A 72,089-nucleotide genomic window follows, 5' to 3' on the forward strand; every position below is an offset into this window, starting at 1 on the left:
GGGAAAGATGTATGCAACTTGCATAAGTCTCAGAAAACGATGGTGACCCTTTCATCAGTGACCTGTAGAATTTTTTTTCTTCTTTGAAAAAAACAAAGTCGTGTTTACTTAAAATAATTAATTGCTTCACTTATCATCCTTCCTGTATTCACAAGGGAATTTGAAGCCATGATTTAGCGAATGTTTGTTGTAAAATAATAAAAAGCTTTTTCAAGAAAAATGTGAGTAGCAGAAAATTCCATTATGAAAGGGTAAAGGAATAGAAAGGTGAGATACCTGCCTACAAGTTCAATCTTTTGGACCACTTGTCGCATTGCTAATCCACTGTGGTTTTGCACTAAAGCACTTTCTTTCATGTCTGGAGCACTTACATTTGTGTAGGAGAAATCAATTGCTGGATTTCATTTCTAGGAAGGTACACACCTGAGGTCAGCTAGAAGATGGACTGGAACTGTATGTCCTCGAAGAAAGTGCTTTGATGAAAGGGGATGTAAAACAGGCAGTTACGTTGTTCTCGTGTGGAATCTAAGTGCACTTTTGAGGGCTCTCTAATGGGGATACATGCCCTTCACTGTAGAATTTGAAAAGTAAAAATGTCTCATAATTCATTTAAACAGTTTCTCTAAGAACAAACATCTCACAAATATTATATCTCTTCCATGAGGGGAAATAGCCCAAATTCGTTACCTTTCCTTTGTCCCATTCACATACCCTCTTGTGACTTCCTCAGTAGGGCAAGGTACGAACAATGACTTGTAGACAATTCATGCATTTTCAATGGATATTCACGATACTGCATCCCAGGGATAACAGACATCTAAGGAATAATCACAAAATAGGATTGCAGTTTTTTCCCTGAAACATGAGTGCATGATGAAAGTCACTCAAGATCTTCTAGAATCTGGGAGAAGGCATTAGCATACCACTTACTGAAAAGGTTGACTGCAAGCACCACCTAGCTCCTCTAAATGACTCATTTGAATCCGGTGAGAATGAACCGTACATCTCTTTCAGAAGATGAATAAACATATCTTGAATTAACATGGCAGTAAACTGTACTAGAGTAATGACACTGGATTACAACAGTTTCCCAAGACCTTAGTAATTAAGATGGAAAAGTGAAACACAAGTAAATCTCCCTCCACCACAGATCAACCCAAAGCATATATTTCAAGCCTCCTCTGTTACCGCAAACTGTAATTGAAGTAAGAGGCTAAAAAGGTCAGGTATTGAGAAAAAAGTACATATGTGGGTCTTGTGATGCCCTGGACAATTTAAACTGACTTTCTTCAAGGTATTCAGGCAGTCTAAATTGCTGTTCTTTAGTAGGTATGACATAGAAAGGAACTTAACTGGGAAACTGGGGAAGCGGAAAGTTTCACTTGGCCCAGGAGAGGCTGAAATTAAGTTAGACTGAATTATGGTGGAAAAGGGGCAATATGATCTGGGAAGAAACTAGCTCTCCCAGACGGAGTGATCTGAATCAGCCACCTCCTCTGCCACATGCTGCTTGGATAATTCCAGTCGTTGCTTTGCTCATCCTTGGTTTTTTCAAATATGGTGATATATATATCTATATATCTATATATATATATAGATATATATAATATCTATCTATATGTCCTATGTATAGAAATTATTATGCCCATCTTAGAATACAGAATACATTAGGAGGTTACAGTCTGTCTGAGACAAGATAGGCATGCAGTGTGTTAGTTCCTCCTCCTATGTTGCCCTGATGTGGACTATTTTATTCCTAGCCTGGACGTAAGAGATCAGTCCCGAAAGGGTCTCGCTTGGGAGTCCCCATTGTGCAGCAGAAGCCACATTCTCCTCACTTTCCAGAACTGGTTTGGGTTTCGCAGGTTTCCTTACCTGGGTCTGTACTGATGGGCCTGAAGAGGGAGAGTGGAGTATTGTTTAGTTCAAATAACAAAGGCAGTCATTTATGATCCACTTAGAAGAAAGCCATTTTACATGTGTCATCTCAGTCAGTCCTTAAAGATTGTTTTCAAACAGAGGACGTGGCTATCCAGGCTCTGAAGAAGAGATGAAAATTTATAGAAGTTAAATAACTTGCTCAAGTTTACGAAGCACGTTAACGAGGATGATGAAGTTTCCCTTGGAAAATGACGACTTGCTCAGCTCAGTTTGTCTCCCCTGGGAGCTTCAGTGACAAGAAGCTGGCGGGCAATGTACACTGCCCACGTGGATTCACTGGCCAGCTGCTAGTGGCCCCTCAACAAGTGCCCATGGCTAGAGAAGGAACAGGGACACTGACAATTCGCTGAGTTTCAGTGCATCTGTAATTATCTCTGTGGGTATGAGAAATCTTGTCCCAGTTCACCACCAAACTTGATGATAAGGAAAACATTAAGTAATAAGTAGTGGGGCTGGGGATTTAGCTCAGCGGCAAAAGCTCCTGCCTGGCAAGCGCAAGGTCGTGAGTTCGGTTCCCGGTACTGGAGAAAAACCAAAAAAAAAAAAAAAGTAATAAGTAGAATTATTTTACGTATGTCCTGGGTTGAGCTGCTGTTTGTCTGCTGATAGAGGGTTTATGGCTGACTATAATGTCACACGGTAGTTTGAAAAGCGCAGGATGATTTCTAAGAGAGCACACCACATTAGGAGTGATTTGGGTAGTTCAGCTTTGTGCTGCTCAGCCTGGGGTGAGGAGGGTCGGGTCATGGAAGAAGTCTTAAAGGAGCACATCCAGGGCCTTGTTAGGTTGAACAGAAATGCTGAGAAAGGGCGATGTTCCACCAGAGAAGAGTTTCCCCTTGCCTTCAAAGTTCCACAGCACTCTCCAAGGGACGGTTGTATCGCTTACACTGGTGATGGCAGCCAGCTGTGTATCTGGAACTGGTAAAAGGTCTTTCAAGCGGAGTAGGCCCGTATCACAGGTAGCAAGGCTGGTTGTCTGGGCACTGAACACATTTTGTTTCTGCTAAGCCTGATAATCATCCCCCTGCGCTCAGACTCACAGCTTTGTCCTCAGTCATCCCATTCAAGATCAAGTCAGCACATAATGCAAGCACACGATCAATGACCTTTGAGCCTAAAATAAAGTCCCAATGTAAGATAAATTAGAAAGAGATTCTTTTCCTTTAACTATTCTGCTTTATGACATACTTTTTAATTACTAATCTGAATGATGGAGGTCGAAGAGTTGTCTTTGACCTATATCCAAAGATATTTTTGCAAGGCTATAGATACAGATAGGACGTTGAAGTGTCCTGTCTTCATGTACACGAAATACACACTCAGACATTCACACAGCTCTGCGCACGGACATGTATCAACACAGATGAGGTGAGACTGTCATTGCTCTGCTTAGCATAAAATAATGGTGCCTGAAACATATATTCAGAACATTTTAACCTCAAAAATTGAAATTATTTCTTTTAAGTAATACTTTTAAAAATGTATTTCTTAATTATAGCAAATATTAATTTGCCTGGTCTCTGCTGCATCTCGTGTTCCATATGAAAATTATATAACTCATTTGATCTTTTGCTTGGAAATACGGAGAATTTATTTTCTTTTACATAAACCAACATCAGCAGGAAATACACCATCGCAACATTTTTGCATTACATGCACTAAATTAGTAGCTATAGATTTTTTTCCTGTGCTAGAGGAATAGTCTGCACAAGAAATATTCCTGCTCTGCCAAGGGAAATGAGCTGGCAAGTCTTTCTTCCTTTATTAGAGTCATAATGTTCAAATCTGATGCAAAAGAAAAAGTAAAGAGAAAATAATAGATTCCTAGGTTTTGGAGACAGAGTTAAAATGAGGACATCTCGGTAAATACCACATGTTGAACATAGCGCCTACTGTGAGGGAATTCTATTCTATTCTATTCTATTCTATTCTATTCTATTCTATTCTATTCTATTCATTTTTTCTATTCTATTCAAGAACCATCTCTGTCTTATTGTGTCTCCATAACCAAGTCATTCAAAATGTTCTTTATCCTAGCTTTTTTCTAACAGGAAAAAATATAGTTGGTATTTGCCAGTTTCAGAGGGATTTTAATAATGATGATGACAATAATCATACTAAAAATAACAAAAAGGATAGCCAATTTTAAGTCAGTTCAAGTAATGACTGTCTGGGTACATTATCCTTAGTCCTAAGAACTACCATCCACAGAAGATATCATTATCTTTACATTTTGAAACAGAAAGCTGTGAACCGAGTGTCCCCAGCAGGGGCTCACAGCGAGTAAGTGAGGGAGCTAGGATTCGTGTGCTTGTCCACTTTGCCCACGCATGGTGGTTACGCCACACTGTATCGCAAGTACTTTCGGTGACAGTGCTGAACTTACCGATGACATGAGAGTAATCTCCCAAGGCTTGGGGTAAACTTGGAAGAAGTGTGGTTGGGACTCTGAAAGTTGTGAAAGAATTTTTTTCTCTACATCCGGCTACTGAATTTGGCTTGCTTAGTGCCTTTCTTCTTACCAGTACCAATTTACTTCTGGTGTAGAAGTTTTGAAGGCACAACGACTGTCCACCTAGAGAGAAGCTTCCCTTTGGTAAGCATAAGTGGCACTCATGAGTCCCCAGTGCAGATGAATGAGGAGCAGTAGGCCAGGAGGGAGAGAACACTTGGGACAAAATAAAGTGTAGGACACAGTCTCAGGTCTATGAGAATGACTGAACGTAGAGGAAGGGGTCTCCGTGAGATCTTAGAAGCAGGCCAAGCAGGTTAGGAGGGAAAGTATGTGAAAACTGAAGGCAGGAATGAAATGTGTGTGTTAGAGACCTACTCTGTGAGCAAACCATGGAGACTTCTTTAGCCATTCAGTGACTTACTAAGTTTAAAAGAATTTGAGGCATGGTCATTGCTGCTGATTCTGAGAATGGATTACAAATATTATTCATAACTAACAGATTTCTTCTGTGCATGTATACCTGCAGCATAGGCTAATTCTCAATTAAGGTGTCTTTTTAAGAAGGGAACAAATAACTTATTAGAGAATTAAAAACTCCTATAGAATTAAGTCTAATAAAATTATGTAACACAAGAACATCTGATCTGCTTCTTTCTTCTATTATTTATAATAAAATTGTGGCTTCTAAAGTCTCAGTTATCTAAACATATACTATGGTTAACATCAGATCAGGAACAGAACCTATATCTCCTGATTCCGAATTCATTATATTGGAAAGTTTCCCTGTGGATTATAACATTTAAAATACAAGTCATTCTAATTCTGTATATGAGCAAATTGTGCTAGCTCTTTGTGCTAAATTTTAAGCACATTCCCTGACATCATATTGTATTAAATAATATGCTAAAACAATTACAAATGGGTCTTTTACTTTTCGAAATTGATAAGCTTTTTTAAAAGCATGATTGCAGCTAAAGATACTATTAAAAGCTATACTTCCCATCCTATTGTCCAACTGCTCCCCTGTAATTTCATATACAGCTTTCTGCCTGTTGCTTCTCTTGACACGAGGTCTCTAACAGACAGTAAAGGGAAAAGAATCATTGGGAGGACTAAGCATAATTTACATCAACAAGTACAACATAACTTTGAATTTTTCATCATACCTTAATTAATTTTTCCATATATTCAATCTCATTTATCTTTAAACACAAGCAAGGAGCAGATATTAACTCTCTTTTAAGGATTAAGTAATTGATGTTTGCAGGAATCTAAGAAGTTGCCTAAAATTCAACTGCTGTTACTCTTCCATCTCGGTCACAAGAAAGAATAATGTTTGTATTTAAACAGTGAAGTGTGTTGATTATGAGCATCGTGAGCTTCTCAACTTTCAGATTCCTCCTAGAATGGATTAACTGAGAAATGTATTTCAAGATAAAGCTCAGCGGCACAAGCGCCTGCCTGGCAAGTGCAAGGTCATGAGTTTGATTCTCGGTACCAAAAATAAATACATAAAATAAATAAATAAATAAGGTAACTAATATCTTCATGGTCAAGGGGACTTTGGAATATGGGTGCTGAGGATACAAATGCTAAATTTGGCATAATTAATGTTAACAGTGATTTTCCTCTCGGTAATTAGACTCAGAACCAGTTCCTACACAGCCCTTTGCTCTTTGTTTGCCTTTTAAACAGAAAACAGTATCAGCCAACACAAAGGAGGATAATTGCTCTTTGATTGGCTATAACACATGGCTTTTGCTTATTTTAAAACTGACACACTACGTGGGCATAAATTAGAGAGAAGGAGGATACAGGTAATTCAAATCAATGTAAGTTGTAGAAATGATAAAGAGAAATCAGTACATTCCACAAAATGACGTTGCTTGAGAGTAGAACAATGAAGATGCACTTGGACAGACGGTCTACAGTTCAGTCATCTCTCCAGAACCCGTGCTGCGGGGTTGCTTGCCCTTGTCAGGCTTCAGAAAGTGAGTTCCATGCGCAGAGTCCTCATGAGACCAATCTTACATGGAGTGCTCCATAGTAAGGACTGCCAAATTGAAATTCTGGGGCTGATCTGCTTGGCATTTGACAACAATTTATTTATTTATTGAATAAATATTTACTGATTGCTTATTATATGCTTTTCAGTTAAATTAATGGAAACAAAATGGAACCATTTGCTGGCATACTTCCTAGTTTATAGTAGAATTCTAATAAATTTTCCCTGAATATATGTGATCAAATGGGACTAATAATATAAACATAATTTTTTTCATCAATGATTTTTTTTTTAGCTTGTGGAGAGATGTTTGTTTGTAAAGTGATGATGAATGCCACATCAGATACATTGCTCTGCCTGGTAGATATGTACTGAGCAACTGAAGACTAAATCAATGACTGCAATCTATATGAGTTCTCATTTTTAAATTATACTTACTTTATGATCTAGGGCAGACCTATGGATTGCTTGAGATTTAAGACTTTAAAGAAGCCATTATTAAAACAGAATTTGCAGTTTTACTTTTCATAGAAAACTACTTTGTTACATAAGGCACATATACCTGCAGTTCTTTTGTGCCCATGGTAAAACGATTAGATATCCAGTCCTACTTTTCTAGAGAATTTACATTTTTATATGTATTGTTATTTGTGCTACTTAGTTGCTTTGTGATCTTGAGCAAATTACTTACTTCCCCCAAGCTTTATTTGAAAATGGTGAAAATATTTTAGTGGGGCTAATGTTTTTGTGACTAAATATATAAAAGTTATAGCCAACAACTGCTATAGCAAAGTTGGTGCCTATTGAATTTTCTCTTTCCCACTTATGAATATCCATCCTCTGTTTTCTCTAAAGTAAACTTCCTCTGTGGTTTCAGATATTATTAGATTTTTCTGGGAAGGGGTTTGGCTTCCTGATTTTATTTTCCTTCGATATCACAAATTTAGGTGTATTTTAGACAGTGTGCATTCAATGATAAAGCAACTCATAATGTATAAATCCATAACAACTCATTATTGGTATGCCTGCTCATTTTTTAATGACAGAGGCACACACACACACACACACACACATACACACACACACACTATATAGAGGCCACTTACTTCTAAGTACCATTACTTGATCTAGTAGGTTTTGGAAAATTCATGTTTACTGAGCACCTTCTATATTCAAGTGTAACACTTTACACCAAGTCCTGGGTTCAAAGATGTTAGTTGCCCATAGTCTGTGACACCCTGCCATTCCAATTTTTTCAGAGCACCATGGCACTAAATAAAAATTATGAGCATCAGGGTTTATCCAGTGTCAATTACATATTTTCCTACTTAATCATCCCTTAAATAAAAAATAATATGCTTTACAAAAAATGGTGAATGAGTCGAAGGATAATCTACTCTTTGAGTATAAGTGGCCTAATTTAGGCTAACAGCATCAGATTAATTGAATTTTTTAAAGAAGTTAGATGCACCCTAAAGAATTGAACTGTGGTCTGGAAACACCTGCACTGTCACAACTGAGATTTGCCGAATTAAAACATGAAGAGTGTTCAGAAGGTTTGGGCACAAGCAATAAGTCTTCTTCATGGTGAAATCTTACTTTAAAAAATAGGCAGCCATCACTGCATACTACAGGATACACTTTTGAAAATTTCACTCAAAAACCCCATTTGGTGTCTAGCTTCCATAAAATGTTACATGTAGAGGGAAAACTAACTTGATGATAGTGGATAATCCAATGTTTAAGTCTCAGACTATGTGACTAACTCATGGATACTATTAGTTTAGGTATCCTTTTAGATGACTGGACCAGGAGATAACAGAATTCCTCATTTCACTCATTTTTATTCCCAGCCTCTAAGAAAATACAAATAATAAGTAGATAGTGTGCTCTTAAAAAATGTTGATGCATTAATTATTGTTTTGGCCGAGAAATCTAGAAACCTAATTAAGAAGGCTAATCTGGAGAATAAGAGGGGGCAAAGCATGGCGTGAAGTTCAGGTTTGACCCTGGCCTTTGCTTCAGCCTTCTGCTACTAGTGGAGGTCTGTTCAGTGGTACTCGTCAGTGAGAAGAAACTGCTAAGATTTCAGCGCCAGAATGCTATTCCAACGTGACTAAGAAGGGCCTAATGCCTCCTAGAAAGCTGCTCTTTGTGGCCTTAAAAACCTTTGAAAATCACCCACTTAGAGGCTCCCAGCGTACCTGCCTAACAGGCCCTCTTCTCTCTGCCTCTTCCCTCCCTTCACTTTCTTGTGATTTCAGAAGGGAGAGCAGCGGAAGAGGAGGGAGAGGGGCGGTACACTTTCTCGAGGGGAGCCGGCCTTGAAGTGCACAACCACCTTCGCAAGCGGGCTTCGGTTTCACGTTTCCCTGAGGTTGTGCTTTCATTTTCCAGACCATGTTAAGAGTGAGAAGGGGCACATCAATGCTCAAGTGAGACAGAAGCTGTTTGGCATGATGGAGAAATGCCCATGGTATTTTGCTCTACATAATTAATAGGTCAGAAATATATCAGGTGCATAGTAAACACTCAGTAAGTATTTGTTAAATAAATTAACTACTGTATAACGGAACATATGAACTTTCATAGTACTTAAATGGCTTAATAAATTTGATCCTTGGTTTTAATAAACAATATGAAAAATAATTTCAAATACTGATAACCCTTAATTACATAATTCCTGTGTATATACTATACATAAAATACAGACACTTGCTTCTCTTAATGCTAACTCTCAAATACAGAATTTTCAGTTAGATCTCACTTATCCAGCATGTTAGCAGTGACAATTTTCCCCTAATTCCTGTTTCATTTGATATTAAGAAAAATATGTTGAACCCCAATGTACTATGTATCCCCTTTATAAGGTTTTTCAGATAAACTTCTATATTTTTCTTTATGTAAATAAAATAAACTATCAATAATAAAATAATACTTAATCTGAAAATATTAAAATATACTCTTTTCAGAAAATACCAAAAAACACATCCATAATCCCACTTGGAGAAATGTAAGAGAGCATTCTCAGCATGTAAGGAAAAATGGTCTCACTATTTAATTTTGCTTTTGGGGAAGGCACATATCAGTGATAAAATTTCTAGAAAGAAGCAGTTGTACAGTAATTACAACATGAAACCAGGAGCCAGTTTTCTTGGGTTTGCACCTCAGCTACCTAAGCTTTCAGGTTTTGTGTTGATTTTCTGTGTCTCTCTTCCCGCATCTGTTAGAGAGCAATAATAATAGCATGTTCATCAACCCGGTGTTGTAAAGGTTGCATGAATTAAGACATGTAAAGTCTTTTAAATGGTATTTGGAAAATATTAGTAGCATTAAATTACTGTTAGTACCGTATTCTTAAAAGCATTATGTTATAAGGAAAGAGGAATTACGGCTGGAATGAAAGATTTAAAAGCAATTATTTTCAAGGCTTGAAATACAGATCCCCAGCCTCAGGTCTTAGTCTCTAATTTGGTTTAAAGAACAGAATGCTTCCCCGTACTTCAGTGTCTAATTATGTAAGAAGAACAAATCTTCAGTATCTAGGGTTAAAGCTTATGATTGCAAAACCTACTACACTAAGCCTAATGCGAGATCAATATTGAGGTAATAAAACAACCACTTATTCTTTTAGACTTTACTGTTAAATCATTAAGGGATTGTAATTAGTCTTTTCAGAGCTGCAGAGACATAGTTCATACTGAAGCATAAAGATACAGAGAACAAATTTTTCCCATTAGACCTAACATATATATTAGGTCTAGCAGTCATTTTTTATTAATTACTATCCCTGTTTGGAACACTTAGCTTAAGTTCCTTTGGTTCTTTAACACTAACAAAATTATTAGAATTCTATAAATTCAAAGCAGAAAGCATTTACTTGTGGTAGAAGTAAATTAGGATCTTTTAATTGGGAAATTTTCCTAACCACACTGTAAGAATTGTCTAAACATTTGGCATATCTGTTCAAATTATAGAAAAGTTTATTAATTTAATGCACACTGGGGGTACCCAGTATGTCAAGAATAAAGAGAATAAGATAATTTTTCTTTTCTCAAAGACCTTGTTGTTGAAAACCTCGCAGCCCTTGTGGTGGCTGCTAGGATCGAGGGACACCCAGGGCCCCGCTGAGCACCAGAGGCAGTGGTCCAAAAGAAGCCGCGCAGGCCGGGAAAACTATGGGCTCCAAAGTGTGCCCAATTTCTGATATTTTATATTAGAAATCATTCACTAAGGAAGATAATAATGAAGATAAAGGCAGGCCATGTCCAAAATATAAATAAAGCTTTTAAGAAATTATTCCAAAAGTGAAAATATGAAAGAATGACAGGAGACACTGCAGAGGAAGAACATCAGGGAACTTGGAGTGCAGCCTCAGTGTGACTGGAACGCGTCCCCCTTCCTTCCCAGTGCCCCGAGCCCGACACATGGCCATCGCTTCCTTCTGTCCTTGAGATTTGCATTCACACTGAAGCCCGGGGCGAGCCTTTCCTGAAAAGCACTGGAGTGGTGCCAGATGGCCACATGTGACAGGCCAGCAGCGGGATGTAACCGGTACCTGCTTCCAGGAATTTAGCAGGCCAGGTTTCAGCTGTTGGCTTTGTGTCTTAAAAATCAGACATGCTGTTTATCTAATCTGGGGTAAGGTCTTTAACTTGAAGTTTACCTTAAAATTCTCATGGAAGTTGTGAGAGTTAAATTAGATAATTGGGGAAAATATCTAAGAAAAACTCGGTAAATGTACTTTTCCTCTTAGGTATGCACAAATAATAAATTCTACTTTTACATTGAAAGGAAATGAGCTCTAGAAGGGCTCCAAACCTGAAGAAGCAATTTTCATGTTTGATTAATAAGGAAGAAGTGAGTAGAGAAATTGCATAAGAGTATTAAGAGTTGAGAACAGATTGGCCTTTTTCAAACTGCATATATTCCCTATAATGCCCTCTTTTCTTTTTGGGAATCCCAGCAATTGTAGCAATAAAGGAAACACTAAGTAGATACTCATGAGAAAAGCTGTTTAGAACATAGTTCCTGGATGTAGTGCAGTCCCTTTCTGGCTTTGTCACTTTTGTGCAATTTATGTAACTTTCCTCTGACTCAGTTTTCTCATCTGTAAGTTGGGGATACTAATAGCCATTTAGACTTTAGACTTTATAGGGTGGACACTGCATGTAGCAATCGACTAAACTTAGCAAAGTACAAGGCACCTAAGTCTTTAACATATGTCACATGTTAATAAGGAACTGTTTATGCTTTTAGTTCCTTTATGAGTAATTTCCTGATTTCTTTCAATTAAGTTCAGCAAATGTTTAATGCATGCTGCAAACACTGTGTGAATGATTTTCAAATATCTGCTCTTAGGACAAGATCTAGTAATATACAAACAACTACAATCAAAGGCAAACTTTACCAAAGGTTCTTTGGTGAAGTTATACATAATCTACAAGAGGTAGAATCTTCAATTCTATATGGAGAGCAGAAAAGGTTTCAAGAAGAAAAAAAATGCAACATAAACCAGAGACTAGAGCTTGTCTTTTTGATATCAGTATAATTGGAACATGGGTTGTGTTTATGGGTTGGAAGAGTGGACTGTAGATATACAATAAAATTAAACAAGGAAAGCCATCTGATGCCATGTTATTAAAGCAGGGCTTTATGAAATATCTGTGTAAGAAACCCTGGCACCCAGGAGGCGGACCGCCTGCACCCAGGAAGCTGCACAGTGGCAGCACCGGCCTTTGGGCCAGACCCTAGCCATGCAGGTGCCCGGGAGGCGGGCAGCCTGTGCCTGGGAAGCTGTGCGGCAGCACACACTGGTGCATGCCGGCCCTCAGGCCAGCCGCCACCGCGCATTTGAGAACTACCATGGCACAGAGAAGCAATGACACAATTGGCCCGCCACATGCCGGTTGCGGAGGCTCACGCGGGGACGTGCGTGAATCATCCTGACATGAAGAAACCCCTGGGAACACATGCCATACAGCAGGTCACTCTTTCCCCTGCTGTTGAGAACCAGAAAGATCCAGAGTCAGCGGAGGGGCAGCTGCTGCACAAGGACTCAGAGAACATGAGAATACAGATTGCGCCCGAAGACGCAGAGGTCTAGTTGACCGCAGTCACGAGAGCCGTTCAGAAGCTGGAAATCAGGAGGACCTTGTGCGATACCTGGGGAGACCTCCTGGAAGCCTTTCTTCCCCTGACAATACAGGCTGCGGTGGAAGAGCACGTGGAACTCCAGATAGGTCTGCACCAAGATTCCTGCTGCCTGTGCTGATGGTTGGGGAGAGGACACTAAGTGGTTGTGGGGTCCCAATACGATGGGAGGCTGGAGAGAAAAAGCTACAAAAAATGGCTTTTGCCCCAGATGGCTCACTTAAGATGTTAGTAAGAATTGCCTCCTCAGTATTCTATAGCCGTGATGAGGAGGAGGCCAAGAAGACAACACAAAGAGACCTAGAAAAAGCAACGGCTTTTGCTGCAGCACTAAGAGAAACAGACCCTAAGTCTGATTCCCGAGGCCCCAAGAAGAACTCGACGACTGCATTCATCTGCTACCACTGTTAAAAGCTAGGCCACCTCGAGAGGAACTGCCCTAAGAAGCCCCATGGGCCATGCCCTGAGTGCAAAGGTGACCACTGGAGATCGGTCTGCCCTCTAAAGCAGATGCCCCAGAGCTCAGACCCCTCCTACCAGTTAGTCCAACAGGAATGAGGGGGCCTGGGGCATACTCTGCCTTCTCCCTCTGCCCAGACTGTCATCTCCATCGAGGAGCCCTGGGTAATCATGACTATGGAGGAAAAAGAAAACAGCCTGTTGCTAGATGCAGGTGCAAGTCTCTTGGTCCTTCTTTTCAATCCTGGCCTTCCTTCCAGCCGTCCACCTCAGTGAAAGAAGTCACTGGTAAGGAGGTAATACGCTATTTTTCACAACCCTTAGGCTGTAACTACTTGTTAGATCTTTCTTGCATATCTCTGTCTTCCTGAGAAACCACTTTGAAGGTACCACCATATATTACAGCAACCACTGATATTTTCCTACTAATCTGTGCATAACACTGTAATGTTTGTATTGTTCCTATGCTATTTCATAAATGGGTGTATGTTTATTACTATGTGTTTCTTACAGCAACCACTGAGAATAGTCAATGATTATTCAATTGGTCACTCATGTATAGCTTTATTTATTTTCTTTAGAAACCACTTGGAAGATACCAAAGTATAGTACAACAACCATTGATAATCTCCTACCACTTTTGTCTGTAACTCACTGTTATTTGTCTATTTATTTTCCTGAGAAACTATCTTGTAGGTAACAATATGTAAAACAACAACCATAGATAATTTCCTACCACTTCGTCTGTAATTCATTAAGCCCCCCCATTACTATGTTATCCTTCTTTTACTCTTTAAAATAAAAAATAAAATCCCACATTTCCTTGATAACTAAGGCCCAGAAAGGATAAGTGACTCACCCAAATTCCAAAAGACAGCAGAACAAAAAAGAGAGAAAAAGGCTTCTCCTGGTTTGGAGGCCAGCATGGATTTCCTTCTATCACACTGCCATCTTTTAATTTGTATCTATGCACATTAGTTTATGCATGAAATGTAGTGTCTAGACCTTTAATAATGTTACAAGTTCATTCTGACCTGTTTTTCCTTTAATAACACTAAAACTGTTGATGGGTTTACATAATCTGTATTTTTGCAACTTGATATAATCAAGTTAATCTAAATACATCAAAATTAGGTCGAAGGTAGCTTTATAGCCCATAAGGCTTTCTACTGTAGCTTCACTTCTACTGTCAATATGTGAAGGAAACCCTTTTGCCTACAAGGCAAAAAATACTATAGAATGTCATTAAAGATTGTACTGCAGAAAATAGAAAATTTCCTTGTCACATATGTTGACCAGTGACAGCCTTCTTGTTGGTCACAGTTTTTAATGAAATTGCTTTGATCTGCTAATATTTTTTCCAGCTTGAATTTCATATCCATACATTATATTACTATTTTAAATTTAATATTTTATATGATTTATATTCCAGTCCTCCTGTTTTCAATTTGATATTAATATAAAAATGTCCTTTTGAACAATTGAAGCTCTGTTCTTTGACTTCTTGTGACATTATTTATATCAAAACCAAGCTTGAAATTTCTTGTACAAGTGTTGTTCTTCAGAAGGAAGGATGCTGCTAATTAAGTCATCCCACTCCAGTGACATGAGCTTTGTACCTCCCACCTTACAGTCCCCCTTAGTGCAAGAATGGCAATTTTTCTCTTTTGCAAAGTTATGTTTAAGTAACTAAGAGGCATCTCAGTTTTAATATTTCCAAAGCAGAATCTTAGACTCCTCTTGGCCTAGTTTTCTGTCTTCCGCATCCCAGGAAATAGCACTGCTGACCGAATTGCTCAAACCCCAGATCCTTAAGTAAACCTAGACTGTTTTCTCTTCTTCACAGTCAACAGGTGAAGTCCTGTCATTTCTGTTTCCAATCTATATCTAGAGTATGCAGATTTCCCTACAGCTCTGGCTCTACGCTTTAGAAGAAGTTGTCACCACTATTCTGGCATTCTGGATCTGCCAAACATACACTAGCCTGTAGGCTCCATGAGTGAAGGGAGTTTCCCCTTTGCTTTGCTGCTATATTCTTTACATTTAGAGAAGTAACTATCACTTACTAGGTATCAATAAATATTTCTTGAGTTTTCAGTAGCCTTCTAAATGTTCACTCTGCTTTGCTTCAGACTCACTACAGTCCATCCTCAATGTGACAGCTAAATGGCCTTTGAAAAGATATTTCAATTTCTATAAAATCTCTTTTTTAACCTCCAAAGTGTTTTTTATCTTGCTTTGAATAAAATCCTAACTTTTACCATGGACTTGAATTCTCTGAAAAGCCTGATCCTAAATCTCTGGCTTCATCTTATGTCACTTCTTTCGTTTGATTATGTTTGTTGCCTGATTTTTATGTGGTATTTTTTTCTTGGCAGTTCAATCCCTGTTTAAGTGACCCCTAGCAAGAGATGTCTGCTTTGATCTGAAATAAGAATCCACCACTGCATTAAAACAGCCATGTTCTTTAGAAAATGTGTTTTTGTGGTATTTTATTTTTTACCTGCCTTCCTCAACTAGAATGAAGTCTATAAAGTAAGGACTTTGTTTTTTAATACAGCCATACTTCTAGGACCCTTAACAAGGCCTACTACTTGTAGGCTCTCAATAGGTATTTGTTGAAAGAATAAATAAGTAAATGAGATATCCCTCTTACCCTTCTTCTTTCTCTCTCTCTCTCTCTCTCTCTCTCTCTCTCTCTCTCTCTCTCTCTCTCTCACACACACACACACACACACACACACACACAGAACAGCATTTTCATCCTTTGGCTGTATCTTCATTGGTACACTTAAACAGATTACAGAGTAATCACCCACAAAATCTAATAGTCTTTACTAAAGAAAGTTTAACTTATTTTTATATCTTTTGTGTTGAGAAACTTTTGCTCGCCTTTCTACAGAAGATACCATATTCACCTTAATGGGACACAAATATGTAAAAATGAGATAATAAGTTGTTATTTGTATGATCTCAGATCAGAGTTCCACATGCAAACTATATATACAAAACCTGAGAAGGCATACAGGAAAGAAGAAAAATAATGAGTCATGTAATCTGTCTTTAAATGATATATTTAACATTCAAATTAACAAAAGAAACCCTTTTATATTTATAGAAACCATACATTTAAGATAATGTCTCTTTATCTTATGTGAGAATTATTTTTAAGAATTTACAATTAGAAAATTTTAGTTAAACAGAACTTTGACCTAAACACTACGCCTATTAATTGATGCTATTTGGATATTATTGTCTTTAACTGCTATTTACAGCTCTTAAGACAGAAGACTTTAAAACTAAAATTCGTGGCTTTAAGATCCATGAACTTCAGCTGTCATTTACTGTTTGTGACTGCTTATCACTTGCAAAATGAGGGTAATTACAGCGCCTAATTTCTATCCCACTTTAGAAAGTTTTAAACTAAATGAGTTCAAAATTAATGAATCAAATTGATTAAGAAGTTTAAACAACATTTTGTGATAGCAAGTACTAAATGAAGTATTTGTTAAATTAAAACTAAAATAATGTGGATTTAAGTGGAAATTTCAATCACACACAAGCACCATGAAATAATGATGTATTAGTCAAGACTGAAAGCTACTATTCGGCATTACTGGAAAGAGGAGAGCAGAAATAATCCGACATTTTGCATAACCAAAGAATCATGCATAGGGGAAAATATAAAGGTCTTGATGTACTTTTTGTTCTCTAGAAAACATTCATCTGAAAAGCTGAAAGATAATGCCAGATTAATCATACATTACTAATTTTACCAATAAAATAAATTATCAACTTGTTGCAAAAAGATCTCTTAGGAAAAGACTATAGAATGATGTCCTGTTAATTTTTAAAGCGAACAACTAGGAATGATGGATGGCCAGTAATGGCATTATCAAAAAAATCTTTCCTGTTTCATGAAGTAAATATTGTATCTTGGTTTTTTTTTTTTTTTTTTTGGTTTTTCTCCGGTACCGGGAACCGAACTCATGACCTTGCACTTGCCAGGCAGGCGCTTTGCCACTGAGCTAAATCCCCAGCCCAATATTGTATCTTGCACAAATAGCAAAGTTTTAAATCAAACAATCCTTTCATTTATTTATTCATATTAAGTTTATCAGTACACTTTAGATACACATAATGATCCCATTCATCATAGGGAGTTTGTACCTGTACATGATACATCTTGATTCCTCTTTTCTTTCCAGTCTCCTCCCCTCCTGGTGAGGGAGTGATGGAGCTGACATATTTGGGACACTGAGGAAAATGGGTAGGTGGGGTGGGAGACAAAGAACGGAAGAGAAACAGCACTTACAAGGTGTGGGATGCCACAGGCTCACAGCAGGCTGGTAAGTAGGGTGGATGTATTCATATTTTGAAAGCAGAAACCGTCAGACTTCTAAATGATTTTAACTCTGGACCAGAGAGGAGTCATAAGAAGGGGAGAAATCCACTTCGTTCCTCCTTCAAAACATACTGATGCTCTGTGAGTCTTGTTTATAGGAGTAAATTGATCTTCTGTGTCTGTCATTCTCAGCTGCCTATTCTGGCATCATCGGTGGTCAGCCTCTACTTCCTTGAACTCACTGATGTCTTCAAACCTGTACACTCTGGATTTAGCTGCTATGACCGGAGCCTTAGCATGCCATACATTGAGCCCACCCAGGAGGCTATTCCATTCCTCATGTTACTCAGCCTAGCTTTTGCGGGACCGGCAATCACGGTAAGAACTGCCCCGAAAATTGCATTTGTAAGCACCCCAAAATGAAAATAAACCCCTGTGTGTAATCAATAAGTTAAACAACAAAGGCAAATTCTAAGTCTTGGACCAGAAAGATCAGGTCTGACGTATTTTGACAGCATCTTGTAGCTTAAAATTATTGGTATTAAAAGTTAAAAAAAAACCTATATGATTTCAAAGATGATTGCCCTCTAATGATAACTTTAATGAATCATCCTGAGAAGTTTATAACTGTACTCTTCTCCTTGACTGGGTAATACGGGACATCTGATACACTGCTAATCAATGCACTTATCCTGTATTTATTTGCTATCTGAAGTCTGGACAACAGATAATTGTATACCAATAGATTTTCTTCAAAAAAGTGTTTTAGTATCATTTAGTTTCATTTTCTGTAGATTAGCACTTTATATTGCATTTGAGCACTGAGCTACAATTACAAGAGGTCAGAATTCCTACACACAAACAGAATATGATGTTTTCCATTCAGAATGGGTATTTACACTATAAAATGAGTGCATCAAGAAACACCCTAATCAAGCTGGGTATGGTGGCACACATCCGTAATCCCAGAGCACGGAAAGGCTGAGGCAGGAGGGTCACAAGCTCACGTCCAGGCTGGGCAACTTAGCTACTTGGTGAGATCCTCTCCCAAAATAAAACTTTTTATCAAAGGCTGAGGACACACAGTTCTGTGCAAAGGCCCTGAGTTCAATTTATACTTCCAGGAAAAACAAGTACCCTAACCTACTGCAACTGAATTTAAAATATAAATTTTTATGTACTAATGCAGAATATAAAAATATACTTCTAGATAAATTCATTAGTAAGTAAGATTAGTCAAGGCTTTTCATCATCTCTTCTGGCCCTAGACTGCTAAGGGAGGGATAAGATACATGTTTCACAGGCAAAAATATTTACTTCTGCTTGTAGGAACTCATGAAAGTCAGAGCAAGAACTCACTAAATTAAAAGCTGCATTTAAATGAAATTTTTATAAGGTGCTCTAATGAATCAGCTTATTGAATTTCAATACAATAACTTTAGAAAAAATCTCTGCCAAGACTTTGTAAACTCTATAATCTTTATATTCTATGAATTTGTTTTAAAAATTCTCTATGCTAGATAATAATTTGAAGAAAAACAAATGGCCAATGAATGCATGAAGAAATGTTCAACCACTGGCCACTAGAGAAATGCAAATTAAAACAACACTGAGATTCCATCTCGCTCCAGAAAATCTAGTTCACATCAAGAAATCAAGCAGTAACAAATCCTGGAGAGGCTGAGGGGTAGGAACATTTCTTAATTGCTGGTGGGAGTGTAAACTGGTACCACCACTGTGGAAATCAGTATGGAGATTCCTCAAACAACTAAAAGTAGAAATACTATTTGACCCAGCTGTTCCTCTTCTAGGTAGCATCACTAAAGAATTAAAGACATCGTACCACAGAAATGTATCCATATCCATGTTTATAGCAGCACAGTTCATAGTAACTAAATCTTGGGAGCAGCCTATGTGTCCATCAACAGACGTATAGATAGAAAATGTGGTATTTACACAGACTGTGCCATTCGGAAGAATGCACTTAGGTCACTTGTAGGAAAATGGATGTACCTTGAAACCATAATATTAAGTGAAGTAAATCAGACACACGTTTAAATACTGCATGATTATCCTTATATGAGAAATTCAGTATATAAATAAAGTGCAAACTAAATGACGGATAATAGGGAAAAAGAGAAAAAAAGTTATTATAATCCAGCATGGACAGTGTATCTAAAAGTGTACCTTGATTTACTATAATTATCTTATGTGTTTTGTGTGTTTTTAGTGTGTTATTCTCTATGTATGATAATTAACTTTATAAGCACTTATAAGGTAAATAAATGAATCTGATGATAGTCAAAAATAATCGTAACATACTGTTTGCACTATAAATAAATTATATAAAATAATCACAGACGGTAAAACTAGAATTTAATTTCCCATGAATCTTTATCGTTGGACTTAAATGAAGGCCTCAAATCACTTTGTAGATTACAGTAATGAGTTGCTCAAGCCGCAGTGACTGCAGGTTGATTAGAATTGTTAATGATATGCTTAGAAGTAGTTGGCATCTGAGAAACGTATTTTTAAGGGTGATATTGCTTAAAATAACAGGAACTTAACGTCATTTTTTCTAAAAAACTTTTAAAAATACACTTCAATTATTGGGCTAGAGCAGAAATACTATTTCCTTTAACACTATCACACCAGAAAGCATTTCTTAATTGGGGTACAGTGCCCAAATTTATTATAATTGACATATTTGAAATAAAATACTATGCAAATGTTCATGGTTCTGCCGAAAAGACTGTTAACATTTAATCACATAAATAATTTGCTTTTTTGTGTCCAGAAGTCTTCCACTAAAAGACTTAAAGCAAGTCTATTGGGAGGACCCCAGCCAGGACCATCTGTCTTGGGGTAGGGCCAGTGACCTTGGCCTCATCACTGTGTTCTGGCTTCTGCTGATTCCCTCACTTGCAGCAACAGATTTTTAATATGCCCTTTGGGGTTCCTTTCTAATTTTTATGACACTGGGAATTGAGCCCAGGACCCTCACACTGAGCTAGATGACCAGCCCTTATAATTTTTTTTTTTTTTTTAAGTTTGAAACAGCGTCTCACTAAGTCATTAAATTGCCCAGGCCGGCCTTGAACTTGTGATCCTCCTGCCTCGATCAGTGCACCAGCATGCCCGGTTGAAGACTACAGTTTTTAAGCACTCAATAAGGCACAATTTCAGAATAGTTCCTGTTTTTCATTTTGTTTGTTTCTGTGCTGGGGCATGAACCCAGGCCTTCGCACTGAGCTACATCATCAGCCTTTTTCTTTTGAGGCAGAGTCTTTCTCAGTTGCCCAGACTGGGTTTGAACTTGCAGTCCTCCTGGTCCAGGCTCCCAAAGCGCTAAATCACACACTCACAGAGATGCTTTCTTTACTGAGCTCTGAAGACTGGAGGGGAAATCCACTGTGCTCCTGTCCTCTGAGCTCACCTGGAAACCCCGTGCCAGCTCCCTGCACAGGGCATCCCCACAGGGCCCCAGCAGCTGTCAGGCCCTTCGATGGAAGGAGACACAAACCAGGGTACTATTTGCAGCCTGGACACCCAGCTGCTTACATATCGCTTGAAAGCTCCAGCGTATTCCAAGGTGTTGGTGACTGCTTTCTGCCACACTGGTTTCATAGATTTTGAGTAGACAGCTGGTTGGTGAGACAAATTTTGACATTGCTGAAGTTAAACACTATTTTTCTCACTTTTCATTCAAAATATATTCCATATTCCTAGATCCCATTCGAGTTTCCTGTTTCCCTCTATTTCTAAAGCCTCCCAAAACATACCTTTTCTCACTGTAAATCTGAGGATGGCTGTAGTCCTCTTGTTCTAAGACCCTAATTCTGACTGTAATCTTAGTACATTTGCTACTTTTCTAACTTTTTCTCTCTTCCTGAAAGTGCAAATAGCAAATTCTAACCTCTGCCTCTCAGTGCTGCCATTTTCTTTTTCATCTTCATGGCAGCATAAGCCTGTTTCAGAAATGGGGTCATGAGCCAGGCGCACACCTGTGATCCCAGCACTCGGGAGGCTGAAGCAGGAGGATCGCTGCAAGTGCGAGGCCAGCCAGGGCTACATAGTGAGTTCAAGAGCAGCCTGAACTGCATAGTGAGACCCTGTCTCAAAAAGAGAAAAAGAAAAAATTATATACCACAAATAGAGTCATGGAGCAGGGAGGAGGCAAGAGCAAAGAGCTTTTAGAAGTGTGAGCACAGAGGTTTCTGTTTTCACCCATTCACGCGGGAAGAAGGCAGGACAAAAGACCTCAACCAATTTTTATGCAAGCATTTAATATACATCATTTAGTATTTGCTTCTCAGATTTATTAATGTTTTGAGATGTATTTAAAATTAGCTTGTGTTCATGATGTTCTACATGAACTGTAAAAATTCCTTTTTCATCTGTGAAATGCATATTCTTAATTTTATAAAATTACTTTGAGCTAGAAAATATCTTCCTTAACATTCACTTTTCATTTACTTTAGAGTGGTAACAAAATAAACATTTTGTTTAAGTCCTATGGAAAAAGCAACACAGAATGTCAAGGCCCATCATAAATCTTCATGCAATCTACATGAACAGAAAAAAATGTGTGCTTTTGCTCCCTGAAAATACCATTTCATTACATACTGTTTTAAGAATGAATGCATCTAATTTTGTAGGGACATTCCATTATCATTTGAGTACACTGCTTGGAGGCTGTCATGATTTGGGGTATTTTTGCAAGGGGAAACAATATAATACAGGACACATGGTTTATAAGATTATTTATAATAGTCACACAGTGAATGATATACAAAAGAGTGCAGGAAATCTATCCACACACTAAGACCAAGGAAACTAGCCGAGGGCCGGGATCCCACAGAAATGTCCTGCATGAGTCCAGCTGAAGACCTAGAGCTCATAACAATGCCTCCCACAAGTCCAACTGGAGGCCCAGAGCCCACAACAATATCTCATGCAGGGCTATTTCACGGATCTGTGCTGGGAAGGCCCAAAGGTCAGTGATGGAAACTAGAAAGTCTGTCGCAGCAGGATGAAGGACCTGTGTGAGCAGGCTGAGGGACCTGCACTGGAGCCAGGAAGCGACACTCAAAGAAAGAACCAGAGTTTCTCTGAAAGGTACCACAGCCATGCTCAGCAACAGTGAGGTACTGAGCTCCTCCAGTGATCAAGACAGCTGAGTTCCCACCAGGAAACCCAACGCAGCAAGCTTCTCCAGGAGACTGAGCAGTGCACCATCTTCCCCTCTGGAGCCAGGAAGCGATGCTCAGAGTGAAGAGCAGGGCTCCCCCAAAGTGAACCAAAGCCATTCTCAGGGCCTGCAAGGTCCTGAGCTCCTCTGAGGATGAAAACAGCCAAGTTCATCAGGAAAGCCAGCATGATGAGCTCCTCCAAAACAACCAACAGCTCCTTACAGCTTCTACCAGCTCCCAACAGCCTTCTCAGTTCCCAGCAGCCTAACTTCTTCTCCAGTTCTGAGTCTTGTGCTGCTGGCAGCAGTTCTCAGGTGGGCCTCCCACACCCAGCACCACGCTTACTCAGTTCAGCTGGGTGACCACCAGTTGTCAATCCACTATAGAGGCAACCCTGTCCCTAGGAGACTATAGAAGCACAATATCGAATATTAAACATACCAGGAGTTTTGTAGGACATTCACTGGGAATGTAAACATTAAAGACACCATAATAAACACTGGAATGTTTTTATCAGTTTATTTTGTTTACAAGGAAAGCATTTTAGGAGGATTGGGATGCAGCTCAGTAGCACAGCTCTTGCTTGGCATGTGCAAAACCCTAGGTTCAATCTCCAGTATAGGAAAAAAAAAAGACATTTTGGCTGTGAGTTACCCTTATGGAACAATTCCAAGAGCAGGACCCTTATAGTAATAAGAAAGACATTTCCCCACAACAACTCCCCTGGAAGCAGAGTCATTACAGAATCTCTTCCCAAAACCATGACATCCATGACATTCGGCATAACAATAAAATGATTTGTGTTGTTTCTTTTCAAACTTGGGTGCAGCACAAAACAGCACATAATGAAAAGATTCTTGTCATGAACTATTTTATGTTCAGAAAGGACAGCAGCAACAAAAAATTTATTGTTAAACATGAACTCTAGTTTCATACTGTAACACAAGAACATACCACCCCAATGGGGGAAATAAGCAGGTGCATTTAGAAATGCACTAGGAAGTCTCTCCTCTTACCCTGAGAAGTCCCTTTAAACCAAATTCAATCACTTTGAAAATGCAGGCAATGACACATAGGTCAAGGTTAAGAGAATAGAAGGACGAAGAAAATATTAGTATGTTCCTCATTAAGAGGGAGACTTGGTGATATAAATACTGACAAGAAACCTCCACCCATATTGCATGAACAAATGAAAGAATATTGACATACTCCCTTGACATAAGAGTTCTGAACGTACTAAAAAACTAAAACAAAACTCCTAAAATCTCAAGGTCCTTTGAGACAACTATTGGGATGTATAAGAGACATCGTCCTAGTAACATTCCACCAGGAAATTCTTACGGAATTTAACACTCACTGACAAGTGTGCATTGTTACACACATAATTGAGAAGAGAAAAACAAAATTATTTACAGAACTTTTATTGGGGAAGTGAAGATGAAATCAATTTTAGTTATACAATGCCTTAAAGGAATGGGTGGTTAATTTTCTACAAAGGATGAATTGAGGCGGTGTTGTATTATTCTATGAGTCAGTGAAATATATCCTGTCTACAGCAACCACAAAATCTCGAGCATGCATTTTTATGTCTGACTGAAGTGATGATGCAGGACAGTCTTCAAAATATACAAATATATTAACTCCATTTTCAATTATTTGAAATAAACTCCTTCTGACTATTTCTATACTGATGAATCAAAAGATTTTATCATACTTCCTGATTTTCACATGCATGATTATTGGCAGAGTTCTTCTAAGAAAATTATTTCTCAGATTTTTGTGAGGATTATGATTTTTCATAATGGTGTATATGCCACATTACCTATAGAACTACATATAGCAATTGCAACATTTGAAGCAGTGGGGAAGAGGCTTACTGCCACCAGTTAAAAGCTCACACTATCTTCTTTAGCATTTTGTTTTGTCTTTTTTTCTTTTGTCTTTTTTGAGACAGGATCTCGCTATGTAGTTCAGACTGGCCTTGAGCTCACTTTGTAGCCCAGGCAGGTCTCAAACTCACAACAGTCCTCTTGCCTCGGCCTCCCAAGTGCTGGGATTGCAGGCTTACAGGCATGCACCACCACACCGACTACAGTGCTGTCTTAGTTAATTGTAACTTTATATTTAGTCTTGACATCTGGTAGTATAGCTCTTCTGGTTTTTTTTAAGAGCAGAATATATTTATTGAGGGAAAGAAAGCTTCTGTCCAAGAGAGGGACAGAAGAGGGGCCCGAGTGGGTTGCCCTCTTCTTTAGCATTTTACAAAATAGATCCTAAGGCAATGATGAGAATTTGGAAGTTTCACTGGGAAAGCTAACCCTAACCGTAATTTTAGCTCTAAGTATGGTTATGATCTTTACAGGATCTCTTACATCAGAGACTGTTGTTATCTCATGAAGCCCTGCTTTCTTCAGCTCCATACATTTTATACAAATCAACGTCTCATTTCATAACGTTCTGGGAGAACAATAATCCCAAATATTTGAAAACACTGCATAAATCCAACTTATAAATTCAAGCCTAACTGCTATTCTACAGAATAACTAATAACCTAAATGTCCAGGGTAGGAGGCAAATATGAATCCATAGTAAAGGTCACAAACAATCCAAAAAGATCAAGCAATGAGAGTAAAAGGTGTATGTGAAATGTGTCCTTGCTCAGTGTCCTGGACTAGTGGGAAACAATCAAATGAACAACTAAAGTCCACTTGAATAAAGCTATGCTGGAGGCAAGGATGAAGCCTACTGGAGCCACCTAACTCAATTTAGGGTACAGGAAGAGGGTTCAAGGAAAAATTCCTGAAGTAAGTGATGCCTGAGTCCTATTGAGTCCTTCCGAATGACTCATTTTTAAGAACTCGGTATGACTCAGGCATCATTTCCTTGAGTCACTTGTAGAGAAAGGGATGCACCTTGAGAACATAACGTTAAGTGAAGTCAGTCAGACACAGAGCTTAAATATGACTTGATTCTCTTACATGAGAAACCCAATATATAAGTGCAGTCCAGAGAAACAAGGGACAGAGGGAAATAGTGAGGTAGTTCTTTGGCACACAGAAAGAGAACCAAAGGTGGAGTGAGGGGGGAGGGAGAAGAAGGCAAGGAGATTAATTTGAAAAGGAGGGGGATGGTGAAGTGCTGTGATTGTGCACTAAGTCCCCATGAGGAATGTGATCATCATGTACTACAAACACGATATATATGGGTGAAGGGGACCAAGAGGAGGGATGGGGTAGAAGGGGAAGGAGGGTTAAGAAAAGGAATTGAGAACTGTCGCAATACGTACCAACTCCCCATGATGAATGCAATCGTAGTGTACTACAAATATGTACCAAAAAAATTGAAATCTCATATGTCGTAAATCCCTACAGTAAAGGGCATTGTTCCTAGACTTAAGATAGTCCTGATACGGTGGTACGGTTCTATGTCCATTATGAACATGTTGTCTAAATGGCTTATCTGTAGGAAATACTACCCTAGATTCTCTTGTAATCTGCATTCTCCAATAAGATAGCCACTAACCACAAGTGACTATTTTGTTTTTTGGGGTTTTTTTTGGTTTTTTGGTTTTTTTTTGTTTTTTTTTGTTTTTTGGTTTTTCTCCGGTACCGGGAACCGAACTCAAGACCTTGCGCTTGCCAGGCAGACGCTTTGCTGCTGAGCTAAATCCCCAGCCCACAAGTGACTTATTTTGAGTTTAGATTTATTTATTCTTTTACATGAATCCAATACAAAATGAAACATTCAGCTCATCTGTTGTAGCTAAATTTCAAGTGCTCAGCCACCACATGTGGTAGTGTCTACCATATTAGACAGTGCAAAAAGTAGTTTCTGTCTTTACGGAAATATTTATAGGACTACTGTGCTCTATGTAGTGCCTCCTTACACACATATTTTCCATAGATTCTTTGTTCTGTTAAAATCCAAACCAGTTAGACCTAATCTGCTAGTAAAATACGCTGGATCCTAATTCTGGTGCTTTATTCCTCCTTAGTTATCCTGTTTTCATGAATTTAGAGGTGAAATGCAAAGTCTCTAACAGGGTAGAATCAGCCACCATGTGATTAGTGAAGGAAGCGTCACTGGGTGTTGTTGAGCAAAGAGTTTAAAGCTTGATTGCTGGGACCTCATGGATATGCCAGAATGCATCAGAGTACAGAAGAGGCAGCCAGATCTTCTCGCGGGATCTTGGTTGCTTACCTGCCACTGCTAGCCCAAATACTCAGGAGAAATTGCTTATGCCTCTCAAAATTTTAAGAGAACACATCTTTGCTTTGTTGAATTGATGATGTGCTGAGACACAGTGTATAATTCTTATATAGTTAATCTAACAAGTATACCAACACTCTTCTGCCCTCCCCACCCCTTGTCTTCGCAGATTATGGTAGGGGAAGGAATTCTCTACTGCTGCCTGTCCAAAAGAAGGAACGGAGTTGGACTGGAGCCCAACATTAATGCCGGAGGCTGTAACTTCAACTCTTTTCTGAGAAGAGCCGTCAGATTTGTTGGTGGGTGTGGGGAATCAAAAAGAAAGGGAGTGCTTTTTCCAACAGAAATGTTGTAGTTAATTACAGATATTAAGTCTCTAAAGCTATAATTTAAATGTGTAATTTCAGCACATGATGAGTTTTACTTTATAGAAGAAACTGTTAAACACCAAAATTTAGGCTTTGTATCTGAAATGTATTATTTACAGTCATGGTCCTTGCTTTGAGGGCTAACATATCATGCATTTCAGTGTATTTTTGTTTTCACTTTAGTTAAAGCATGAATTTATGTTAAAGGATTTTGCTGAATGTGAACTCAGGTTTTTTTTAATGGAGATTAAATGTCAGCAGGCCAGTATGAGTAAATAACTCTTCAGAAATTAGTCACAGCAGTGATTCCATTAACTGAAGTTTTTTGTTTGTTTGTTTTTAATCCAGAAGTTTCTTTACTGGAAATGTCACCGTAGAATACTGCATTGTAGATATTTTTCCCTGGCTTTAGTTTCTAACTTTACTTCCTATTTTTTGTGAAACTTAAAGACAATCTATAGGCTTGGCCAAACACCAGCTGAATTAAGTCAGTTTCTAAATGCTTATCTCTAAAGCATGAGATATCTTACTGAATTTTGAACCACACGCCTTTTTTTGTTTGTTTAACTGAGTTGATTGGTCCTCTACAATGCATTGCACCAAACTGAATGCTGTGTATTTATTTCAGGTAAGTCAGTATAAAGTTACTTTTACCTATGCCCATTCAAAGGAATACATAGCTTCACTTAATATCAGGTTGATAAATAAATGCAGCTTTCTCATCCATGAGGGGAAACATCTTATCTCAGTGATTCTTCAAATTTGGCTTCTCTGCCCGTTTTCTTACCATCACATAGAGATGGTAAAGAAACAGTAGAACCCTCAGCAGGATTTGAGGCAAGGGAATAAAACTCCAAGACACCTGATTTCAGAGAAAAGTTTCCGTAACATAACAAAAGGCTTGGGAAAAATTGAAACACTGCTGTCCCTGAAATGGTGTCAATAACCCTATCCTCCGTAGGCCTAGAGATTCTCATCTTCCAAAGGTAAAATAATGATTTTACCTCCTCATTTTAACTCTCCACCAAGATTTTGTCTGCTTATAGGATTGAGAATGTAGAAATAAAGTTTCTGTCTCATACATCCTGGGTGCAGGTGGAGAAGGAATTGGAGTGGTGGATAGGTGGCAATAAGCAGAGAAGAAAGATGCAGAGCAGGATAGTGTGCAGCCCGGTGCTCTTGGTCTGGAGGGTCTAGTGAGGAATTACCCAGGTTCTTCTCATAATTTCTGTGAACAACTCAAATAAGAATCCAGGTGTTCAAGTCAGAATGAATTCAAGGAGCCAAGTTGACCTGCAGCGATGTGACGAGTTCCAGGTCATGTGTGTAAGAGGAGAAAGCTAGGCTCCCAAAAGGAGGCCAAGGAAGCAACTTCGTGACGAGTTCCAGGTCATGTGTGTAAGAGGAGAAAGCTAGGCTCCCTAAAGGAGGCCAAGGAAGCAACTTCGAGGAGGCACAGAGTTTGGGGGCCGAAAGTCCGTCAGGATTTGTTACTTGTGTTTTAAGACTGGCCCCAGGAGACAAACAAAAGATGATGGAATTTGGACAAAGATACTAGGACATCATCCCCAAACGCCAAACTTGCAGGCAGCAACTCAAGAAGTTGTTGCTTCCGTGACAGACCTACCCACCCTCTTCTCTATTTAATTAGCAGCCTTACGTGACCACAGCTGCAGTGAGAAGGGCTGGAGATCTAGACCATCATGATGACATCCATATGCAGCAACTCAGCAATGCTCAGCAGTTTAAAATAATTTCTAATTTTGCTTTGTTCCCCACATTTAACCCCTTTCAAATCACACAGTTGATCACCTGAACGTGCTCCAGGTGACTGACAAGCGACCTTTGGAAAATAATGTTAAGAACTATCTCTAAGAAAGGTGACAAAATGGCCTTAAATTACTACTTCAAAGAATACTTACTGTTCTTATTTTGCCCTTAAGTATCTAGTTAGATTGGGGTTCTTTTTAGTACTACTTTTTCAACATTAGTTGTTTAGAGAAAACAGTCGAAACAGATACTAAAGCTGGCTTATCAAGATGTAATACGCATTAGTGAGGTTGACACAATATCAGCATTAACCATAACTTGGTGATTTTTTTTCGTTTTCTCGCAGGTGTTCATGTGTTTGGACTGTGCTCTACAGCTCTCATCACGGACATCATACAGCTGTCCACAGGATATCAAGCTCCATACTTCCTGACCGTGTGCAAGCCAAATTACACCTCTCTGAATGTGTCTTGCAAAGAAAATTCCTACATTGTGGAAGACATTTGTTCAGGATCTGACCTTACAGTTATCAACAGTGGCAGGTTAGAAACGGAGACCTAAAAGCATTCCATCTCAGGGCTCTAACTATTCAGTAATAGGTTGGAATACCACTGCAAGTGTGCCTTTTTCGTAATAATGAGTTTGATTTTGTTTTTCTTTAGATTTTCAATTTAAGGATATTTCTGACAAGGATAAATAGAAATGTACATTTGGCCCATTCCAAACCCTCTCTGCCTCCAAATGCCAGCTTCACCGTTAGGCTACTGTCCTCCTAACACTGCCTTCCACTCATGTTTTGTTGTCTGTGCACTGTGATTTTAGGTTACCACAGTGAACTTACTATAGAGTATTTACGGTCTGTTATGGCTTACTGAACATCTGTCATCGTTGTATCTTCACTGTATTCTTATCAAAAGAATCATGTGAATTTTCTCTTTGGTTAAGTTTGAGAAGAGGTAATATCAAGCTTTATTTGAGTAAACCCAGATGACCTTAATAGCTCTGGCCTCACATTTCGGAAAATAAGGAACAGTATAACTCAAGGAACTACCCTGAACTTTGAATGCACTTAATTTTTTCAGTCCAATAAAGTAAAACTAAGTTCTATGACAGGGAAATTACCTGAGGAGCTAAAAATAAATAGGTGAAAGAGGGAGAAGGGCCATTGAATTTGTCATTCAGTGAGCTCGCGAAGATCTTTCGAATGGAGAAAGGCAAGTTGGTGCGTACAGTTGAAGCATGAAAGCCTGATACTTTGTGATTATATACATTCAGCTTCTCACAGACAGTTCAGTAATTCTGGACCTGTATTCAAGACCTGCATCCTATACTCTTTCTTAATCCTAGTACAGTACCGGTGTTGAGTAATAAGGCCAAAGAATGAGGAGAGCACTAGTACGTGTGGGTATCACTTTTCCCTCTAAGTCTTTGTAAGAATCCCGGTTGTGTTTGGCTGCCTTTTTCCCACGTGTTTTTCTTGATCCTGTGTTTCAGCCCTAGACCTTGCTCTTTCCGTTGTTTCACTAAATACAATGCTCTGTGATTCTTGAGATAATTCCTTGAAAGCAGAATACGCTGACAGACATTTTGTTAAAAATACACTGCTCTTCTGTTTTCTAGAGTATAAAAAATTCAGATCTACAGCTTTAAAAACATAATTTTGTCTTTTTAAATGTTTATGTAAATGAAGCTATATATTTAGGAGCATATAGAAGGTTTTAAATCTTTAAAACCCTGGCTTTTATGAACTCTTAGTTCAACTTAATCCTAAGAATACTACTATGAAGAATACTCATGCTGAGGATAACTGTGTTTTCCAACCCAATTTCTGTTTCCAAATGTCATTTCTGTAGCCCGACCTCGTGGCCTCTTGTCGAGCTGGTATTTACTCAAACTGGAAAGTGGATCCTACTACTCCTTAATGTTAATGGTGACGAGACGTGGGTTTTTTGAAACCATTTTTTGTTTCCCCAGAAAACTAAATTAAATGCATTGTCTATTGCCTAGTGGCTCTATGTTGAATATTTTAACCGCCCGGTGTTCTTGAAATGATTGTTAGCAGTGTATCTGAGCTAAAATGCATAATTTGACTACATTCCTTTTGGCAGGAAGTCATTCCCTTCTCAACATGCGACCCTCGCTGCCTTTGCAGCTGTGTATGTCTCAGTAAGTAACTAGTTCTTTTTTGTTAAATTGTGTCCCATAGAAAAACCACAGCAGTAAGTGTTGTTTCCAGATAACTGATTAGGTTGTACACTTCAGCACTGCATCCCTTCAACGTGATGACATGCAAAGCAAAGTCAGATGCATTACTACTAGAAAAATAACACAGTAAAATAATTTTTCTGCACAATCATAGTGTTTATTTAGCCTTGCATCCTTTTAATACAATATTATATTTTGTGGGAGGGTACTGTGAAATATGTACAGGTTACAAATACTAAACCTGAAAGAACTGCAGTAAATGCACACAAATACACAGATACATTGCTTTCAGTATTTGTGTAGCAATGGAGAGCTCTCAGCCAGTGTAAATTGGATAAATGTCATATGGTGGATATTCATTTATCTAATTAATATAATGTCCCATGAAGTTTTTGTGGAAAAAGGTCTAAAATTGTATGACGAATTTCATGGTGATTAAACAGATGTCTGACTCACTCTAATGCTTTAATTTTTTCACATTTTATATGATTCAATAAAATACTTGTTAGATGAATTTTGCCAGGTATTTCCTTTCTTGGCAGGTAGAGAATATAGTCAGAGCAAGGGGAAATGGAACTGTAAATTTGGTGTCTACTGTATCACTTACACTTCTGAATTTAACTTTTTTATTTGATTAGAATTGTTTCACAAGATGACCCTTCTAACATACTTAACCCGCGTCTTTCATTTTTAAGATGTACTTCAATTCCACACTAACTGACTCTTCTAAGCTCCTGAAACCTCTGCTGGTCTTCACATTTATCATCTGTGGAATCATCTGTGGACTGACACGGATAACTCAGTATAAGAACCACCCAGTTGACGTCTACTGTGGCTTCTTAATAGGAGGAGGAATTGCACTGTATTTGGTAAATAATTTATTGTTGTGGTTGTTGTTATTTGACCAACCACAGTTTATAAAGAAAAATACATAGAATATTTTGCATGACAGTAATTTAATCCAACATATTTTATATTCATGAGAAACTCCCTGGCCACATCTCCACTTTATGCCCAACGACATATCCCACTTTCAGTGAGTAAATTTATTGAATTCTTACTGTGAGTCAGAATTGTGATGTGAGAAGAATTACTGTATTTTATCCTTACAGCTGGGGGAGGTAGAGAGGGAGGGGTTGGGGGAGGTAGGGAGGAAGGGAGAAAAAGAGACTATGATCACTAGTATAGTTATCATTTTACAGATGAGAAAAGTGAACATTATTGAAAATAAGGTTAGTGAAAGTGAAGAGGGTACACAATTTAGAGAGAGGTTGCATAATTTGCCCAGCCCAAATGTAGCACCTGGATATAGCTACTTTCCAACTAAAAGTAAATTCTTCAACAATGTGTTACTTTCAAATCTGATCTCTGAGATAAATATATGCCACATACAAAAGTTGAGATTGTCCATTTCATTCAGTCATGTATTCATTCATTTTACATTTATTCAGTGTCTAATTTTTGCCAGGCACAAGGCTGAACATCAAAACAGTGAAAAATAAGATGCATTTTGAACAATGAGAAAACTAACAGAAACGTGGTTATGATGTGTAAAACAATGTGATATGGTGTAAGAAAGTCCTACGAATAGTGAACTGCTTAAGGAGTAGAGAGAAGCCTGCATGGAAGTGATGCACTGTTTTAAAAAGGAAACGGAGAGGAGCTGATACAGGAAAAAAGTAGTTGCTGATAGCTGCACCTGAAAATGGCATTAGAGAAAAGGATTACAAAGAATAGTAAAAGTACTAACGTATACAGAGGTTTACTTCTAATTTAGTAGAGTCAGAATTGTCACTTTCAGTCTTATACTTACATGATCTCTTCACTGGAGGAGAGGGGGTCACATGAAAGTTGGTGTGTAGACATCGTACACAGGCTTAGGTTGTCATGGGAATCTTAACTGGCAGTGAGTGTTATGGAAGAAATACAAAGGCTGAGAACTGCTTCTTGGTAGGCTTGTGCTTCTTTTGCACATTTTGAAATCATAGCGTTCTAGAGTTTGCACGGGCTATTCAGATCAAAGGATTTGAACATGAATTTCAATTTTCCTGCTCGTTGGCCAAGTTAGGTAGCCTTTCAGAAGCCGGTTTCTCCATTGCCAAAGTGATATGATCTGACCCATATGATAACAATAACTAAACGATTATATCACCGTAGGTGGCACTGGGGATTGGGAAGTAGAGTCAGTGCTTACGTGATCTTGGAGGTTTTACTCGGAAGTTTACTTATATGCTCTTGCAGGTTTTGCAATTCTAAGTAAAACTATTAACAGAACATTAGTTAGTTCAGTCTGACGAGCTCGGGTGGTGAAACCAGGAATTTTGTTTGTTTGTTTGTTTTTCTCCGGTACCGGGAACCGAACTCGCGACCTTGCGCTTGAAACCAGGAATTAAAATAGCTAGAGACGCAGGAGCTTGAAACCGTTTCATTCCCGTTCGCACGCTCTGCTCTGAAATGGGGAATTTATCAGTTCGAAACCCACGCTGTTTTTCATTATGAGCATTCGTAAAATGTTAAATCCACGAAACTCCATTGCTTACACTAGAAAAGTAGACAGTGGCAACCTTCTGTTGAAATTAACACAGAAGGAGATATCTGCTGCTTGATCTTATCTCTAACTGAAGCTTTTTAAAACAGTGAAAACCTAGCAGAACTATATCTCCTGAATATACAAAGGGTAATGATTTTGAGTCTGAACTTCAGCGTTTTCCAAATTTAACGCAAACAAAAATTGGTAAACTGTGTATGAAGACAAGATGAAATTTGGTTCCTATTTAGGTCAGTGGCACCACTTAATTAAAATTGCCCGACGGAAGGTCAGGTTTTAATCAGGAGGAATGTGCGTGCCCAGTCTGGTTATCGACTTTGCCCGCCAATAGCACTCCCTACAATGCTGATCACACTAGGCAGAACCCAGTGTGATTCGTAACAGCACCCGTCTCTGACCTCGTTTCAAACCTGGCATCTGCTTTAGGAATGGTCCATTGTTCTATATTTTCTGCACCTTTTCAGACTTCTGTCATACAGCATGATTGAAAATGGAAGTAAAATAAACCATTTGAGCTATTTGAGGTGTCACTCAACAAGAAGTTCCTAAATCCAGAAGAATGAATTGCTTTGAAAGGCAGAAAATATCCTTATTTCTCTCATTATCTGCCTTCTCAAAATACACACAGGGTGAAGGGCATGGTGGTGCACACCTGTTACCCCAGTACTCAGGAGGCCGAGGCAGGAGGATTGCCATAATTCTGAGGGCAGCCTGGGCTACATACAGAGTTCAGCGCCAGCCTGAACTACATAGTGAGACCTGGTCTGAAAACAAGCAAAAACCTAATGCAAAACAAAACAAAAAATGCATCGGGCAAGTGGCCAAACATCAGAGGAATGAAGAAAAGAGCAAGGCCTGTGCTTCTGCGCAGCTAGTTCACTGACCTATGAGACAGCTAATACAATGTTTCCTTTACTAAGTGTACCTCAGTTTTTTGTTATTTGCATTAGTGGGTGGTGTACAGGGGACGCAGACCTTTTTCGCGCCCACCAGCGGGATCTGCTCAGGGCATTCTTATAACTGTGCCTTCTAGTACTTGATAGTCTTGTCTTCCCTTGCATGCCAGGGCCTGTATGCTGTGGGGAATTTTCTGCCCAGCGAAGAGGGTATGTTTCAGCACAGAGAAGCCCTCAGGTCTCTAGCAGACCTCAATCAAGACCCCAGCCGGGTTTTATCAGCGAAAAACGGCAGCAGCAGCGACGGCATCGCCCACACGGAAGGCATCCTCACCCGCAACCACAGAGACGCCAGCTCCCTGACAAACCTCAAACGGGCGAACGCCGACGTGGAGATCATCACCCCTCGGAGCCCCATGGGGAAGGAGAACATGGTGACGTTCAGCAACACCCTGCCCAGAGCCAACACCCCGTCGGTGGAGGACCCCGTGCGCAGGAACGCCAGCATTCACGCCTCTATGGACTCCGCCCGGTCCAAGCAGCTCCTCACGCAGTGGAAGAACAAGAGTGAGAGTCGGAAGCTGTCCCTGCAAGTCATGGAGACGGAGCCGGGCCAGTCGCCGCCCAGATCCATAGAGACGCGCTCCAGCTCCGAGCCGTCCAGGGTCGGCGTGAACGGAGACCACCACGGGCCCGGCAGTCAGTACCTCAAGATCCAGCCCGGCTCCGTGCCGGGCTGCAACAACAGCATGCCCGGGGGGCCGCGGGTGTCCATCCAGCCGCGCCCCGGCTCCTCGCAGCTGGTGCACATCCCCGAGGAGACGCAGGAGAACATCGGCAGCTCCCCCAAGAGCAGCTCGGCCCGCGCCAAGTGGCTGAAGGCCGCGGAGAAGACGGTGGCCTGCAGCCGCAGCAACAGCCAGCCGCGCATCATGCAGGTGATCGCCATGTCCAAGCAGCAGGGCGTGCTGCAGGGCAGCCCCAAGAACAACGAGGCCAGCGCCGTGTCCTGCACCGGCTCCATCCGCTACAAGGCGCTGGCGGAGCACGAGCCCGGCGGCATCGTGCGCGTGGAGGCCCACCCCGAGAACAGCAGGCCGGTCATCCAGATCCCGTCCACCGAGGGCGAGGGCAGCGGCTCCTGGAAGTGGAAGGCGCCCGAGAAGGGCAGCCTGCGCCAGACTTACGAGCTCAACGACCTCAACCGGGACTCGGAGAGCTGCGAGTCCCTGAAAGACAGCTTCGGCTCCGGAGATCGCAAGAGAAGCAACATTGACAGCAACGAGCACCACCACCACGGCATCACCACCATCCGCGTCACGCCGGTGGAGGGCAGCGAGATCGGCTCCGAGACGCTGTCCGTGTCCTCCTCCCGCGACTCCACCCTGCGCAGGAAGGGCAACATCATCCTGATCCCCGAGAGGAGCAACAGCCCCGAGAACACCAGAAACATCTTCTACAAGGGCACCTCTCCCACGCGGGCCTACAAGGATTGAGGGCTGGCCGTTCCCTCCCGAAGACCGCGCGTGGATTCTGCCTGTTCCAGAGGGTTAGGACGCTTTCTCACCCAGTTAGGTTGTTCGCCATCAGCCCGGAAGGCTACCAGCTCGTGAGAACTACCATGCTGAACTTGTAGACTTTACATCCAGGGAGGGGTGAAGCACAATGCAAGAGCCTAACCAATGCGACGATGTGACGAGTTTCCTTGCTAAGACCCGTCGTCCAGTTTCAAAGGTTTTGCAGAGGGTGATATCCAAAGAAAGTGGTTTCCTTCTGTATACTATTCTACTTCCTGAATGTGCCAACTTGGGAGATTTTTCTTTATAATTAGCTGTGGGAATCCAGAACACACAGGTTCCCCCCTGCAGCAGAGGCCATGCAGTATTATATAGTCACTTTGCAGAATCTGCACCTCAAACTCAGTATGGGTGGTGCTGGTCATTATAGTACATATACCGTGTAAACTCTCGGACTCTCTTTAGCTGTGAAGTAGTGGTGTGCGAATCCTTGTCGAAGAAATGCTACTTTATTAAGAGGATGCTGGCTACTTTGTGTTAGAGTAGGATACCTACAGCTTCCCCGGTAGTGGCTCTCACAGTAAAAAGAAAAACAAAATGTTTCATGTGCATTTCTTCAAAATTATGCTTTCTTCAACATCAAAACTTGTGTAGGAATATTTTCAGTGAAAGGGAATAACTAGTACTTTTTCTGCATAGTTTTCCTGCTGCTTACTTTTTATTTAAGTACAGGTACTGTTCTTGAAGGATCTGTTTTTTGTGAGTAAATTTGCATAACTTGAAAAATATATTGTTTTAGAGACTCTTTTGAAATCGTTGTGATTATATTTTGCATTTTATGGCTTCTCTTTAATTTATTACTTAATTTTGTAGTGTTCTAGATATGTTCTATTTTAAGAGCAGAAATAACAATTGACATTCCTTGAGCAAAATAAACTGCTGTGAAGTTACACACAAGAAATCTGAGCCAAAACTTGACATTGTGGGTGATACTGCCAGATGCGTTGGTTAAATCGGTGTATCCTTACGTTTCCAACTGGCCACGTTAGGCTGCCATCTTAACGCGTAAGTAATCCAAAACTCTCAGTTTGTCCCAGATTACTTCTCCTTTTCAGTATCCTGACAACCACTAAATTAAAATCCCAGTGGTTAAGTTTTAACCTATTCCTTAAAATATTTCCATGAATTGAGCACCAACAGAAAGAATCTGGGCAAAATGCAACACGATAATTAAAAGTATCTCACAGTATAAATTAAGAATGCATCTCTTCAAAATATCTGAACAGGCGCAGCTTGGGTGCTTAACAGGTGATCAGCAGTTCTTGCAACCTACCTTGAGTTAAACCTTGAGCCCAAATCAAAGGAAACTAATACTGACAATGAAAAGACAAAACAAATATTCTGAAGCATTTTCCAAGTTAAATATTTAAAGTCTGAAGAAATATTTGGTTCTTGGAATTTGGCATTAAACCTTTTTTTTTTTTTTACACCATGTCTTAAGAATTCTAATGTACACTTGATGATTGATTGCCAAGAGAATAAAGGTAAACAACGTGGGCTGGCTGATCTGATCTTAGTTCAGTTTTCCGTACGAACAAGAGTTGTTCGGATATGAACAGCATCACATCATTATCAGTTTCTGTGGGAAAAGGGCAGGACTCTCAAGAGAAGCCAACCTCCTAAAGCATGAGGATTTAGCTGAAACCAGCAAAACCGAAACCTTGGCAATAAAATAGACTCCACCACATCCCTTCTGGCAGTGTCCTTCTCAGAGAAGGCGGTGGGAGTAAAATGCTGCCTTCCCCACTGCGTACCATCGCTACCATCGTGGCACCCCTGCTGGCTTCTGCCAGTGTATAGAGGGCAAGATGGGCTGGTTTTAGTACTCTGAAGAAAAACTAAGCTGCAGCATTTCCGGTGCAGTGTGATATTTCCTAATTTTTCATACTTCTTAACAAAAGATTTTAAAGTACTTCTCTAGTCATTGAGTTTTTGTTCTTTACATAATATTGATACATTCTTTTTCTACTCAAAGTGCCAAAGGCTACAGTTTTTAATGACTTAACTAATTGTACCACATTGTTAAGGAAATACACAATAGACACTATAACTCAGACCTCTGCATGTATATTTGATAACACATCTTTTATAAAAAAATTACAAAAAAATTTGTTTACATTCCACTGGTACCTTAATTTAAGATAAATCACACTAACAGGTGGTATCTCTTCTTAGTGTTCTATTACCTTATTTGCAAATGGGAGCACTTCTTCCTTTGTTAGGCTGTGCTTTATTGATAAAACGAAGTATTGAATAAAGAGAGTTAATTATCTTTTTAAAGTAAATAAATTATGAAAATATATAATATATATATAAAGTATTGTGTTTAATAAAATGTTATGCAATGTTTTCCAAACTGATAAAGTTTGTAAAGTGCTATAAATGTATTTTGTTAAGTAAAGATCAAAGCTATTGTGTGAGTATATTGTGCTAACATCATAGAAATAAAGATTAGATTTCTTCATCAAAATTGAAATATTTTGGTTTTTAATTCAGACAGAGTATGAATGAATAATTACTTAGCTGACAGGAAACCAGATCAGGATCTAAGAATAAGTCAAATTGTGTCAAAAAGAGAATTACACTAAGAAGTTCGTCAAACATGTTTCTTGTTCACAATTTTTAGTTTATGTTTACTAAAGGAGCTCTTTTACACTTACTTAGATGTAGATTATTTTACTGTCAATGGCTTTATAAATATGCCAATATTATAGAATATTAAAAAGAAAATATGAGTCAAGATTAAGTGTTTAGAGTCAATTTTTGATGAAGAGTGGTAGCTGTGCATATTTCCTGAAATATTACCACCCTCTGTGCACCCATGAGCATGAATGTTGAAGCTTTTCTTAAAAGACTACATCACTCTCTTCCAAGCTGCTAAGTACTCATTATATGAGTTTTACTGCCAATACTTCTCTTCCTCACTAGAAGGTGTTAATGCAGGTTTTCAGACCACAACCAGGATTTATGCTTTATGATCTTTAAGGGGCACGGTATGTAGAATGAAGGATGAAGTTAAGAGTTATACGGGAATACGACCACCTTCAAACAGCTGCCCGGCACAATCGAGTTTATTGACTACTGGCCAACTACATCATGATTGCTGCCTATGGAAGCATTAAAACCTGTGAAACCACAATGTCTTACTTATAATGGCTGAAATACCTTTCTCAGTTTTGAGCATTTTCATCTCTAAAACAGGAACATTCAGCTATATTACACTTTATAAAGGATAGTTGGAAGTCCCTTCTAAGTGTCCATGAATTAGCTTTGAGCAAATTATTGATATAGCTTTGAGCAAATATAATTAGCTTTGAGCAAAATATTTGATATAATTAGCTTTGAGCAAAATTATTGATATGATAATGGAAAATAATTTGCTGATCTAAGATGACTAATTAATGTGCATTATCTTCTTTGACCACAAGATTAATAGAGGCAAGCTGATCTGACCTGCAGAGAGCCTGCACCGACATTTTATCACATAAGATACCATGATAGGTGACTTATACATGTGCACGCCTGCTCCAGTGCTAGTCTCACAAGGGTGCTGGTGAGCAGGTTCTCAGTTACACACCTAAAAAGTTATCATTAGGGAAATGTAACTTCTGTCTTTTAAAGACTGAGTCTGAATTTAATGTCATTTTTTATTATATTATAGGATATTTTATATTTTATTATTTTTGGTCACAAGGAATGTAAAAATTTATGCTTGATCCAGAGCATGATTTAATTAAAATAATGTAATTAAAAGAAGGGAAAAGGAGTGCCAGGGATATAGCTCAGTAGCACAATCACCTGCTTGGGAAGTGCAAGGTCCCAAGTTCAATTCCTGATACAAAAAATAAAAAGGAATCAAAGTGGCTTAATCCAAAAGGAAAACATGGCCTGCGAAATAGATGATTATCTGCTGATGATACAGTGCTTAATTTTTTCTGGTGACTGTATATACCTCCTGCTTTTAATTCTCTGGAAAGCTTTGAAAATAATCCAGTGCCAAATATTCCACTTTGAAGACAACGTAGAGCTCAGTAATAGTATATGTATTATGCTAGCTAATGTCTAGTTATAGAAAATCATCAGTGAGAATGCTACCTACTTGCAAGAAAATATTTAGATGAGCTATTTGAGCTAGATGTATCATTTCACTGCTCAACTGTTAAGTCAACGAAAGCCCCTGATTATGTGTATTTATGCACCGCAATCAGTAATGAAGAATGGAGATTGACTGAGTGCAACTACCTTTCTGTCACCCATTCTAGTGAGCAAACTTGCTGAGCTCCCACCGCATCTCCTCCATATTCCCTTCCCTTAAGATTCTTGATCACCGCCTGTGAGAAAACCTGTCAGAATTCTAACCTTTAAGGGAATTAATTTGAACAAGGAAATACATAAAAATTGTATTCATAGGAAATCTTCTTTTCCCTTAATCACCTCATTTCCAACTCAATCTTCCCCATTTTGGGTCTACATTAATGACAAGATATTTATAAAGATATAGAATCTTTTTTTGTAAATTACCACAGAATGTGTCAAAGATTTAAATATGAAATGCAAATGTTTTTATTAAAAAATGAGAAAATCCTTGGTTTCTAAGAAGAGTCTTTTATTAGATACTGGTTTTGGAGTATTTTCCCCCTAGTCTATATTTTATATTTTCTCAGCAGGATCTTGCCTTTATGCCTCTAGGGATCTCCTGTATTGATGTATAATTGACAAAAATTTTTATGTGTTTAGGTGTATCCTGTGGTGTTTTCATATATCTATACATTATGAAATGATTACCACAATGAAGCAAATTAACATATCACCCAAAAAAGTACCATTTTCTGTGTGTGGTGAGAATGTTTAAGATGTCCTTTCTTAGCAAATTTCAAATAAGAAGATAGTATGAACTGTAGTCACAACACTGCACATTAAATCAGAAATTTTTCATCCTGCATAAAGGAAACTTTTTATTCTTTGACCAACATTTCCCCACTTATGCAAGTCCTTCGTGCCTGGTAGCTACCACTGTACAGTACTTTCTGAACAGAGTTTTGCATTAAGCAAATGTTCTTAATTTTGATGAGATCCAGTTTCTTTTCCCTTTAACGGCCATGTTCTTAAGGTCGAATCTAAAATGTATGAAGAACGCTGAAAACCCAACAGTTAAAAGAGATAACACAGTAAATAGTAAAATAGTAGAAGTACAATAAAGTGGGCAAAATATGTAGGATATTTCACCAAAGAGGTTATTCAGATAGCACGTAAGCAGTATTCAATATGGTTAGTCATTTGGGAAATGAAATTTAAAACTATGATGAGATATTACTACACACCTATCAAAATGATGAAATTAAAAACAATAATATCAAATGCTGGTATTAGTGTAGAAAACCTGAATTATTTGTGCATTCTGATGGGAATGGAAAAATCATACAATTCCCCCTGGGAAATGGTTTGGCAATTTATTTTAAAAACTAAATGTTACCTAGTAGATACAGTTCGGAGCACTTATTCCATAGAAATGGAATTATTTGTCTACAAACAAAAAAAAAATACATATATTCCCGGGCTGCTTTTTCAATAATAGCCAAAGACTGAGAACAATCCAGATGTCTTTCAGTGAGTAAATGGTTAAACGAGCTATTATACAACCATACAATGGAATACTATTCAACAAGGAAAACAAATAAACTATTGATACACACAACAGTTTGAATGAGCTTCCAGGGAATTATGCTAAATGAAAAAGCCAACACAAATCGTTTTTATATGCTATATGATTCCATCTCATGAAGTAATATACAAATATAAGCAACCCATACCTAGAGAGGTATAATTATCATAATTTTCTAGAAAGGATAGGGACAAAGTGCAGGAAGTCAGGACAAGCAGCTTCATCAAGATGACACAAAAATGGCATCCATCTTTTACAGTTCACCACTTGAACCAGCTAAAATCTTTCATCTTTCCTAAAGATGTGGAAGAATGCTTCCTAGGGTTTTAAAATCCTCTTTTATCCTAGAAAAGTAAATCTCAATCTTTTGTGCAATTTTATAACTGAAAGGGACCTCAGAGAGCCCTACTCCCTTTGTGTCTGATCGCTGTAATTACCTATGTTTCACACCGTAGAAAAGTAGAGAATACAGAGAAGTAGTTCACTTGGCCACATAACTGGTGGGTTTCAAGAGCTCAGAGGAACAGAGAGCACTGACTTCTGTTCACTTTTTAATCCCTCATGACTAGCTCACCACAGAGATTGGGAACCCAAGAAATGATTTGAAATGAACGAATCCTCTTAAACTCTCAAAAAGGATACTCTAATCTTTCCCTTGAGAGAATACTGATAGATTTTTCGTGAATGATCAATATATTTACTTAATCATACAATTGCATTACTAATCAATTTGATTCATGAGGAATTTAATATTTACTACAAACTAAATTGTAAGCTCATGATAAGTACTTCCTACCATAACAAGTATTCAATAACTGTAAGAATAATTTAATGAGAGGGGCTGGGGATTTAGCTCAGTGGCACAGCGCCTGCCTGGCAAGCACAAGGTCATTAGTTCGATTCCTGATACCAGAAAAAGAAAACAAAAAAAAAATTTTAAAAATAATTTAATGAGAACAGTATATTCTGTGAATAATAAAGTCATTAAAATAAGTAAAAAAGGAATTTAACACATAAAGGAAGGAATAAGCATATTTGAGAGAGACAGAAATGGTTGTCCATTTGTGCCCCGAACTTCCACAGGTCTCAAAACTCCATTCCAAAACTTTGTAGCCAAATTTTTGCTGTTTGTTTTTAATGTTCCTATTTGAAGCATCTTTAAAAAGTGTTGCCATAGTATAAACCAGATCTCTGGGAACAAACTGTCTCCTTATAATACTTGTGATTGAGCGACAGTTGTTTGTTCAAATGTTCCACCCCCACAATCCTCTCTGTAAAGGAGGCGAGTGCCAGTAAAGAGCACCTTCTTATTCTATCATTAAAAAACCCTAGGAAACTCAAAAATTCCTCTTTATAATCACGCATTCAAGATTATTTTTTAAACTCAAAATGAGGTATAAGAACCAAAGACCTATAATGATTTCTTTATAGCTAGCATCCCACCCAATCTACTACCAGGATATTAGAATTTTTTTAAAATTTTGAATTAGTGAAAGAGTCTTTTGGTAAACTCAGTTTTCTTGTCTTTACAATACAGGTTATAAACTAGAGTAGCTACAGAAATTGAATGATTAGCTACAGGTAAAATATTTAAAACATCAAGTGGCATTTGAGCTGTAGTACATAAGTATTATGGCTTATGCTCTAGCAGAATTATGTGACTTTTTCACCTCTAATCCTTACCTTTCCCTAGAATTCCGGACTTAAATCCACTACTTCCTATTTGACACCACCACTTAAATATCCATATGCAATCTGTGAATTTAACAGGTTTGAAGTACACTTCTTCATTCTATCCCCCAATTTGATTTTCCTTTTTAGTGCTAGCAAACTGTCCACTCTCTGATCACTGTTGAAGAATAATTCTAAACTATACATTTAATCTACTCCTTTTCCCTCACCAGTTCACTCTCAATTCAAGTCCTAGCAATTTTAACTCTAGAACATAAACTACAATTCCCTTTACCTAACCTCATTAACTTACCCTTAACTATGCCAGTGTGAGCTCATGAGATGCTTATCCAGCCACAGTCTCCCATGTTTGTCATCCTCATACGGCAGGCAGGATGAAGTTTTCAAAGACAAATCAAATCAGATTCCTCCTAAAATTCTCCAGATGGCTTAAAAAATTTCAGGTTCTGAAAGTATCAAAATTTCAGGCATGGGTATCCAGTTCTCTTTACTGACAGATAGAAGTTTCCTAATAATTAGTATAATATTGAAGTTGATAGTAAATTAACTTCAATATTCAGTAATGTTACCTGTGACGTGGCGGACGTAGAATGAGCTCAGTTTGTGCAGAGAACATACTGAGAAAACACCATAACTGCCCTTGCTATTTCAACATCTCTATGAGATCTAAGAGTTTCTAAGGATCTCAGCTCACTATCACCTCTGTTGTTAGAGACACACCATAACAATTCCTTCAAGCAATGATAAATACTGTACTCATTATTTAACTTATGGATTTATGCTCAAGATATGCTAGATTTAAATCTTTCAACGCTTCATCAAAGTGGTGAAAAATAGGTTTTCAAAGATACTTCAAATTCTTCAGTTTTTCTATTTGGGAGGACAAACAAGTCAGTGTGTGTGGGGGTTTTTATTTTAAAGAGAAAAGAACAAAAACAAAATAACAAAACAACACAAAAACTATAAAAACAATACAGACTTTCAAAACAAGATGATAAGAAATCAACAATTGTTGTTGTATTACTTATTGTTATCTTCAAATTAGTTGCTCAGATTACCAGATATAGGCATGCAAGATTGACCAAACAATTAAACATTAACTGTTCCTTTCAATAAAACAACACAAATTAGTAGTACAATTATCTTAGCTATCATGTATGTATATACGTTTCCCTTCCTTCTTTTGTTCTTTTCTCCTTTCCCTCACACCAGTTGTTCTTTCCTATAGAGCAGCTTCTTTCCCTTTCACAATATTTATTGTACCTTTCAGTTTTAATTACTCTTTCAGATTCTTACACTTGGAGACAATATAGTCTTTACACATGCAGGTCTGATTTATTTCACTTATGAGTATGGTCACTAGTTGCATCCATTTACCTATAAAAGCCTCGAGTTTATCTTTCTTTATAGCTGAGTAATACTTCATTGTATAAAAATACCACATTTTTCTTATCATTCCTCATTTGATGGGCATTTGGATGGCTTCCAAGATTTTTCTATGACAAATTGTGCTGCTATAAATATGGGCGCACATATGTCACTGTGGTATGATGCTTTTAATTTTTCTGGGAAGACACCCAGAAGGGGGATGGCTGGGTTAAATGGGACCTCTAATCTTAAGTTTTTCAGGAATCTTCAGACTGATTTCCAAAGTGGTTGCACCAGTCTGCATTGTCACCAACAGTGGAGAAGGGCTCCTTTTTCCCCACAGCCCCTCCAGCATTTGTTATTGGTTGATTTCTTGATGGTAGCCATCCTTTCCGGGGTGAGATGGAATCTCAGTGTTGTTTTAATTTGCATCTCTTAAATGACCAATGATGTTGAGCATTTTTTTTATGTATTTATTTGCCATTTATATTTCTTCATGTGAGAAGTATGTATTCATCTCAGATGCCCACTTTTGGGTCTTTGAATTTTGGGGTCTGAGTTTTTTCAGTTGTTTATATGTTCTACATATAGGTCCTTGTCTGAGGGACAGGTAGCTACAATGTTTTCCCACTCTGTGGGTTGTCTTTTCACTCTATTGTTGATTTCTTTTGAAGTATAAAAGCTTTTTAAAAGGATGAGATCCCAGTTGTTGATGCTTTGAAATGTTTCCCATGCAGTTTGGGTTTCATTCATGAAAACTATACCTACCCCTGTATGTTCAAGATTTCTATCTTTTCTCTTCCAGTAGATTTAGTATTTCTGCTCTAATATTTAAATCTTGGTTATCTATTTTGACTTTAGTTTGGTGCATGGTGATAGACATGGGTCTGGTTTTAGTCTTTGGCATGTGGAAAGCCGGCTTTTCCAGCACCACTTATTAAAAAGTACATCTCTCTTCCAGTGAACGTGTTTGGCCCTTTTGTCAAAGATAAGGTGGATGCATGTGTTTGCAGTTGTGTCTGCATCTGCTAATCTGTTCCACTGGTGTTGGTGTGTGCTTTAACACTAGTCTTTCAGAATATAATTCTATTAGCTCCTGGATACTTTTAAACAAACTGAACACTTTTCAATATATGGCCAAGTCATAAGATTGTTAATAACAAACTCTTCAACATACATAAAACAAGGTCAAAATTTAGAGCTTCCTTACAGCTGTACGTAACAGGACAAAATAGTCTTTCTTTCTATTACTGTCCTCAGATTGCATCGAAGTGCCCAGTCTTGACAGGAAGGTGGATATGGTAGACAGCAAAATTTCCAGTGATCAGCCTAGCAACTATTTTCCTACAAAATATTCTCTCTTGGATAAAGTCTTCTGAGAACAGGGCAAAGCTAATATGGCAGTAGGGTTGGTAGTAAGTAGTTCTTATGCCAAAACTTGACTTTATTCTAGTTCTCACCAGCTTCCAAGGCAGTGGCTTTTGGGCGGCTGGCACCTGTGGCTGCAGCAGGCACCCAAGAAAAAGTAAGGTCTGTTTTGCAGTCTGTTGGGCCCTCTGGCTGTTCTTCACTGATCTTGCTGCACCGCCCCCCCCACACACACACACACACACTTGCTGGAATTTCACATCCTCTTCAGCTCAATCCCCTATCTGACTCCAGAGGAGGCTGTGCTGCTGTGGACTCGCGCTACTCATCTCTGTGCAGACAAGCGCTGTGGCAGATCCGCTAGCACACAGCTCAGCTGTCTTCTAGTTTCTGATCTGTCATATTTAGAAATTCCTGCTGCCAGCGTGGCACAGAAGCCCAAGACTCATGGGAAACTTTTTCCTGTTACCTTGTTTTTATCAGTGATCAGCAATTTCCAACAAAACTTTGCACTGGAAGCTTTTTTTAAATGTGAATAAGCTATCACTTCTCCATCTGAGGCGCTCACCCGATGAATGAAAGAAAATGGTTTTTAAAAAGTCATTCCGTTTTAGCCATTAAAATTCAAAAGTATCTGTGGAGGTGGAACGTTGAAAAGAAGGAACCCCTGAAAGACTGATCTCTGGAGCACTGTAGGTGCTCTGTTAGGTAGGTGTAGGTTATGCAAAAAAAAAAGGCCCTGTAGAAAATGCATACACAGGCAAGTCACATCCCTGCCATGCTTTCTGTCTGTGTGCAACCACCACAAAGCCCGTCCCTCGGAGAAGACAGAGGTTTAATTCTGGAGAAAGTGTGCGAGGTAATGGGAAATATGTCCAAAGTGCAAGATTCAAAACAAGGGCCTGTGCAAGTCTGACCTGTAAGAACCCCAGCATTATTATCACACTTTTTTTCTGGCAAAATACTGCAGTTAACTGACACAACCCTCTTTCTTCCCCCAAGGAAGCAAGAAATTGAATGATCTTTCTCTAGCAAAGTGAGCGGCTCCATAGAGCATACTCCCACATGCTGACATGTGGCGATCCTACCTAACAGACTGACTTACTCCCTGATCTTCCTAGAGTGGTCCAGTGATCAAAGGCAGTGCTCACCCACACCATTAGGAATCAGCACTGTGGAGCTTTCCAATAACTGTGACTAGATAGCCAATGTTATTAGGCATCCCTTTGAAGTTGACGTGTGAAACATGAAGAGCAACAAAACACACAATAGTGCTATAAAAAGTAAAATTCAGACACAACAACTCTTTAAGAGAAAAACATTAACACTCCCAAAATAAAGGAAGATAGTTTATCCGTAAAAAGGAAATAGAATGCATGAAAAAGAATAATCTCAGAATAAATAATAATTCCCCAAAATTAAAAATAGGATAAAAATTTTAAAACGTGCCAAAGATTTAAAAGACAAAGTTAGAAAATCTCCTGGAAATTAGGAAAAACAGATAAAAAGTAAATGAGCGTGGAGAGAGAGAGCGAGTGAAAAAGAGAAAAAATGAGAATACTAGTCTTTAATATTTAAGATGAAGAGAAAAAAGTATTGAACAATAGAAGAATATTTATCAGAACTGAAGTATCTATTAAAAATCCCATTAAATATTCAAAACAGTGGTAAACGTAAAGAATCAAATCAAAATAGCATCCTAAAATTTAAAAGCGATGAAAATACTCTACTGTTTCCATAGAGACTAAAAGAGAAAGAAGGATCAGATGGCATCAGACTTCCCAAACATCAATTCTAGACTCAAAAAGACAGTGGAACAAAATTTATAAATTCAATATGAAGAAATAAATGTATTTCAGTCTAGGACTAGATATCCAACAAACCGTTATGCAAAGGTATTAGCAAAAGGAATTTGTTTTAAAGAGATGGTCTCAGAAAAATTATTTTTAGAGTCTATTATTTAATGTACCCATTTTTAAAATGTATTCATTGAAAATACATAATGAGTCTATTTTTATGCTAGTAGCATGTTGACTTTACAGTAGCTTTATAATATGTTTTTGAAATCAGGCAATGTGATGCTTCCAGCTTTTACCTATTGGAGTCTTTCATGGTTCTGTATGAATTTCAGTATTACAATTGCTATTTCTTTAAAAAAATGACATTGGAATTTGGGTAAGGATTACATTAAATGTGTAGATCCTTGGGTAGTGTGAATATTGCAACTATATTAATTCTCTCAATCCTTGAACATAAGATACCTGTTCATTTTTTCAAATCATCTTAAATTTTTTCATAAAACTTAAATAGTTTTTAACATATAGACCTTTCACCTCTTTAGTTAAACGTACTTTTTTATTATAAAGAAAATTTTAAAATGAAAAAACATTTAAAATGATACAGAATTTCATAACAAGATGACAGGAAATCAACAATGGTGTTATATTGCATATTGTTATCTTCAAAGTAGTTGTTCAAATAACCAGATATAAGTATGCAGAATTAATAAAAAAATTAAGATTAACTGTTCCTTTCAATAAACCAGTAGAAATTAGTAGTGCAATTATCTTAGCTATCGTGTGTGTGTGTGTGTGTGTGTGTGTGTGTGTGTGTGTGTACACATACATATTCCCTTCCTTCTTTCTTTCTTCTCTCCTTTCCCTCATCCCAGTTGTTTCTTCCTTTTGAGCGGTTTCATTCCCTTTCACAGTATCTATTGTACCTTTAGGATTTTATTTACTCTTTCAGTTTCTTACTCCAGGGAGACAATGCCCATCAACTGAGGAATGGATAAAAAAGATGTGGTATTTTTATACAACGGAGTATTACTCAGCTATAAAGAAAGATAAACTCAAGGCTTTTATAGGTAAATGGATGCAACTAGTGACCATACTCATAAGTGAAATAAATCAGACCCACATGTATAAACGTAGTAAATCTGCTTTTTGATGCCATCATAAATGAGATGGTCCTCATCACTTCCTTTTTAGATAGTTTGTTATGAATATGTAGGAATACCACTGGGTTTTGCACATTGATTTTATCCCACAAACTTATTGAATAGTATTTCTATCAACTCTAACAATTTATAATGGAATCATTAAGATTTTCTAAATACAGATACATCTACCAATGGTACAGAATAGAACCCCCAGGAAATAAATTCACACATATCCATTCATTGATTTTTGACATAGGTGTCAAGAACTTACAATTGTCACTGTATATTGCTAGGAAAACTGGCTATTCAAATAGAGAGGAATGAAAGTAAACCCTTATCCCTTCCCACATTCAAAACCAGCTCAAACTTGCTTAAAAGTTAAACATAAAACCTGAAACTGTAAAATGAATTCTTAGAAGGAAAACATAGAAGGAAATCTCCACAACAATATGATCTAAACAATTAGTTCTTGGATATGAACCAATAGTACAGACCCCAAAAGCAGAAATAGACAAAGGGGATTATATCAAACTATAAACTTTTGTGCTATAAAAGAAACAACAAAGTAAAGAGAAAACTGGAATAGGAGAAAACTTGCAATATACATTTGATAAAGGGGCAATAAGAAAGTCAAAAAATTCAACAGCAAGAAAGAAAATAACTGCATTTAAAAACAGGTTTAAGACTTACATAGATATTTTTCAAAAATTGGCCAATGAACAGCCAACAGATGCATAAAGGAATGCTCAACATCATTAATTGTCAGTGAAATTCAAGTTAAAGCTACTATAAGATCATTTAGATCATTAGAGACTGTTAAAATGACTGTTATCAAAAGATGAAAGATAACCTTGTGGAGGATGTGGAGAAGTGAGAACCCTTGAACACTATTGGTGAGAATGTAAATTAGTATAGCCATTATGGAAAACAGTTCAAAGCATTAAAAATAGGACTATTATGTGATCCAGCAATCCTGCTACTGGATATATATCCACCATCTATGAAACCAGTACATCAAGGGTGTATGTACAGTTCTGTATTCATCAGTGCATCAGTATAATAAACAAGATATTGGATCAACTTAAGGATGCATCAGTTAAGTAGAGGATAGAGTGGTGATTATCAGAGGTTGGGGATCAGGTGATTGGGAAAGGGGAGATGATGCTGAAAGGATACAAATTTCACTAAGATGGAGGATAAATTTTAATGATCTATTACACAGCATGGATAACATGGTTGATAATGTATTTTATATCTCAAAATTGCTGAGAGTACATTCTAAATGCTCTCACTCCAAAACTAAATAAGTGTCACCATGAATATATAATCAGCCTGATTTTAATTGCACCATAATGTAAACATTTATCAAAACATCATGTTCTACCCTATAAATATACATATATATTATTAATTAAAAATAAAAAGTTTTAGTGGACCATTCTAACTATGGTTCTATGCAGTAGACGTATAATATGGGAAAAATGTTTCTTGCTTCATGGTTCTTAGGAAGTGCTGGAGGGTCTGCATCAAAAAAATGAAAGAGTGAACACGAAGAAACATCAGAGTCAAATCCACACATCTAAGAGATACAGCTATTGAAAGGAAGTCTCAGGAGTCTACTTATAACTAGGTTCAGAAACCAACTGGTCAAAACTGGAGGAAGAGGCTTACGGGTGGTGAGAGAGATATCACTAGAAACAGAATGGGGTGAAGTGCATCTGAAATGTGTGAGCATCTGAAAGAACTATTGACAGAGATTTGACAGATTCCGACACTTGGCAAAAATTACCAATTGGAACTTTAATGAAAAACTAAGTAAATCATAACAGCAGCTATTAAGACAGTCAAGTTGGCAATCAAGTCAACATTAACCCACAGAAATTATCAATGAAGTTAGCATTCCTTGTCCGGACTAAATATACATGTTTCTCCACTCTAAGTACTGAGTCTAAGTACTAAACAACATCTATGATGGGAACAAGGTGTTCCACTACTCATTTTTCTGCTGAGCAAATCAAACTGATAAAGTATTATAGATGACAGGAAAATTCTCACTTCAAATTGATGTTGAGTGCATATAAAAAGGCATACTCTTGGTAATTCCTTTTTTTATTCATATTAACTATTGTGTCAGCATTTCTTAAACTATTTTTATTTAAATATCCACAAAAGTTAGTGTCTGTCATACCTACCAATTATCAGGCAGTCTTGTTACTTTCTGAAATAATACAAAAGTAACTGCAAAAGCTATATGAGAAGCCCCCATTCCAATGTATCAGTAGCAGATGGAGTGTTATCCTGCTAAGACAAACCTGAAGGCCAGTATAATGATATTCCTACAATTCCCCACATTCTCTGAATCTTTTTTCCTCCTGATTCTCTAAATAAGACACTGGAGTGCTGGACAATCTTCTTAAATTTTTGGAGTAATATTGTTCTCCTTATTGCAAGCCACTGGAACATTAAAGTTACACCTCCAAATTCATGTAGCGCCCAGGAACCTCATTTCCAGTCTCTGTTACTTAGAAGCTAGAGTATTCTATTGTTAAAATGAACCCAATTTCCTGATACCTGATGTATCCCCAAACTTTCTACATTTCCCCACAACATATTTGCTAAATCAGATAGCTCAGTTCCTAAATCCCAATAGCTAGATTAGGTCTGATGGAATTTTCAAGGTCCTGTGGATTTCATCATATCAGCTATGTTCAGCTTAATTCCTCAAGGGCCAGACCTGCTTCTGCTTTTCAATGATTCACATTCTAACTTCATGCAACCTTTCTTCTTCCCTGAATCAAGTCTGCTTTCCCTTCTAATATCCTGCACAACTGAGTAATATACCCTAATCATACCAGAACACAGCAGCTATTTTCATTAACTTTAATGTGTTTCTTTTTTCAATCATGCTGGAGTTTGATTTTGTAATCACATGAAACTTTAAAACTAAAACAAGGAGATACTCACAGGAGCCGAGCTGACACCAGACAGCTTCAGCAGCCTTAGTAAATGTGCCCTGGCCCGTCCCCCATCAGTGTGGGACTGGGTTGGGTCCAGGGCAGCTTCTGGAGCCTCCATGACCATGATCCCATTCCTGCTCCACTGGCATGGGAGCCAACTGAGCCCAAGAAGCATCAGGAGCATTGGAGACTGCACCTCACCCCACACACAATTGCAAAAGTCACACTGAGAAACTAGGACTTTGGTGCCTCACCTCACCACTCCCACATCATCTTAGCCATGAAACTGACCTCCAGGGAATCTCTGGATCTTCAAAAATGCAAAACGAAGGGGCACAATGCAATCTTAGACCTCTACTCCACTCAGAACAAGCCCAAGAGACATTGACAGAGAAGAGCTTAGAAGTCATACACATAAAATTTCTGAAAAAATAGCAGCTAAAGTAAAGAAACAACTCCATCAGTCCATAGAAGACATCAGATCAGAAATAATCTCCCAGGTAAAAAAAGAAATGACAACAATAATTGAAGAATTGTTCAGCATATCCAGAGAAGACATTGATGAGAAAATAGAGGAGCACAGAAAACTCATGGAAATCTTCAGTGAACAATATAGAAAAGAACTAGAATGTATGAAACAGATTTAAGTAGATATCCAGGAAATTAAAAATTCCACTGAAAGCTGGCAAAAACACTTCACCAGAGCTGAAGATAGATTCTCAGACCTTGAAGACAGCATTCTAGCCAACGATCCTGGAAGAAAAGATCTCTTAAAAATAACAAGGAACCGGGAAACAACAATTCAACAGCTGCAAGACAATGCAAAGAAAAACAATGTAAGATTAATAGGTATCAAAGAAACAACATGAGTCAACACAAATGACATAAAGGCTACTTGCAGAAGTAACATCAGAAAATTTCCCAAGCATGGAAAAGAATCAGACATACAGAAAGTGAGGCATATACAGCTCCAATTAGCCATAACCAAAATAAATCTACAACCAGACATATAGTAATCAAGAGTCCAGAAACTGAGCAAAAGAACATGATATTAAAAGCTGTTAGAGAAAAGAAACAGATCACCTATGAGGGAAAGCCCATCAGAATCACGGATGATTTTGCAACACAAAACATCAAGTCAAGATGAGCTTGGAGAGAAGTATTTCAGGTACTGAAAAAAACAACTTCCAACCCAGGCTGATGTACCCTGAAAAACTATATGTAAAAATTAATGGAGAAAAAAAATATTTCTATGATAAAGAGCAACTGAAGAAATTCACTACTACCAAACCATCCCTACAAAGAGTACTAAAAGATATTTTGAAAGAGATAAAAATTACCACAACTTCAAGAGCAACAACAGAAAGGAACCACAAAGCAGAGCAAGCAATTAAATAGAGAGGAAAAAGGAGGACCCAACAGCAGGAAAATAAAATGACAAAGATAAGTCAATACATATCAGTTATAATCACTAATGTAAATGGTCTCAATTCACCAATCCAAAGAAGCAGACTGGCAGAGTGGATTAAGAAACAAAATCCAACAATATGCTGTATACAAGAAACACATTTAGCTCAAAGGGAAATTCATAGACTAAAAATCAAAGGATAGAGAACAATACTCCATGTGACAGGAATAAAAGAACAGAGTAGCTATTATATTTGGAGACAATGTGAACTTCAAAACATGAGTGATCAGAAGAAATAAAGAAGGTTATTAAAAGCCAGGCATGGTGGTACATGAGTAATCTCAACACTCAGGAGGCAGAAGTAGGAGAATTGTTGCAAGTCTGAGACCAACCTGGGCTACAAAGCGAGCTATGATATGTGGAAATCAGTTTGGAGATTCCTCACAAAACTAGGATTGGAAGTTCTGCTTAACCTAGATATTCCCCTTCTGAGTTTTTTCTCAGAAGAATTAAAAGCATCATACCACAGCAATGTATGTGCACCCATGTTTATAGCAGCACAATTTGTCATAGCTAAATCTTGGAAACAACCCAAATGCCCATCAACTGAGGAATGAATAAAAAAGGATGTGGTATTTTTATACAATGAAGTATTACTCAGTTATAAAAAAAAAAAAACGAGGATTTTATAGGTAAGCGTATGCAACTAAAAACCATACTCATAACTGAAACAAACTGGAACTACATGAGTAAACATCATATCATCTCCCTGGTGTAGGCACCTGAAAAAGTAAGTAAAATTCAATACATACGATAGATATTATGAAAGGGATAGCAATTGCTCAAAGGAAGGAACAACTGGGATGAGGGAAAGGATAAAAAGAGAGGAAGAAGAAAGGGAAACTGTAGATAGATAGATAGATAGATAGATAGATAGATAGATAGATAGATAGATAGATCTGGGACAACCGTACTGCTGACATCTAGTGGTTTGTTGAAAGGAACAGTTAGTGCTTAATTTTTATGGCCAATTTTCCATGCCTATATCTGGTAATCTGTACAGCTAATTTGAAGATAACAATATGTAGTATAACAAACATTGGTGAATTCCTACCATCTTGTCTAGTGAAACTCTAATATTTCTAATCATTTTAAATTATTTTTTACTCTCTTTAATGATTTGACCAATCTTACATTCTCACATCTGGTAATCTAAGCAACTTCATTGAAGATAACAATATGTAATATAACAACCACTGTTAATTCCTATCATTTCATTCTGAAGCCACGTATCATTTTTATTGTTTTTACTTTGCTTTGCTTTTGTCTATGTTGCTGTTATTTTGCTATTGCTTTTTTTATTCTCTTTAAAATAAAAAATAAATTAATTACTTAAAATTTAAAAATAGAATTCCAAACCCACCAGGTATGATGATATTTTATTTTCATTTTTAAAATGTTGGGACCTAGCTTAAAGTTTTTGCTTTTTGTACTCTCAAAAGTAGTTATTAGGGCAGACATGCACCATGTTTGCATTTTACTTCCATCACATTCTCCTTATGTGTGAACTCTACCAGTTTCCTATTTATTCTTAACCCCAGATATAATATGTCTAGGACATATTATAGAAGAGATGAGTACATGTCAGAGCACAAACTCAGTCTTATAGAGGAGGCCAAAGGGTTGCAAGACTCCAAAGGAGAAAACTAAGCAAACTGATTAACTTCATGTATCCCCCAGTAGACAATTATACACAGTGGGTCAGAGAATGTATATTACTCCCAACACAACAAAAAGCAACAAATGGCAGCAAAATTCCTTACCTTCCAAGTCCTCTGAATTGACAGTATGGACCACAGTGCTATTCACAGGAGGAGAACCCAAATCTAAGGACTCAGCATTTTCTAGCAAGTAAAAAGGAGGTGAGGGTTTTTTTGACTCACTGTTACAGCTGGCTCAAAGATAGCAATAGCAGCATGGCAGAGCAGAATAAGAGCAGTTTACATCATGGAAACCAGGAAGCAGACAGAGAAGGAAGAAGACAGGGTCATAGATACACCCTTCCAGGGCACTCCTGCAGGGGCACGCTTCTAACCAGCCCCCACTGACAAATAGCAACTCAGCTATGAACTAATAAACTAATCTATTGTACAGTGCCCCTGTGACCCAATCACCTCCCAAACACATGAGGCTTTCGCCAGACACACAAATCTAAACCTAAACGTTCCATCCCTGGCCTCCAAAAGGCTCGTGTCCATCTCTTCATGCAAAATGCACTTAGTCCAGTTCAGAGTCACTGAAGTCCTAACTGTTCCAACATTGCTAAGAAGTCCCAACTGTTCTCTGAGATTCAAGGCAAACTTTTAGCTTTGAGTCCCTGTAAAAATCAAAAAGAAAATTAAATACTACTGACATACATTGGCACAGGGTGAACATTACAGCTTCAAAGGAGAGAAATAGAGAAATAGAAAGGAATGGAACCAAAGGGAGACCTAAACCCCTCAAAGCAAACACTGAGTCCTGTAGCTCCATTTCTAGCAGTGGTGATGTGTGAGCTACAAACTGCTTGGGCAGCCCCTCCTAGCCTATAGCATTTCTGGGTGCAGCCCTCATGCCATCTTTCTTGGGCTAGTTTGCTCACTGCTGGCTGTTTTTCTCAGTAGATGTTCCATGTTTCTGGGTTCTCTAATTTTCTGGGGTCTCACTTGCAGCTTTATCCTCACAGCTTCAAAGTCCCCCACCCACCCACCATTAGGGACACATGGCCTGATCTTACAGATCTTCTGAAATCTGGGTGGAATCCTCCAACAATTCTCGCATTCTGGGCAATTCTAAGACCAGCACTATCTGGATAATTCCAGGGTCTGCCACTAGCCAGCTGAAGCAGTAGTAAGTACCCCTTGGATCACAGCTGCAGAGACCTTCAAGTGCCTGCATGGCTGAGTACTCTTAAATGAATCCCTAAGAGCCAGTTCTCTAGATGGCCCTTCTTAGCAGGGAATCTGGGACAGATTTCAAAGGAAAGTCTTCCAAACAAGTTTACCTCTTTTATTCCCTTGAGGCAGGCAGGCTGGGATCTTGTGAATTCCTGAGATGTCCTCAAGAAGTTTTTCTTATTGCCCTGATGCACAATGTTTGACTCCTTTTTAATGCTAATATTTTTTAGCAACCATGTTTTTCTTTGCTTCAGCTTTGTAGGCGTTTCCTTTTTGAAGAAACCTCAAATTTTTCAAATGAGTTCAACATCCTTTTCAGTACCAAAATCTGTCTTAGTCACGTTCTCATCACTGAGATATAATAACCTGTGGGAGACCTTGACTGACCTCCATTGTATATTAGTAGCCGTCTTAAGCATTAAGTTTCTGTTGTCTGAGTTAAGTTTCTGTTAGATGTGCCTTTAGAACTAGGACTGCCCACCGTTGCCTAGCTACTCCCGCCTTTGTCGGGTTACTTGGTTACTCCCGCCTTAAGAACTTCGCGTTTTTCCGTGCCCTATATAAACACGGTAGTTCCCACCAATAAACGAGACTTGATCAGAATCCTGTCTTGTCTCCATTCTTCGTGTCTCTTTTCCCTTTATCATCCCCACTCCCCTTCTAGGGTCCTCGTTGACTGTACCCGCTGGCCGGGACAATAACCAATATCAGAAACTTAAAGGAAGAGAGGTTTATTTTTAGCTCAAGCTTACAGCTCATGGTCAGCTGACTCCAAGGCAGAAGCAGCATGGCAGAAGAAAATTTGTTCGAATCATGGAATCCAGGAAGTGCAGGGGGAAAGGAGAGGCCAGCCCTTCCAGATCACACCTCTAGTGACCTGCCTCTAACCAGGCCTGTGTTTAATAGCAAGTCAACAGTGAACAAAGTAAACTAATCCACTGCTGAGAATAATATCTCCATGGCCCAATAACCTCCAGACACATGAGGCTTTTCAGGAACACCCCAGAGCTAAAGTATAACAATCACCATGACACATTTGTGATGTTTTCCCTATATAAAAATGAGAGATATGAGAGTTTGATCTTTTTCTAATTGTGTATTTAAACTTAACTGGAGTTGTCAAATTCATGACCTGGAATTTGTGAAAGATTTTATTAATGTACATCTATATTTTAAAATCAGTGCATAATTTCACCTAGTAACAATCAAATATAGTATGAATAGGGGCTTGGGGCTATAGTCAGAAGTTCTGGATTTTAGTCATAAATCTATCAGTTGCCTGCAGTGGAACCTGAGAGAACTTCTTCAGACTTCCATTTCTGCCTGACATAGTTTGGGTCTTGAATATCACCCAAAATCTTGGATATTGATGGCCTCATACCAAGCTTCTCGCATCATCTGGAGGCCTACTAGAAGGAAGCTGAGTCAATGTAGTGTGTCCTGGAGGAGGATGCTGGGACCCTGGCCCTTTTTCTCTCTTTTTGCTTCCTGATTACCCTGAAGTGAACAGGTCTCCTCCATTATGTGCTCCTGCTATATAATGTTCTGTGCTGCCGCAGGACCAAAGCACTGAAAGCAAGTGATCATGGAATGCAACTTTTGAACTGATAAGCCAAAATGAACATTTTGTCATTTAAAGTTGATTCTCTAAGGTATTTTATCACAGCAATAGGAAAATAACTAAATATTGTCTATTAAAATAAAAATACCACTCTAAAAACAGTTTATAAAGATTTTGAAAATCAGATGGATAATGAACATACAATTTCTTTTAAAACTCTAAAAGATCAATAAATAGACTCACGTTTCAATTTCCTTATAAATACTTCAAAGAATAAATCCAATGGCTGATGGTATACTCAAGTAAACAGTTCCAGTGACTGGTTTGACTATTTCTATGGAATGACAAGGTGTTTTCAACGTTCCGGTATTTGTCCTTGTAATTTAGCTGGCTGCCACTAGGAGAGAGTAGCTCTATTTGCATTATATAATTAGAATATAAAATTTAGTTCTGATATTTCAATGAAGCAATTTAAATTATAATGAATAAGCTACTTGATATTTATGAAAATAACAAATGTGGTACACAAATATCAAAACACATTTATACATCATAAAGAAAATACCAATCAGAACAGGATGTTAAGAAATACAAGACTCAGCCTAAAACAGTTTGATTAAATGAACTGTATTCACTGTATAAATCAACAGTTAGGAAAGGACAAGTGCAGACTTGACGCTTGAACCTGGGAAGAGCTGTCTTCCCCACCCCTGAAGCAACCACTGCTACTAAAATGCGTCAGCAATGACTGCCTCAACTTCCTTCAAAATATCAGGGCTTGGAGTGAGTGGAAGCCTTCAGAGTACCTGCTTGGGAGCATTGCTGCCCCTCCTGCGAGCAGTGTTTGGGCTGAGACAAGGTAAGAACTAGGTGAGCCTGTGTAGAATTCCAGTGCCGTTAGGTAGGCATGATCACCTCACCAAGTTGACCTCATTACTGTCCCTACTTTAGAGATGAGCAAACTGATGAACTGCAGTTGAGAACTTGTGCCCACAGGAAGAAAGCAGGTCCAGCCTCAACTGTTTAGTTCCAGAGCCTTCCTACATCTGAGCACCTGTGAGCAACACATCCTTATTAGTTTTATTATTATGGATTTAGAATTAATTTCAAAAGTGTACTCTTCTTAAAAATAATAAAACAGTTAATGCTACCAACAGAAAACGTCAGCATTCAGTCCAAGTCCCCAAAGCAGTACTGTACTTAGTCTATTTAGGATCTTGAATGTGTTATAACTTTAAAGTCATACTTAGGTCTTTAGCTACTTGGTTTTACAAATAAAAAAAAATAGGATGTACTCTAAAGTACACTCTGCAGAAAAAAATAAAAGAATAAAAAATGAACATAGGCCTCAAGGAATTTTCTGTTTTCCTATCACATATGAAAGAACCTTATTAAATGGACTCTTTAGGCTATTTCTAAATTATTAATAAATAGGCTTTTCCTCCCTGACTGGATTTTTAAACTTTCCTTTGAAATTCATCATTCATCCTCCCCATCAAGAAAAATCATCCTCAGAAAAATACTGAGGAAAAAAATGTTCTGCACATCATCCTTCTTAAGATTATAAAATTTGGTTTTCCAATTCACCTTTCAATCCTAATACATTTAGTAAAATAGAATATATTTTTAGAGAACACCCTTATTCTGTTGTATTCTAATTAATCCTCTGCCCCTCAGTGTTTTCCTTTTATTCGTTGATATTAAACTAGCTTATTTTTAATAAATACTTTACCATTTCCTAGCCCTAAAATCATAGCCCATATCCAAAACATATAATATGGTTGATAAAATTTTGTTTGAAAGACACCAACGTTTCTTTATTAGATTTCTAAAAATGTGTACCTGAGTCCAAGTCCTGTAAATCATTTCATTCAAAACAGTGATTGTTTCGGAAAGAAAAACAGTAATCAACTCTACATTTGAACAATTCTACATTAAAATTAGGCTGTACTCACTATTAGGGCAGGGGCTGTGTTTTACTCATCATGGCATTTCTGGTATATCATGGTGTCTTGGCATTGAAGAAATTTAAAAACATCCCAATGGATTTATTTGTTAGATCTTCTCAACAAGTTAATAATTACTACTATATTACTATTTCAGTCTGAAAATGAGAGACAAAAACCCTAATAAGTTAAAGGATCTGTCAAGCTCGCTGTTCACAGACCAGAATTTCAAATGCTGGGTTCTGTAGTTACTGCTCTGGCTATAATGGTATACTGAGGAAATTTTGCTTTTCTTTCCTTCATGATGAGTGTCAGGCTCAAAAATGTGCAGTCATCCTAGAGGTGCTGTTCAGACTTGGAAGAGGTGACATAATCAATTAACTCACCAAAATCCTATCAGTTAGCTTAGCCTAGAAAATTCCTGAACAAGAACAAAATAAAAAATAAATATCACTGATTCTCCCAAAAGCACATTTTGAACAGAGGTATTGTTCTAATGTTATCTTTTAAGATAAAGGTAAACCAATTTGTAAGAATGCTACAATTTATTTGGAATCTTTTAGATGTGTTGGGCAAAAAAAAGAAGTGCCTCTTCCAAAACCCATGACTAGCCAGGTCATGAACTACTATCACTGCAATGATCTTTTAATTCGTTTCTACCTTTGTTAATAGACACTAGGAAGGGGCACAGCTGAACCTTATACACATTCATCCTGTCCCAGACCTCTGAGGTTCTCGGTAAATACCATTATCTTCCACTTCTGTTCTTGCCTCTCTTTTGACTGCTCTCGCACAAGCCTTGACAGATCTGAAAGCATCATCACCGAGCTGCTTGCGTACTGAATTGGAGAGAATTCTTTCCATTTTTCTGGCCTCGGTTTTTAGGGGTACACAAATACACCCAGGGATGCCTTGCAAGTGTGTGCATAACCTTAAAGGAAAACAGACATCTGTAAGTATGTTAGCTGAATGGCTAAGTAGTAGCTGTATGAATATTTCATGTTTCCTCCAGGCCGTTGCTTCTGTAACCTGTTTCTAAAATCATAAAAAGAGAGAATGAGAGAGCAAGAGAAGCCAGTTTCCATAGGAACAAATGCAGCAATGGAAAAAGGAAAAACCTGTTAGGCTAGAGTACTGCCTCCAGACAAGCTAAATTCACAGCATCAGTATTAAGAGCAACACATTTACCTATTTAATCATGTTTTCAAAATTTATCCCTAAAAATCCTCTACATTTAGTATGCAAAATTTTTAAATTATACATAAATATAGACTATCTGGCCTCTGAAAGTTAAAACATTTTAAATCAGAAAATTAATTATAATTTTTATTTAGGTTGTTACAATTTTTATTTGAATATGAGGAAGAAATCAGCATAAAATTTAAATACTCTAAGGACAAAATTAATGTAATTGAAAATAATTATCTTTCTTATTAATTTTATAGGAGTACACTTTGTTACAGAATGTGCTAACTACTTAGCATAGGGTGAAAATATAAAAAATAGTAATAATCATAAACAACCTAAAACTTTTCTAATTTTACAAAATGAATTAATATGAAATAATTCAACTTCAAAAAAAGTTTATTACTTACAAGCAACTTCTTATGAACAATAAAGGAAAGCAGAATTAATCTGCACTGCATTTTAAGAGTTCAAAGTAAAGTTTCATCTCAGAAAAAAATCTATATTTCCCATGTAAACTCCAAAACTCCTGCTTACAGCTTTTGAAGAAGAGTTTTGAAGAAGTTGTGAGAATTCAATACCACATTTGTTCTGGATACCTCAGAACTTTCTTTGAACTATTCTTTCTTCTTTCTTTCTATGTCTGACTAGTTATAAAATTCTGCATGCTGTCCCTTATCTTCCTTTCTCCAGGACCTCTCTCCAGCATTCTCCTCCCCAGGTGATCTAAGGTCCCACAGTGCAGAATTACAATGTTCCAGAGCTGAGTCACCAATTTTTTAAAATTTTTTAACTCATACATGAAAACTGTACATATTTGTGGGATATATGTGATACTTTAAACATTATGTGATGTTTAAACCAAGGCAAACATATCTATCTCCTCAAACATCATTCATGGTGAAAACATTCAAAATCCTTTTTTCTACCTTAGTGAAATACACAGTACATTGCTTTCTTTAGAGTCATACTACGTACTGTGCAATAGTACACCAGGATTTTACTCTTACCTAACAACAATTTAGTACATATTTATCAACCTTTGCCATCACCTTCCTGTTCTCCCCAGCATCTAGTAACCACCATTACACTCTCAACTTCTATGAGGACTTTTTGTACAAGACCCCCAAAGCACAGGAAACAAAACAAAAAATAGAGAAATTCACATTTCCCACCAGACAGAATGACATACGGATGGCAAAGAGAGAATATTCTGCAACTGAGAAGCTCTGGAATGATCCAGCGATTCCTGTGAAACAAAGTGCCATGAGTCCAGAAGCTCATGGGTTTTATTGGTTTCAATTAGGGAGGTGGACTGGGGTCATGGAAGAGGGCTAGGGAAGAGAGATTTTGTGTGCGTTGGTTCTGAGCAGAAGCAAAGCAACTTTGTACTTGCACAGAGGCTCTCCAATTAGCAATGCCATAGTTTGATGTATAGAAGGCAGGAAGGCATATTTTCAAACGTGTGCATATTTCCAACTTTTCAAATATCTTACTGCCAGGAAGGCATAATTCTTTTAGAGTGCCATGGCCTCAGCTGAAATGTTATCTTATGTTTTAGCCCTGAAATCTCACAAGCTCTTGCTCAAACCCCCATTCCAGTCATCAGCAGGAGGAATACCTCTCACCTGTGTGCTGCAATAAGATACATTGGCATCTTGGCCAGAATCAATCACATTCTTTTAGCCAATTAAGGGAATATTTGGTTCAAGATAGTCAGCTCTGCATCTCTCGGTGAATAGGGTTGATGTAAAGGTCAGGGAAAGATGGAGGAAAGGGGCTTCATTTCTCAGGAGAACACAAATTGGTGCCTCCCACAAGAAATGGGATTACATCAAAGCAAAAATCTCACATGGGGGAGGAAACAGTGGACATCCTGCAAAAAAGGAGAAAATAATTGAAAGCTATACATTTAACAAGGGGTTGATATTAATTCCTACAATAAATAGGGAATTCAAAAAAACTCAGTAGCACAAAAAAAGCCCTGATTTAAAAATTACTGATGACTGAAATAGACATTTCTCAAAACACAACATGTAAGTAACCCACACATATATGAAAATGTACCTTCCATATTTTTGTTTACTTGCCCATACTTCGTAAAGGGCAGGGTACTTATATGTTGGTTATAAAGAACCATTTAAAATATTTACTATGTAATGAAAGCAACTGATGAGAGACTGATGTATTACACTTCCCAGGGTGGTCTATATTTTTAAAAGATTTTTATTACAAAAAGTTAATTTGCTGATTGAAATCTTTTGAAAAAAATAAGTTGTTATGTAAAAAAACTGATATACCAGACAACTCAGGAAGCCTCAGTGAGCTCCACCCCTCCTCCCACCAGGGAAGAGTGATGCTCAGCCCTGGACAGTTTCAGGAGCCTCAGTTAGCTGCACTGCATCCCCTTCACCATTGAGGGAACAATGCTGAGCTCCAGACGGCTCGGGGAGCCTTGGTGAGCCATGCCCTGCCCTCTCAGGTTCACAGGAGTGATGCTGAGCCCCAGACAGGTTCAGGAAACTCAGAGCACTGGTAAGCCCCAGCGAATTTTGGGAGCCTTGGTGAGCCATACCCTGCTCCCCCAGCACACTCACAGGAGCAATGCTAAGCCCTGGTGAACTTCAGGAGCTTCAAAATGCAAAATGAAGGAGCAAAATGCAATCTCAGACCTCCAACCCATCCAAAACAAGTCCAGGAGATATTGACATAAAAGAGCTTGGAAGTCACACACCTGAAATTTCTGAAATGATACCAACTGAAATAAAGAAAAACTCCATCAGGCTATAGAAGAAATCAGATCAGAAGTAATGACTCAAGTTAAAAAAAATAAAATAAAATAAATGACAATACTGAAAAAAATTGCTCAGCACATCTAAAGAAGACATAGACAAAAAAAAAAGAGGACCATAGAAAAATGGAAACCTTGAATGGATGGAAACCTTGAATGAACAATACAAAAAAGAATTAGAATGTATGAAACAGATGCAAACAGATATCCAGGAAATTAAAAATTCCATCAAAAGCTGCCAAAACCGCTTGAATGAAACTGAAGATAGACTTTTAGACCTTGAAGACAGCTTTGCAGCTAACAATTGTGAAAAGAAAGATCTCTTAAAAGTACAAGGAACCAGAAAATAATAATTCAACGGCTACAAGTTGATGTGAAGAAAAACAATATAGGACTGATAAGTGCCCATGAAACAAAGAAGTCAACACAAATTACATAAAAAGACTACCTGCAAAAGTGGCAGAAAATTTTCCAAGCATGAGAAAAGAATCTGACAGACAGAAAAGTGAGGAATATATAACTCCAATTAGCCATAATCAAAATAAATCTACACACAGACACATAATAATCAAGATCCCAGGAATTCAACAAAAGAACAGAATATTAAAAGCTGTTAGAGAAAAGCAACAGATCACATATAAAGGAAAGCCCATCAGAATCATAGCAGATTTCTCAACAAAAACCATCCAGTCAAAAAGAGCTTCAAGTGAACTACTTCTGGTCCTGAAAGGAAACAACTTCCAACCCAGATTGATTTACACTGCAAAGCTATCTTTCAAAATTAATGGAGAAATAAAATACTTTCACATCAAAGAACAACCAAAGAAGTTCATGACTACCGAACCAACCCTACAAAGAGTACTAAAGGATATTCTACAGAGACAAAAATGATCACAATTTCAAGAACAATAGCACTAAGGAATGACAAAGCACAGCAAGCAATTAAACAGAGGGGAAAAGGCAGGGACCAACACCAGGAAAATAACATGACAAAGACAAGCCAATACATATCAGTTGTAACTGCCAATGTAAACGGTCTCAATTCACCAATCCAAAGACCAGCAGAGTGGATCAAGAAACAAACTCCAACAATATGCTGTGTACAAGAAACACATTTAACTCAAAGGAAGTTCATAAACTGAAAACCAAAGGATGGACAACAATATTCCAGGCAACAGGAACCCAGGTAAAAGGGGGGTAGCTATTCTGCTTGCAGACAATGTAGACTTCAAGCTGAGTGATTAAAAGATATCAGGATGGTTCCCACATACTTGTTAGGGGAAAACTGCAAGAGGAAGAGCTAAAAATCATACACATCAATGCACCAAATACAGGAGCACACAACTATATAAGACAAATTTTAAGACATAAAAAATGAAATAAGCAGTAACACAATCGTAGCAGGGGACTTTAACACCCCATTGTCACAAAGAGATGGATCAACTGGGCAAAACATCATCAAAGAAATAACAGAACTAGTGAACAAACGGACTTAGTAGACCTTGTGAACAAATGGACTTGGTAGACCTTTACAGAGTGCTCCACCCAACAGCATCAGAATACACATTCTTCCTAGCTGCACATGTGATGTTTTCCAAAATAGACCATATACTAACACATAGAACATGCAAAGGAATTGAAATTATCTCATGCATATTATCTGAACATAGCACAATGAAACTGGGAATGATTGACAAAGAAAATTACAAAGACTCTATGAATACATGGAAATTAAACGAGACCCTCCTGAACAAACAAAGGGTCACAGATAAAATTAAAGAAGAAATTAAACAATATTTACAATCAAATAATAACACAGATAAAATTTACCAGAAATTTTGGGATGCAATCAAAGCAGTCCTCAGGGGAAATATACAGCAGTAAATTCTTACATCAGGAAAACAGAATGAGCACAAATAAACAATCTTATGCTGCATCTCAAGTTTCTAGAAAAAGAAGAGCAAGTCAAGTCAAAGGCCCAAAGAAGACAGGAAATTATAAAAATCAGAGAAGAAATTAATGCAGTGGAGACTAAGAAAACAATACAAAGAATTAATGAATTAAAGAGTTGGTTCTTTGAAAGAATAAATAAAATTGATAAACCCCTAGCCAACCTTATCAAAAAAAAGAAAAGAAACATCTCCAATTCATGTAACAGGAATTAAATTGGTGAAATCACACAGATCATGAAGAAATTCAGAAGATCATCAATACCTAATTCAAAAATCTTTGCTAACAAGTTGGAAAAAAGAGAAGAAATGGAGTGATTCCTAGATACATAGGAATTACCAAAGCTGAATCAAGAAGATACAATAATGCTGAATAATTCAATATCAGTCAATAAAATTAAAAATGTAATTCAACAAAGAAAAACCCAGGTCCTGATGGATTCACAGCTGAATTCTACAAGAAATTTAGAAAAGATTTAATGGCAATTCTTCTCAAACTCTTTCATGAAGTTGAAAGGGAAATAATTCACCCTAACTCAATCCTGGAGGCAGGTATCATCCTGACACCAAAACCAGACAAAGACACAACCAAAACAGAGAATTACAGGCCAATCTTTCTAAAGAACATCTACGCAAAAATCTTCAATAAAACACTAGCAAACAGATGCAGCAAATCATCAAGAAGAGTATACACCATGACCAAGTAGGATTCATTCCAGGAATGCAGGGATGGTTCAATGTATGCAAATAAATAAATGTTACACACCATATCCTCAAAGACAAAAATCAAATGACCATCTCAATAGATGCAGAAAAAGCTTTTGACAAAGTCCAACACTCTTTCATAATAAAAACCTTACAGAAAATCAGAATAAATGATCTTTACCTCAATCTGATAAAAGCCATCTATGACAAATCAACAGGCAGTATCACACTAAATGGACAAAAACTGAAACTTTCACTTTAAAAGCAGAAACAAGACAAGGACGTCTTCTGTCACCACACCTATTCAACACAGTTCTGAAAACATTAGCCTGAACAATTAGACAAGAGAGAGAAATAAAAGGAATAAGGACTGGAAAATAAGAAGTGAAATTATCGTTATTAGCATATGACATGATACTATATATACAAGACCTCCAAAACTCCACAAAAAGGCTTATGGATTTAGTAACCAAATTTAGTAGCATAGCTGGATACAAAGTCAGCACTCAAAAATCAATAGCATTCCTGTACACAAACAACAAACACACTGTGAGAGAAATTAGGGAAACTACACTTCTCATAATAGCATCTAAAACAATGAAATACTTAAGAATCAATTAACAAAGGAAGTAAAAGATCTATACAGAGAAAACTACAGTACTGTGAGGAAAGAGATCAAAGAGGATTTCAGAAAATGGAAAGATATTCCTCACTCATGGATAGGAAGAACCAACATGGTGAAAATGGCCATACTCCCAAAATTGTTCTACAGATTTAATGCAATCACAGTTAAATTATCACCAGTATACTTCATAGATCTAGAGAAAACGTTCTCAAAATTTATCTGGAGCCAGAAGAGACCTAGAATAGAAAACGGAATCCTGGGCAACAAAGGAAAGGCAGGAAGCATCACAATCCCAAATTTGAAATTATACTACAAAGCTACTGTGATAAAATCAGCATGGTACTGGCAAAAAAAAACAAAAACCCAAAACAAAACAGATTTTAGGATCACAGGAACAGACTAGAAAATGCAAACATAGCCACAAACACATTCAGCCACCTTATCTTTCAAGAAGGGGTCAAACATTTTCACTGGAAGAAAGATAGCTTCTTTAATAAATGGTGCTGGGAAAACTGGCTTTCCACATGCAGAAGACTAAAAACTAGACCCATGTCTATCACATGCACTAAATGAAGGTCAAAGTGGATCAAAGATGTAAATATTAAAACAGAAACACAATCTACTGGAGCAGAGAGTAAATAAAAATCTTGAAGACCTAGGAGTAGGCAGAGAGCTCATGAACAAAAACCAAACTGCACAGGAAATACTTCAAAGAATCAACAACTGGGATCTCATGGTATTCAGACAGTTTTGCACAACAAAAGAAATCATCAGCAGAGTAAAAAGAAAATCCACAAATTGAGAAAAAAAATTTAGCTGACTGTCCCTCAGATAAAGGACTTCTATCTAAACCATTAAAGAATTTAAAAAAATAACAGGCCCCCAAAATTCAAAGACCAAATCCAGACCTGGGCATCTGAGATGAAAATGCACTTCTCAGATAAAGAAATACTAATGGCAAATAAATATATGAAAAAATGTTCAACAATGTTGATCATTTAAGAAATGCAAATTAAAACAACACTGAGATTCCATCTCACCCCAGTAACAATCACTATCATTAAGAAATTAACCAACAACAAATGCTGGAAGGGTTGTAGGGAAAAAGGAACCCTTTTCCACTGTTGATCGGAATGAAGACTGGTACAACCACTATGGAAATCTGTGTGGAGATTCCTCAGAAAACTAGTATTAGAGCTCCCATTCAACCCAATTATTCCCCTTCTGGGTATTTTTCCAGAAGAATTGAAAACATCATACCACAGCAATATATATGTACCCATGTTTATAATAGCACAATTTGTAACAACTAAATCTTGGAAACAAACCAAATGTCCATCAACTGAGGAATGAATAAAAAAAGATGTGCTATTTTTATACAATGTAGTATTACTCAGCTGTAATAAAAGATACACTTGAGGCTTTTATAGGTAAATGGATGCAACTAGAGTCCATACTCATGAGTGAAGTAAATCAGACCTACATGTGTAAACGTCAAATTGTCTCCCTAGTGTAAGAACCTAAAAAAGGAAATAAAATCTGAAATATACAATAGATATTGTGAAAGGGAAAGAAACTGCTCAAAGGGAAGGAACAACTTAGATGAGGGAAAGAAGAAAAGAAAGAAGGAAGGGGAAAAATAGACACACACACACACACACACACACACACACACACACACAGAGGATAGCAGGGATATTGTGTTGCTGATTTCTACTGGGCTATTTAAAGAAATAGTTAATGCTTTTTTTCTTTTTAATTTTTTGACCAATTTTCCATGCTTATATCTGATATGATAATCTGAACAACTAACTTGAAGATAATAATATGCAATATAACAACCATTGTTGAATTTCTATCATCCTGTTTAGTGAAATTCTGTATCATTTCTAATGTTTTTTATTATTTTTTATTCTCTTTAAAATAAAAAATACACTGATACATAATCAAAATGAATCTATAATAGTAGACTTTTAACAGCAATCTGACTGTAGACCCCAGTAACCTTCTAATATGAATAATTTTGGAAAGTAGCTCCCAATAACCTTCTAATATGCATAATTTTGGAAAGTAGCTTTTCCAGATACAACCATCAGCTCTGGAAGAAAATGTTCAGAGTTTAGAAGCAACTTAATTTGTTCTTCACTGCCTAGGCACAAAACTGAATTTTTACTTTTGGAAATGAAGATACAAATGAGATTTAAAATAAGAGACTATTTAAAAATTGGCAAGCACCAACAGATATCTTTTCTTATTATCCCTTCTGAACACAAGAAGATTGATGTCTCATTCTTGATACAGTAATATAGAGGCTTATTCAAAAACCTAGGAAGTCTGTGTCTGGGAAGCCCAAGAAGACCATATTAGATGGACAAAAACCGATATTAACATCACAAAGTTAAGTGAAAGGCTATCAGACATAGAATGAATTTTGAAAATCCAATTTCTTCCCTCTCTTAGGAGCCCAAAATGATTTCAGATAGGCTTAATAATCTTCATATCAAAGATTTAAAACTTTGTATCAGGGAATTTTCCTCAAACAAGAGCAAGATCAAAAAGTATGGATACTAATGAATTTTTAAAAATAATTCCATATATGCATGCACTTGTTAACAGAACTTCAAAATATGTAAAACAAAAATTAACAAATCTACATTCACAAGTCAAGATTTTAACTTCATGCCCTTTGTAACTGATAAATAAAGAAAATGACCATAATAATATAGACATTTTTAATAACAATACCAAAACTTGCCCTAAGTGGTATTTATATATTACACATAATTATAGAATACACATTCTTTCTAACCACACCATGAGACACCAACCACGAAAGACCATATGTTGTGTCATAAAACAAATTTCTGTAAGTTCAAAGGTATTGCACTCATACATTTTTATTTTTCTTTTATTTTAATAATAAAAGGAGGAAAACATTAACAGACAGACAACCTTTTACAAAATAGCAAAAGAACAGTACAGACAATACAAAGTTACAAAGTGGTAGGAAATTAACAATGCTTGTTGTATTACATATTGATATCTTCAAAGTGGTTTCTCATGAAAACAGATAGAGACACAATATTGATCAATCAAGGACTCACTGACAGTTTCTTTCAGCAAAGAAATAGAAGACAGTAGAACAACTATTTAACTATCCTGTATATACATACATACAAAATTTCTCCTTTTTTCCCTTCTCTTTTCCCACATCCCAGTTGCCCTTTGCCCTTGAGTGTTTTCCTGTCATTTCACAATGTCTATCATACCTCCTAGTTTAAATTAACTCTTTCAGGTTTTACATTAAAAAAACAATGTTGTGCTTCCACATGCAGGTCTGATTTATTTCACTTATGAGTAGGGTCTCTAGTTGTGACCATTTAACTATGAAAGCCTTGGGGTTTTTTTGTAGCTGAGTAATATTCCATTATACAAAAGAACCACAATTTTCTTATCCAGTCCTCAGTGGATGGACATTCGGGTTGCTTCCACAATTTAGCAATTACACACTGAGCTGCTATGAACATAGGTGCACATATATCACTGTGATATGATGTTTTTAGATCTTCTGGGAAAATACCCAGAAGGGGAATAGCTGGGTTGAATGGGACCTCTAGACCCAGCTTGCTGAGGAATCTCCAAATTGATTTCCACAGTGATTTCACCAGTCTGCATTCCCACCAGCAGTGGAGAAGGGTTCCTATTTCTCCACAGCCTTGCCAGCATTTCTTATTGGTTGAATTCTTAACGCTAGCCATTCTTACTGGGGTAAGGTGGAATCTCAGTGTTGTTTTAAATTGCATTTCTCAAATGACTAATGATGTTGAACACTTTCTCATGTATTTATTTGCCATTTGTATTTCCTTATCTGAGAAGTGTGTATTCATCTCAGCTTCCCATTTTTGGATTGGGTCTTTGAATTGGGGGGGGCTGATATTTTTTAATTCTTTATATGTTCTAGATAGAAGTCCTTTGTCTGAGGGTCAGTCAGTTAAAATGTTTTCCAAGTTTGTGGGTTCTCTTTTGACTCTGCTGGTGATTTCTTTAGATGTGCAGAAAATTTTCAATAGGATGAGATCCCAGTTGTTGATTCTTTCAAGTGTTCCACATGCTATTTGGTTTTTGTTCATGAGCTCTCTGCCTACCCCTATGTCTTCAAGGTTTTTACCTACTTTCTCTTCCAATAGATTTAGTGTTTCTGGTTTAATATTAAGATCTGTGAACCATTTTGACTTGAGTTTGGTGCACGGTGATAGACTTGGGTCTATTTTCAGTCTTTGGCAGGTAGCAAGCCAGTATTTCCAGCACCATTTATTAAAGAGGCTATCATTCTTCTAGTGAGTTTGTTTGGCCCCTTTATCAAAGATGAGGTGGCTGAGAGTGGTTTTGGTTGTGGCTGTTTCTTCCAGTCTGTTCCATTGATCTTCAAGTCTGTTTTTCAGCCAGTACCAGGTTGATGTTATGACAGTAGCTTTACAGTGTAATTTCAGGTCAGGGATTGTGATTCCACCTGACTTGTCCTTGTTGCCCAGGATTGCTTTTGCTACTCTGGGTCTCTTCTGGTTCCAGATGAATGTAAGGTATGTTTTCTCAAGATCTGTGAGGTATGCTAGTGGTAGTTGAATGGGAATTGCACTTAATCTGTACAGCAATTTTGGGAGTATGGCCATTTTCACAATGTTGGTTCTTCCTATCCATGAGCAAGCAATATTTTTCCATTTACTGAAATCTTCTTTGATCTCTTTTTTCAGAGTTCTGTGGTTTTCACTGAATAGATCTTTTACTTCTTTTGTTAGATTGATTCTTAATATTTCAATTTCTTGGATGTTATTGTGAAAGGTATGGTTTCCTTAATTTCTGCCTCAGTCT

General features: G+C 37.7%; 1 protein-coding gene across 1 annotated transcript; it reads left to right on the plus strand.

Moving 5' to 3' along the window:
- The first annotated feature begins 12,306 nt into the window (after positions 1 to 12,306).
- Positions 12,307 to 38,596, plus strand: LOC102021275 (lipid phosphate phosphatase-related protein type 4). Its single transcript, XM_005389095.1, has 7 exons — positions 12,307 to 12,504; positions 17,554 to 17,739; positions 26,932 to 27,061; positions 29,247 to 29,442; positions 31,009 to 31,066; positions 31,801 to 31,974; positions 34,720 to 38,596. Exons 1-7 carry the CDS (start codon positions 12,307 to 12,309, stop codon positions 36,043 to 36,045), a joined length of 2,268 nt encoding a protein of 755 aa, XP_005389152.1. The 3' UTR covers positions 36,046 to 38,596.
- The last annotated feature ends 33,493 nt before the right edge of the window (positions 38,597 to 72,089 follow it).

The sequence above is a fragment of the Chinchilla lanigera genome, unplaced genomic scaffold (assembly GCF_000276665.1).
Source record: "Chinchilla lanigera isolate Chin_1 unplaced genomic scaffold, ChiLan1.0 scaffold00034, whole genome shotgun sequence".
Taxonomy (NCBI): Eukaryota; Metazoa; Chordata; class Mammalia; order Rodentia; family Chinchillidae; genus Chinchilla; species Chinchilla lanigera.

Bases quoted from the DNA above. Each gene is read 5' to 3' on its own strand.
- LOC102021275 (XM_005389095.1), top strand. From the start codon at position 12,307: ATGCCGGTTGCGGAGGCTCACGCGGGGACGTGCGTGAATCATCCTGAC. The intron at 17,740-26,931 runs GTAAGAACTGCC...TTGTCTTCGCAG, and splicing joins TTGCGGGACCGGCAATCACG to ATTATGGTAGGGGAAGGAAT. The intron at 29,443-31,008 runs GTTAGAAACGGA...TCCTTTTGGCAG, and splicing joins ACAGTTATCAACAGTGGCAG to GAAGTCATTCCCTTCTCAAC.